Consider the following 72,089-nt stretch of genomic DNA (forward strand, 5'->3'; position numbering starts at 1 on the left):
TTCTCTGAGTCGTCATCTCTCTCTGAGTCGTCCTCTCTCTCTCTGGGTCATCCTGTCTCTCTCTGAGTCGTCCTCTCTTTCTAAGTCGTCCTCTCTCCCTCTTTGAGTCGTCCTCTCTCTCTCTGAGTCGTCCTCTCTCTCTGAGTCGTCCTCTCTCTGTGTGACGTCCTCTCTCTCTGAGTCGTCCTCTCTCTCTCTGAGTCGTCATCTCTCTCTCTCTCTGAGTCGTCCTCTCTCTCTCTACGAGAGCGAGCGAACATTGTGCGACTGCGGCTCCCCACGAGTTCAGGTGATGATTATTTTATAGACGTAACCTTACTGGCAAAGGGCACACGTTTGTTTGGGTGCGCCTCACTTTCCAGAGAGTCTTATAATGGGCAGAGCGCGGTGAGATAAGTACGCGGTAATAACACACTTATTTTTGCAACGAGGGTTTATTGAATGCGGGCAAAGCTCGATCGGAAAAACAAACGCACATTAACACACGCGCGCGGCTGCACGGCGGCTCCGTCAATGTCCTCGTACACACGGTTAAGTATGGCTCAGGCTCATTCAGTTAAGGCAAGAATACAAATGATCGTATGTTGGGTGTTTCTTAGCAAAGAGAGTTGTGGACCCCGACGGCGGCGGCATCTACCACAGCACCTACTTCGTAAGGCTACGCGATGGCGCATGTGTGTGTGTGTCGCTCTCGAAGAGTCAGCGTGCTTCACTACTCTTCAGAGGAGCGGGCCACGTTCGCCGATAAGACGTCGTCGGTGCGATGGCCGCCACGAAAAAAACATTGTTGGGGTTGACAGCAGCACGATGATGAGGACGGCGATGATGATGATGGGGGGGTGCTGTCACTTTATTTTGTGTATTATCGGGGGCCGCACTGAAGGTCACCAGGGCCCGCTGGTAGCCCGTGGGAGCTTGCAACTAAGAACACTTCTATAGACTGCCCAATGCACACGACGCTACGCCACGACTTTATTTTTGTTTAACAATATTAATGAATAATTATTAACGTTCATACAGACAATTAGATATGTACAACGCGGAGGGGGTTTACAATGATACAAAGCGCTAGGAGGTCATTACATCAATACCCCACTCGTCACGATCCCTTCGAAACTCACCGTGTCCCCCACGTGTCAATAAGTTAAAACTGCAAAACGTGCCTAAAAAAAAAACACTTCCTTTTATTCCTACGTCATTATTTCTCGTTACCTCGCTGATCTGGTTAAGGAACAGAAACTATCATCACGCCAACTGCGGTCGACCTCACAGCAGCGGCGGATTCTGGCTCGGCCATCGGACAAAGGCGGTGGCCACCGGATCATCATCGCGCGGCACTTTCAGATACGATCCTGCGGCCGTCTGGAACGCTCTTCCCTCCGATGTTAGGAAGCCACCGGAGCTGTGATGCACTGTTAAATCATCTAGGTTAAAAACTCATTTATTTAGAACTGCGTTTTGTGTTTTTAGTTTTTTTTGTCCTCCTCCCGCACCTCCGATTGGCGCGGCTGGCTACGTACGGCGCGAAAGAAGTTCACCATACATCGATGACGTTACACGTGAGCCCTTACGAACGTTGGCTTCCGTGACGGGTCCCGAGCGGCAGTGCCGGTGCGGTTCGTTGCAGAGATTCGCGGTTCAGCTCCCAGCGGCCGCCCTAGTACATTAATACTGCGGGTGTAAAAACAGTAACAATATATACACGCGCGTCCGTTTGTCTGCTTCTACAGTGGACGTTAATATATTCCCATGATATCATTAGAAATGTAACAGGCCTGCACGCGAGCCGGCGTTTACGCGGTCCAAATTTGTCAAAGTTGTAAAAATAAAAATTAAGACCCATAAATGACTAAATTTACTCAATTGGAAAATGCATGGGAATATCCCTCCCCCACGGCCCCCACCTCCCTCACTGCGAACCTTAGCGAGGGCTCTGCTGGGCAAAGCGTCGCGAGGCTCCGTGAGGCTCTTCTGGGTGAATGAATGTTAAAAGGGGAACGGGGAGCGGACTCCACGTGACACTCCGCACCCACAGTTGCACGTGAATCGACAACCTGCGGGCTTTTTTGTTCAACCATCCACGAGCTAATCGCTTAATCAATGTCCGCGATCAGTTTAAGACTTACGGAGCGTGGCACTCTCATTATAGATATTTAAAAAAGAACCACATTAACGAGCCTTCATCAATCCACTGCTGGATGAAGGCCTGCCCTCGCGCCCGTGTGTCGGCCACGAGGAATCCCTTGACCGTGCATCACCAGGCCGGTGAGTGAGGGGTCTGGGTCAAGGTGAGGCTATGCCCAGGGCCCGTTCGATATCCCTCGCCACCGACATTAGCCGTGACCGAGAAGCGACCTAAACTCGGGGCATACCCGAGGGGTGAGCTGAGCACGGGTGAGTGAGTGAGTGAGTGTTTGGGGAAGCGGTAGTAGGCTAGCGGTTAGCGCGTTACACTGCGAACCCGGCGACCCGGGTTTGATTCTCGCTCACGGACAACATCGGTGACGATTATTTGAACCGGTCCTGGGCCTCCCCTAGGTCGACTCAGCCTAAAATGAGTACCTGGTGCGGTATGTAAACATCGCCACTGGGGAGACAAAGGCGGCCGGGCGTGGTGTTGGCCGCCCACCCCCTCGTGTGCTGTACCGGCCTTCATAGGCGCTTGCTAACAGAACTTGCCCCAACAGTCTGTTAAGGCTGTATGGAGGATCTTTGTTAGAGCGGGTTCAAATCCTAAACAGGGGGTCGGCCCTTCCATTCATTACTCCAGGGACGATAAGAATAAATATCACATTGTGGGAAATCAACAATGGTTGTGTCATTTGGAATAACTGCTGTAACACAGCAGATACGAGCTGCCCCATGCACCCGCCTAGAGCTGGCAACAACTTCAGATTTGTTAAAATGCTCTCAGGTAATTGCGAGTGGTGTAGGTTACTGAGCGTGCAGGCGGTGAAACTGCACTGGGACCCACGTATCAGGTCACGGTGACTAGGAGATGTTAACTACCTCGCCTGGTATACAGGAGGTCGTGGGTTCGATCCCAACCCTTGACGCTTGCTGTGTGTTTGGAGTTTGCGTGTCTCTCTCTTTCCCGTGATCGCGTGGATTTTTTCTCCGGGTCCTCCGGTTTTTGTTTTAATCCACATCGCGCATTTAGAGTCTCTGGCTACTGCTTTAAATCTCCACGTGGTGATAGGCAACTTGGTTGAGCTATCTTTTGGGGCCAGGTCTTTCCTGAAAAACAGCTACATAGCTCAGTGGGCCTTACCTGGTCAAACCAAAACAAGTTGTCTAGCTTTTTATAGATCAGAATAAAATTTTGATTTAAAGCTTTCGTGACTGCTGTAATTCATATTCTTAGCTCTTTCGGTAAAGTCACGTTGAAGGGAAACAATAAAATAATAAAGTATATATAAAACAATAAAAATTCTCACGACGTTTCGACCATAACACAAACGGTCGTCATCTGGTGTGTCGGTTTGCATTAATATATTTATTTTAAGCGGTGTGTTTATTTATTTATTTAAAAAAACCGTCAGCGCCACGCGCAGAGATTTGGCAGTTTATTTAGAAGGACTAGTCCATCTATGTTCTGAAAAGAGGAGGGGGGAGACGAAAATCAGTATTTAGAATGGAGGAAATCCAGGGCCCATGTCAGCAACGAGCCTTTATCTGTCCACTGCTGGATGGCTCGGAGCCCAGAGGGCGACCGGGCCTGGCTCTGCGTGTGTCAAGGGCTTTGGGTGCCTTGAGCTTCCAAGTGATCGTCGTTTTCCCCATCACTCGCGAGCACGGTGACTACAAGCGCTGCACGCGGACACGACGAGACGTAGACTACCACGCGGACATCAAAACCGACACGCACTCGCCTGCCCATTGGCCATATACATCGTGGGAAAATCAACAGCGGTTGACAAACAACACACATTTTTTTAAAATATATATTGTTTGTGGTTTAATAAAAGCTTCTCTAAGACGTTTTTGTTTGTTTGCGTGACTTATGGCACTGCGTGTCTGTGTTGTTTGTGTACGCGCTAGGCCTCAACGTGCACCTAGCCTGGCACAAGCGCCGTGGTGACATCACCGCCACTTTGTAGCGAATGGCGCTTGTTGTTGTACGCGCTGCCCTTCGAACCCGGCCACCCGAGTGAAATTGGCCCTCACCACCAAAGGCAGTGGTGATTATTCCAATCGGTCATGAGCCCTCCCTTGGGTTGACTCAGCTTCAAATGAGTACCTGGTGCGGTGTGTAAACATCGCCACTGGCGAGACAAAGGCGGCCGGGCGTGGTGTTGGCCTGGAACCCCCTCTTGTGCCGATCCGGCCTTCATAGGTGCTCGCTAACAGCACTTGCTCCAATAGTACTTTAAGGCTATACGGGGGATCTTTGTCTTTCGTGGCACTAATAGGTGCTCGCTGGCACCATGTGTAATCATCATCTATCGGGATGGTGATTTGTTTAATTTGTGTTTATTGTGACTCGTGGATACAAAATGTTCGGTGCATAGTTTGAAGCACTGTTCGAATGAGATTGTGGGATTCTGCCCGCCTGTGTGTGTGTCTCTCTCTCCCCGTGTTTCTCTCTATCGGTGTCTCCCTCTGGGTGTCTCTCTGTCTCTCATTCCGTCTCTCTATTTCTGCGTCTATCTCTCTCTGCATGTCTTTTTAGCGCCACAGCGCGTGGATTTGTAACGTTTATGTTCATTTGTTTGCTGGTGACTTTGTGTGTTTCATATCGAAATCGCCTCCAGTGCTTTTGCTACTGGCGGCAATAAAAGTTGTTTAAAAATCAAAAAGTCTCTGCATGTCCCTCTCTCCGTGTCTCTCTCTCTTTCTCCGTGTGTGTGTGTCTCTCTCTCGGCGTGTCTCTCTCTTTTTCTCTCTCTCTGTCGCTCTCTGTCCTTGTCTCTCTCCGTGTCTCTCTCCGTGTCTCTCTCTCTTTCTCCGTGTGTGTGTCTCTCTCTCTCGGCGTGTCTCTCTCTTTTTCTCTCTCTCTGTCGCTCTCTGTCCGTGTCTCTCTCCGTGTCTCTTTCTCCGTGTGTGTTTCTCTGTACGTCTGACTCCAGGGCTTCTTTTCCCTTCGCCTCTACAGGGACCCCCCCCCCTCCTCCACTTCGTGTCGAGACTGATCTCACGGTAACAATAACCACGATCGTGATGAACGACTGCGAGCACCATCAACCGCGCCTTTTCTCCTGCGATTTTCTTTACGTTTGCGGGGTTTTTTTTTTTTGCGAACGCAGAGGCGAGACTCAATCATCCCGATGCGCCAAATCCTTTAAACGCAGAGGAGGAGTCGAGTGAGGTGACGAGCTGTCAAAACAGAATCATCGCTCGCGATTCGTGCCTCTGTTATACCAGGGCGCGGGGGCGGGGCTGTTTGCGGTGGGGGAGGTGGGTGGAGGGAGGGGAGTGGCGGGGGGGGGTTACCCTCACTCACCGGGACTTCCTACGTGAGGTCACGGTACAATCGGGGGCATCCCTTTCCCCCCACCACCATCTCTCCGCTCCTCACGTCATGCGGTTGCGTCACAATGCGCACGCGTCACAATGCGCACGCGTCACAACGCGCACGCGCCACAATGTGCACGCTCGCGGATGGGGCGGGACAAGTCGAACGCGGTACGATGTAAACACGGAGTGTTGATCACCGCCTCTGATGGGACTCTCCCCCCCCCCCACCCACCACCTCCCCACAATTTGTCATCGTCTCGCCTTCTCTGCGGGTCTCAAAACATTGATGGGCGATTGCGTCGCGAGGCGGGTCGCTAATGGTTGCGCGCAGGTGAAACCCGAGGGGTGACCGACTTGATTTTCTCTTCATTGAGGCCGCGAGTCCAGCTGTGAGCGCCGAAGCACTGTGCGGGTGGTTTTGATCTCCTGCGCGGTGAACGCGACCGGTGTCAGGAGGCGCTGGGTCGTGTTCCCCATCACGCCACCTCGCTGTGTGTGTGTGTGTGTTTCATGAAAAAAAAAGGTAGTCCCGGAGGGGGCGGGTGATGAGTCTCCACTCGCTCCGAGAACTATCCATGGCATTGTCTTCGTATCTTGCAATGCAAGGAGCCGATTGCGCAATTGGGAAGAGCCCCCAAGAGAAGAAAAAAAAAACGTGGGTCCTAGGAAATTACAAAAATCTACGCGGGGCGCTTAAAAGTGTCGTGGTGGTGTTGTTGTTGTTTGAAAAAATGGAAGGAACCGGAGAGAGAGGGAGACCTAAGAGGGCCTGGCTTGATGACGACCATGTAAACAGATTGGGGCCAAACAACAACAAAACTTGTGGCCACTTATGGAGCATATTGGCACTACGAGACAGAGAGGAAAGTGTCAACAACAATTGACGAAATGTGCAGTGGACACCTACGGGGCTATCTGGCCCCACGGAACGTGATGGTGGTGGTGGTGATGATGATGAGCGGGATGGTTCCTTGACAGCGTGACCTCCGATTGAATGCGGGAGAACGGTCCGCGATTTGCGCAGTGAACACCGCCGCGGGATGGTCCTCCTCCTCCTCCTCCTCCTCGTGGCTTTTCCACATCCACGTGGCCGTGGCTCGCATTGTGGAGACGCCCTCCGACAAAGTTGTGTGCGTGTCTCAAACCCCCGTAGGATGGATGCGAGCGTGGTTATCGGCTAACAATACGCGCAAAGAAGGCATAGCCCGGACGCCACCGATGAAAAAGACGCTGCTGCTGCTGCTGCTGCTGTTGTTGTTGTCGAAATGGAGCAAAAACCATCATCACGTGAGCTGCGCCCATCCTGGCAGCAGCGGCGGCGGCTTCTGGCTCAGACATCGAACGAAGACGGCGGTCACCGCGTCGCGTGGCGCTTTCAGACGCTCAGACGCTCAGACGCGCCTCTGCGGCGGTCCGCCACGCTCTTCCTTCCCCCATATTAGGAAGCCACCGAGGAGCTATGTCACTTTGAAACATCATCTACATTTGAACAACTCATCTTTTTGTCTTCAGTTTGTGGTCCTTGCCCCTCCCCCCCCCCCACCCCACCCCCGCGCGCGCGCGCGAGCCTCCGACCATCAACGGTCGCCTGACGTACGGCGCGAAAGAAGTTCGGCCCCGCGCGCGTCTACGAGGATGGACTCCTCTCGTCCTCCACGCTGTCGAGGCCTCGACGCGAACGCTGCCCGCGGCGCAAGCAGCACGCGTAGAGACGCTCGCGAAGCTTGTTCATGCGCAGCGCGTAGATGAGCGGGTTCACCGCCGAGTTCACGCACACCAGCACCGAGGCGACCATGCGTCCCGCCGAGAAGCGGGTCGCGTCCCGCGCCGAGTTGTACAGCGCGAGCAGCAGGGACGGCGTGAGGCACACGAGGAAGAAGGCGGCCACGATGCTCAGCGTCACGGCCGCCCTGCGGTACGTGCGCCCGCGACCCGACGTGCCCCTACGGCCGCAACCGCTGGCGCCGCCGCCGCTGAGGCCGCCGCCGCCGCCGCCCGGCTTCAGCGCGTCCGCCTTCACCTCCTCGTCGGCCCTCGCGTCGCTCGCCGAGGCGGCTCCGCTCGCCGCCGCCGCCGCCGCCGCCGCCGCCGCCGCGTCCTCGCTGCTCTGAGCCGTGCGCTCCGTGTCCGCCGAGGACATCTCGAAGGTGGAGGAGCTGGAGTGCTCTCGCTCGGGACGCGCCGCCCTCTTGCTCGTCTCGGACGTCACGGACACGCCGCTGCCCTTTCTCTTCGCGCTGCCCCCCCGGCAGAGGCCGGCCGGCCTGGACCCTGCCCCCGGCGTGAGTGCCGACGCGAGCTGCTGCTGCTGCTGCTGCTTCTCCTGCTGATGATGACTTTGCTGCTGCTGCTGCTGCCGAGCGCGGTTCCAGCGGCTGCCCGCCGAGCCGTGCATCTGCCCCGTGCGTCGCGACACGGAGGCGAGTAGCGCCAGGCAGAAGTAGCCGGTGAGCAGGAAGAGCGGCGTGTATCCCACGGACGTGCTCCCGAAGTACATCCGCGTCGCGTCGCCGGGGAAGACGGCGCCCACGTGGCACGTGGTGGGCGCCCCCGCGGTGTCGTCTCGCGCCCACACGGCGAACGGGAGCACTCCGACGGCGGCCGAGTACAGCCACACAAGTGCGATGGCCACCTTGGCGCGGAAGGCGTTGACGAGGCGGCGGTGGCCGTGCGGGCACCTCACGGCGGCGTACTGGTCCAGGCTGATGACGAACATCTGCGAGAGGGAGACCATGACGAGCACGCCGAGCACGCAGAGCGAGAGAGCGCAGTGCGCGTAGGTGCGCAGGGCGGGCGCGTAGATGGAGGCGAGCGCGAAGGGGAACGCCAGGCCCACGAGCATGTCCGACACGGACAGGTTGATGACGAAGTAGTAGTAGATGTTCTTCTGCCGGATCTCGGCCGTGGCGAACAGGTAGATGACCAGGCAGTTGCCGACGAAGGCGACGAGGCCGAAGATGTGCAGGAAGGCGAGGAAGGCGACCGTGCCCGCTGAGAAGTGGCCCTCTACCGGGGAGCGCTCCGCGAGGTCCGACGAGTTGCACCAGGGAGGCGAGGCCACCCACAGGAGATCGTCGCTGCCGGAATTGGCGATGGCGGTGGTGGTGCAGAGAGGCGTGGGCAGGAGGGGAGGCATTGTCGTTTGTTGGTTTTCTTGGACGGTTGTTCCTGGGGTGTCTCACGGATGCGTGGACCGTGGTGTCTGGAACGAAATGAGAGATTCGATATTGAGAATTGTATCGATACATTTGTCACAATCGTCATCTATGTGTATCCGCACAAAAAAAACTAATGAGCGTAGGTTTGGTGTTGCCTTACACATCCCGTCAGCGGCACGGCCTCTCTGAGAGTGAATCTCATCAGCAGCATCGCTTCAATCCCAAGCAAAACTGTGGATCGGTTTCGGCATTCAATGTCTCATCATCATCATCAGCAGCAGGCTCGCTCGAACCAATGCTGGTGACCTGACCGATGTCTCGAGGCAAGGGCTATCCCCCCCCCCCCCCCCCGGGCTCTCTCTGTGTTAGAATGGGCAAGTAGAGGCCTTTGTCCAGCTTTGTTTTACTGTCGATTGGCGCCGGTCCCAGTGGAACGAGGAGGCTGGATGATTTATAAACCAGCAGCAGCCGCAGCCTCTTCTCTCCACGCGCGCCCGGCACTCCATAACCCCCCCCTCCCCACCCTTCTCTCTCTCGCCTCTACCACACCGCACCATTAGTCCGCACATAAATAAAATAAGATCGATATAATTCAGAGCGGGACGCGTCGGGGCTGTTTTGACGATTAAATATAGATGTCTCATCCGAGGCGAGGTTTTTTTTTCCTTTGACTGCTTGGCCACAACCGGCGATTTGTTTTACGGCACGCAGCTGCTGCTGCTGCTGCAAAGACGCAGCGTGACACGAGCATTGTGTACACGCGCGCTGTGTGTGTGTACACGCGCGCTGTGTGTGTGTACACGCGCGCTGTGTGTGTGTACACGCGCGCTGTGTGTGTGTACACGCGCGCTGTGTGTGTGTACACGCGCGCTTTGTGTGTGTGTGTACACGCGCGCTGTGTGTGTGTGTACACGCGCGCTGTGTGTGTGTGTACACGCGCGCTGTGTGTGTGTACACGCGCGCTGTGTGTGTGTACACGCGCGCTGTGTGTGTGTGTACACGCGCGCTGTGTGTGTGTACACGCGCGCTGTGTTTGTGTGTACACGCGCGCTGTGTGTGTACACGCGTGCTGTGTGTGTACACGCGCGCTGTATGTGCACACATGCGCTGTGTGTGTGTGTACACGCGCGCTGTGTGTGTGTGTACACGCGCGTTGTATGTGCGCACATACGCTGTGTGTGTGTGTTCACGCGTGCTGTGTGTGTGTACACGCGCTGTGTATGTATGTACGCACTGTGTGTATGTACACGCGCGCTGTGTGTATGTACACGCGCTGTGTGTGTGTACACGCGCTGTGTGCGTGTACACACGTGCTGTGTGTATGTACACGCGCACTGTGTGTGTGTGTGTACACACGCGCCTTCTCATCATCACCATCACCACGATCCATGGGCAGATAGCCCCGTAGGTGTCCACTGCAGATCTCGTCATTTGTTTCCACTTTCCTCTCTGTCTTGTGCCAAATATCCCCAAATAGTGGCCGCGTCTCTCTGACCCTAATCCTGACCAAAGCCAACTCATTAACCAGGCACGAGTTCTAGCCGTCCAGCTGACCCTGACCCCTAACCCCTAACGAGCTGCACGAGTCCTCACTCTCGTCATAACCATGAGTCAACCCCTAACCCCAGGGCGGCCTCGTCCCCACGGCTGGCGCTCGCTCTGCCGTGACAGTCCCCGTGTCGTGTCTTCTTCCTCCTCGCTTACAGGAAACGCCACTAACAAGGAGACATTCACAGCGAGCCTGGGGGCCTCTCTCCATCCTCTGTCTCTCTCTCACCCTCTCTCTAACCCCATCTCCCCATTCTCAGCCCTCGAGCTCCCATCTCTCTCCATTCTCTGCCCCCCCCCCCTCTCTCTCTCTCCATTCTCACGGATCCAGCTCCCATCTTTCTCCATTCTCTGCCCCCCCCCCTCTCTCTCCATTCTCACGGATCCAGCTCCCATCTCTCCCCACACTCCCTCTTTTGAACCCGCTCTCCCCCCACCTCTCTCTCCCTGTCATCTCTCTCTTCTCATCACTCTAGTTAACATCTCTCTCCCTCTCTCCCATCCCTCTTACCCGCGTCTCTCTCTCCCTGTCATCTCTCTCTTCTCAACCCTCCAGCTCCCACCTATTCCCCTCTCTCCCTCTCTCTAACCCGCTCTCTCTCCCTCTCATCTCACCCTTATCGCCCCTGCAGCTTCCATCTCTCTCTCTCTCTCTGATCTCTCCTTTCTCATTACTCTAGTTAACATCTCTATCCCTCTCTCCCATCTCTCTAACCCGTGTCTCTCTCCCTCTCATCTCTCCCTTATCGCCCCTCCAGCTTCCATCTCTCTCTCTCTCTGATCTCTCCTTTCTCATCACTCTAGTTAACATCTCTCTCCCTCTCTCCCATCTCTCCCCCTTTTTTCTCTCGTCTCCCCTCTCACCCCTCCAGCTCCCATCTACTCCCTCCCACCACCACCCCTCCTTTCTCTCCCCTCTCTTATTAGATTACTAATTAACCGATGCGATGCCTTCACTCAAAGGTCTCTATGTATTTACGGGGTCACAGCGAGAGAGAGAGAGAAAGGGATGGAGGGGAGGGAGAGGAAGAGGAATTCCGCATCGAGAAAAGCGTTGCTCTATTGGCACAGAAGTTCGACGTAGCGTTGGCACACTCCGGAGATGCTCAATCCGGATGAACGCACAGTTGTGAGAATGACCAATCTTGTCAATCGCCAGGCTTGTCAATTATCTAAAGCGACGTGAGAGGCGCGCGCACAAGTTTAGGAATTTGTGGGGGTATCCCGATGCAGGACGACGCCTCCTTCCCGGATACGTAACGAACATCGATTGCAATGACAGATGCAATATGTCCGATAATAATTAGCCACACGTAGTAGATGATCGAGCGGTATGTATGTACGTGTGTTGAACTTCTCTCGCACCGTACGTAGCCAACCGCGCTAATCGGAGGTGCGGGGGAAGGACAACAAACTAAACACACGAAGCATTTCTAAAGAAATTTGTTTTCAATATAGATTATTAAAAAATTGCATAGCTCCAGTATCTTCCTAATACCGGAAGAAAGAGCGTTCCAGACGGCCGCAGAAGCGCATCTGAAAGCGCCGCGCGATGCGGTGACCACCGCCTTTGTTCGATGGCTGAGCCAAAAGCCGCTGCTGCTGCTGCTGCTGCGAGCATGAGCGGAGTTCGCGTGATGATGGTTTATGCTTCTTGACGAGATCAGCAAGCTAGTGTGGTTCATGTGTGGCAAGCACTTTGTGTGTGTGTCGTGAGTGCGACCTCACGATGCATTCGTTCGACAACGTGGGAAGCCAACGCGGCTCTACGCGATGTCTCTCATCGACTCGAGGTGTGATGGTCAAGCTGAGCTCCTTATAGCTGCTGGCTTTTTCAAGCAAAAGCACAACAGCGAAAACCTCCACCACCATAATCACCACCGCCATCACCACCAACATCACCACCATCATCATCAGCACCATCATTACCACCGTCATCACCATCATCATCATTATCACAACTGTCATCACCATCATCACCACCACCATCATCACCACGATCATCATCATCATCATCACCACCACCATCATCACCACCACCATCATCATCACCACGATCATCATCACCATCATCAACACCATCATCACCTTTGGCTACGGCGACCTCTCCACCCCTGCCCCCACAACTCCACTCCCGCCGTCAGAGACTCGAGAGTGATTTAAATTTTAGATGCAGCCGAGTTGACGTCACCCCCATGATGTCATCTCTTTGGGGGTCGCTGAGCGAGAGGGGGGGGGGCGCAGAAAGACGACGTGTGGGGGTAGGGGAGGGGCATGGGGGAGGCTGTGGGGTGGGGGGCGCGGGGTGGGGGATTTGGAGTCTTAATTCGCACAAATAATTAATGCGTGCGCGGAATGGCTAATGAAGAACCTTCGTGACTACTCGTGGCAAGAGCAAGAAGGGGCTGCTGCACACTCGGAGTGACATTAACATCGCGCGATGATCAGGATCAGGGAAGGGGTTTTATTGCCCATGAAATGTGCACAGAAGGTGTACCAGCGGGTGCGCATGTTTGTGCGTGTACATGTGCGCATGGGTGTATGTGTGTACTGTATATACATGTGGGGGGGGGGGGGTTATCGCAATGCGCTACGAACCCGGCGATCCGGGTTCGATTCCCGCTCACGGCCAACATCAGTGACGATTATCTGAACCGGTCCTGGGCCTCCCCTAGGTCGATTCAGCCTCAAATGAGTACCTGGTGCGGTGTGTAAGCATCGCCACTGGGGAGACAAAGGCGGTCGGGCGTGGTGCTGGCCACCCACCCCCTCGTGTACTGTGCCGGCCTTCATAGGTGCTCGCTAACAGCACTTGCCCCTACAGTCTGTGAATGTTATACGGGGGATCTTTATATTTTGTGGAGAGCGGTGGCGCAGCGGTTAGCGCGTTGCTCTACAAACCCGGCGACCCGAGTTCGATTCTCGCTCACGGCCAACAATACCAGTGACGATTATCTGAACCTCCCCTAGGTCGACTCAGTCTAAAACGAGTGCAGTATTTGATGCGACGTGTCAAGGTCGTCGCTCGAGTCGCAGGTGGCACGGCGAGCCACACGGAGGCGGTCGTCCATTGTAGCCGCCGGTGGTGTCAAGGTCACACTCTGCCCGTGATCGCACGCACGTGTGTGTGTGTGTGTGATTACACGTGTTGTGATTACACGTGTTGTGATTACACGTGTTGTGATTACACGTGTTATGATTACACGTGTTGTGATTACACATGTGTCTGTGATTACACGTGTCTGCCCGTGATCGCACGTGTGTGTGTGTGATTATACGTATGTGTGTGTGATTACACGTATTGTGATTACACGTGTTGTGATTACACATGTGTCTGTGATTACACATGTGTCTGTGTGTGTGATCACACATGTGTCTGTGATTACACATGTGTCTGTGTGTGTGATTACACATGTGTCGGCGTGTGTGATTACACACGTGTCTGTGATTACACATGTGTCTGTGTGTATGATTGCGACTGTGTGTGTGTGTGTTTCATGAATAAACACTGATGATGATCACAGGCGCGGGATTGCATTGAGCGCAGTCGAACATATAATTCGTGTAGCCAGCATCATCAGCATCATCATCATCAGCAGCAGTAGCCATGGTCAACACACTGCTGGATGAAGCCCTCCCCCCACTCCTAACCTCACCATAAGGCTCCAGCATCTCTAACGATCTAGTACGTGTGCTCTCGAGCTAACGAAATCGCTCCATCTCCTCGGACGCGCTCCGTTCCCTTGGATCTGCGGGCCCCTCGGCACTCAACCACGTGTCGCCGCAGGGCGCCCGGCTCGCTGACGTCTCTGGACGTCGCGACACCTCCCGCGTGTGTCCTCGATTCCACGTCGCTCTCTCCTCTCTTCTCTCTCTCCTTTCTCCTCTATATCTCTTCTCTCTCTCATCTCTCTCCCCTCTCGCTATCCTCTATCTGCTCTCTCTCCTCTCTATATTTCTGTGTGCGCGCGCGCGCCTCTCTGTGGAATTGAGAAGATGGAATGAATTATTCAAGGAGCCGAAAAACTTAGGTGGACTCCGTTCACGCGTTAATGACAAAATGTTCAATCTTCGCCAGATATATGTTGGTTACCGTTCTGTATAAACCATGGCTCATGATGATGATGTGTGGAGACCATAATCCAGCAGTAGATAGTGCATGTCTGGTAATGGTGCTGATGATGATGGTGTGGACAGGCCTTCATCGAGCAGTGAATAGTGCATGGCTGGTGATGATCATATCGTGCACAGAGCTTCATCCGTCAATGGATAGACAGCGCGTTATGATTGCTTGCTTGATGCTGGTGGTCAGGATGATGATGATAGGGTGGAGCGGTGGTGCGTTAGTGACCACACCGCGGTACCGACCCCTCCCATCGCCCTACCTGAGTTCGATCCCCCACCACGGCCAACGTCAGTGGCGAAGTGGTGGCATCTTCATTTTCTTCGTAACCGGCGTTGCCCATCCCCCTTTCAACCAACTCGCAGTGACCAGCGTGGCGAGGTATGGTCAAACAACTGCCTTAGTCCGACACGGTACGATGCCGGGGATGGGGTAGGTGGTGGGGTGGTGGGGGAATACATCCGACAGTGGATTATACATGGGCTGCCAGTTATTTCAAATCGTGATTTTCTTTGTCCTTCCGACTCTACCACCACCACCACTGACAAAGACAATGGGCGGATCGCCAAGGGGGCGACGCGGGGCGACCGCTCCCGCCGCGTTGCCGGGACCCGCGGCTCTGGCGCGACGGCGCTCGTGGTGGTGGTGGTGGTGGTCGTGGTGGTGGTGGTGGTGGTCGTGGTGGTAATAATAATAATAATGACGCGCGTTTACAGCTTTCGGAAGCGATACAAAGGCGCGCGTGTGAACAGCCTGGCGTGGCGTGGCGCGGTTGGCATGGCCACCCCGTGTCACGGAATGAAATGCCGGAGCACAGCCGCCTGCTCCAATCTACTGCGGCTTTCCGTTTCACTCTCCCTTCGCTCCTTCTCCTCTTTAGTTCCCTCTTAAACAAAAACAACAACCCACACACACACGCGGGGTGGAGGGGTGGGGGGCTTTACTTGCAGCGGGACCTACTTCTTTCTGGCGTCTCTTGCTCCCACATTGTGAATGCACTTTTGAGTAGTTTTTAATTCACCCGTCTTTCGTTTACGACCGTTAAATTATAAGGAAATAAAATGGTTAGTCGTGCAATATTCCGTAAGGACCACGCTGCATGCAGGCGTGTACCGTATGTTGAACTTCTTTCGCACCGTACCTGACCAACCGTGCCAACCGGAGGTGCGGCATCATCCGTGTAACGGAGCAAATCGACTCAAGAACAGAAGAGACCCGGAGCAGTTGTACCGCCTGCACACTCGACAGCTAACGCACGACTCTGGAAGATTTGCTGGTTTATCCCAGGATGTTTCTGTTGCGCGACGTCGCTTCAAGATGTTGCTCTGTTCATGTTTTGTTTGTTGCAGTTGCAGCCGACTCAAGAGCCGCATGGATCACAGGGCTCCACACCAAATACATGAAACTTTAAACTTGACTCGGGATTGTGGCACCGAATCCCATCCCGAGTCGATGAATCTTCACGCCAATTAAACCGCGTGAGGCAGACGCCAAATCAGCAGCAGCAGCACGATAATTAGCAGTATCAGCAACATTAATAGAATCAGCAGCATTAGTAGTATCAGCAGCATTAGTAGTATCAGCAACACTAGTAGTATCAGCAGCACTAGTAGTATCAGCAACATTAGTAGTATCAGCAGCACTAGTAGTATCAGCAACATTAGTAGTATCAGCAGCACATATAGTATCAGCAACAATACTAGTATCAGCAGCATTAGTAGTATCAGCAGCACTAGTAGTATCAGCAACATTAGTAGCATCAGCAGCATTAGTAGTATCAGCAGCACTAGTAGTATCAGCAACATTAGAAGTATCAGCAGCACTAGTAGTATCAGCACCATTAGTAGTATCAGCAACACTAGTAGTATCAGCAGCACTAGTAGTATCAGCAACATTAGTAGTATCAGCAGCACTAGTAGTATCAGCAACATTAGTAGTATCAGCAGCACATATAGTATCAGCAACATTACTAGTATCAGCAGCATTAGTAGTATCAGCAGCACTAGTAGTATCAGCAACATTAGTAGCATCAGCAGCATTAGTAGTATCAGCAGCACTAGTAGTATCAGCAACATTAGAAGTATCAGCAGCACTAGTAGTATCAGCACCATTAGTAGTATCAGCGACACTAGTAGTATCAGCAGCATTAGTAGTATCAGCAGCACTAGTAGTATCAGCAACATTAGTAGCATCAGCAGCATTAGTAGTATCAGCAGCACTAGTAGCATAAGCAACATTAGTAGTATCAGCAGCATTAGTAGTAACAGCAAACAATAGTAGTATCAGCAACATGAGTAGTATCAGCAGCACTAGTAGTATGAGCAATATTAGTAGTATCAGCAGCAGTAGTATCAGCAGCACTAGTAGTATCAGCAACACTAGTAGTATCAGCAATACTAGTAGTATCAGCAACATTAGTAGTATCAGCAACAGTAGTATCAGCAACATTAGTAGTATCAGCAACACGAGTAGTATCAGCAGCACTAGTAGTATCAGCAGCATTAGTAGTATCAGCAACATTAGTAGCATCAGCAGCATTAGTAGTATCAGCAACACTAGTAGTATCAGCAGCATTAGTAGTATCAGCAGCACTAGTAGTATCAGCAACATTAGAAGTATCAGCAGCACTAGTAGTATCAGCACCATTAGTAGTATCAGCAACATTAGTAGTATCAACAACATTAGTAGTATCAGCAGCACTAGTAGTATCACCAACATTAGTAGTATCAGCAGCACTAGTAGTATCAGCAACACTATTAGTATCAGCAACACTAGTAGTCTCAGCAGCAATAGTAGTATCAGCAGCATTAGTAGTATCAGCAGCATTAGTAGTATCAGCAGCACTAGTAGTATCAGCAACATTAGTAGTATCAGCAACACTAGTATCAGCAACACTAGTAGTATCAGCAAAATTAGTAGTATCAGCAACACTGATAGTATCAGCAGCATTAGTAGTATCAGCAACATTAGTAGTATCAGCAGCACTAGTAGTATCACCAACACTAGTAGTATCAGCAGCACTAGTAGTATCAGCATACTAGTAGTATCAGCAGCACTAGTAGTATCAGCAACACTAGTAGTATCTACAGCATTAGTAGTATCAGCAACATCAGTCGCATCAGCAACATTAGTAGTATCAGCAACACTAGTAGTATCAGCAACATTAGTAGTATCAGCAACATTAGTAGTATCAGCAACACTAGCAGTATCAGCAACATTAGAAGTATCAGCAGCATTAGTAGTATCAGCAGCATTAGTAGTATCAGCAGCATTAGTAGTATCAGCAGGACTAGTAGTATCAGCAACATTAGTAGTATCAGCAACACTAGTAGTATTAGCAAAATTAGTAGTATCAGCAGCACTAGTAGCATCAGCAACATTAGTAGTATCAGCAGCACTAGTAGCATCAGCAATATTAGTAGTATCAGCAGCATTCAAAGTATCAGCAACACTAGTAGTATGAGCAGCATTAGTAGTTTCAGCAGCACTAGTAGTATCATCAACATTAGTAGTATCAGCAGCACTAGTAGCATCAGCAACATTAGTAGTATCAGCAGGACTCGTAGAATCACCAACACTAGTAGTATCAGCAGCATTAGTAGTGTCAGCAACACTAGTTGTATCAGCACCATTAGTAGTATCAGCAACATTAGTAGTATCAGCAACATTAGTAGTATCAGCGACACTAGTAGTATCAGCAGCATTAGTAGTATCAGCAGCACTAGTAGTATCAGCAACATTAGTAGCATCAGCAGCATTAGTAGTATCAGCAGCACTAGTAGTATAAGCAACATTAGTAGTATCAGCAGCATTAGTAGTAACAGCAGACAATAGTAGTATCAGCAACATGAGTAGTATCAGCAGCACTAGTAGTATGAGCAATATTAGTAGTATCAGCAACAGTAGTATCAGCAGCACTAGTAGTATCAGCAACACTAGTAGTATCAGCAAGACTAGTAGTATCAGCAACATTAGTAGTATCAGCAACAGTAGTATCAGCAACATTAGTAGTATCAGCAACACGAGAAGTATCAGCAGCACTAGTAGTATCAGCAGCATTAGTAGTATCAGCAACATTAGTAGCATCAGCAGCATTAGTAGTATCAGCAACACTAGTAGTATCAGCAGCATTAGCAGTATCAGCAGCACTAGTAGTATCAGCAACATTAGAAGTATCAGCAGCACTAGTAGTATCAGCACCATTAGTAGTATCAGCAACATTAGTAGTATCAACAACATTAGTAGTATCAGCAGCACTAGTAGTATCAGCAACATTAGTAGTATCAGCAGCACTAGTAGTATCAGCAACACTATTAGTATCAGCAACACTAGTAGTCTCAGCAGCAATAGTAGTATCAGCAGCATTAGTAGTATCAGCAGCATTAGTAGTATCTGCAGCACTAGTATCAGCAACACTAGTAGTATCAGCAAAATTAGTAGAATCAGCAACACTGATAGTATCAGCAGCATTACTAGTATCAGCAACATTAGTAGTATCAGCAGCACTTGTAGTATCAGCAACATTAGTAGTATCAGCAGTATTAATAGTATCAGCAACACTAGTAGTATCAGCAGCATTAGTAGTATCAGCAAGACTAGTAGTATCAGCAGAACTAGTAGTATCACCAACACTAGTAGTATCAGCAGCACTAGTAGTATCAGCATACTAGTAGTATCAGCAGCACTAGTAGTATCAGCAACACTAGTAGTATCTACAGCATTAGTAGTATCAGCAACATCAGTCGCATCAGCAACATTAGGTGTATCAGCAACACTAGTAGTATCAGCAACATTAGTAGTATCAGCAACATTAGTAGTATCAGCAACACTAGCAGTATCAGCAACATTAGAAGTATCAGCAGCATTAGTAGTATCAGCAGCATTAGTAGTATCAGCAGCATTAGTAGTATCAGCAGGACTAGTAGTATCAGAACATTAGTAGTATCAGCAACACTAGTAGTATTAGCAAAATTAGTAGTATCAGCAGCACTAGTAGCATCAGCAACATTAGTAGTATCAGCAGCACTAGTAGTATCAGCAATATTAGTAGTATCAGCAGCATTCAAAGTATCAGCAACACTAGTAGTATGAGCAGCATTAGTAGTTTCAGCAGCACTAGTAGTATCATCAACATTAGTAGTATCAGCAGCACTAGTAGCATCAGCAACATTAGTAGTATCAGCAGCACTCGTAGAATCACCAACACTAGTAGTATCAGCAGCATTAGTAGTGCCAGCAACACTAGTAGTATCTACAGCATTAGTTGTATCAGCAACATCAGTCGCATCAGCAACATTAGTAGTATCAGCAACATTAGTAGTATCAGCAACATTAGTAGTATCACCAACACTAGTAGTTTCAGCAGCACTAGTAGTATCAGCATACTAGTAGTATCAGCAGCATTAGTAGTATCAGCAACATTAGTAGCATCAGCAGCACTAGTAGCATCAGCAACACTAGCAGTATCAGCAGCACTAGTAGTATCAGCAACATTAGAAGTATCAGCAGCACTAGTAGTATCAGCAACATTAGTAGTATCAGCAACATTAGTAGTATCAGCAAAACTAGTAGTATCAGCAGCATTAGTAGTATCAGCAGCACTAGTAGTATCAGCAACATTAGTAGCATCAGCAGCATTAGTAGTATCAGCAGCACTAGTAGTATTAGCAACATTAGTAGTATCAGCAGCATTAGCAGTATCAGCAAACAATAGTAGTATCAGCAACATGAGTTGTATCAGCAGCACTAGTAGTATCAGCAATATTAGTAGTATCAGCAACAGTAGTATCAGCAGCATTAGTAGTATCAGCAACACTAGTAGTATCAGCAAGACTAGTAGTATCAGCAACATTAGTAGTATCACCAACACTAGTAGTATCAGCAGCACTAGTAGTATCAGCATACTAGTAGTATCAGCAGCATTAGTAGTATCAGCAACACTAGTAGTATCAGCAGCACTAGTAGTATCAGCAGCATTAGTAGTATCAGCAACATTAGTAGCATCAGCAGCATTAGTAGTATCAGCAACATTAGTAGTATCAGCACCATTAGTAGTATCAGCAACATTAGTAGTATCAGCAACATAAGTAGTATCAACAGCACTTGTAGTATCAGCAACACTATTAGTATCAGCAACACTAGTAGTATCAGCAGCAATAGTAGTATCAACAGCATTAGTAGTATCAGCAGCATTAGTAGTATCAGCAGCACTAGTAGTATCAGCAACATTAGTAGTATCACCAACACTAGTATCAGCAACACTAGTAGTATCAGCAAAATTAGTAGTATCAGCAACACTAGTAGTATCAGCAACATTAGTAGTATGAGCAGCATTAGTAGTTTCAGCAGCACTAGTAGTATCATCAACATTAGTAGTATCAGCAGCACTAGTAGCATCAGCAACATTAGTAGTATCAGCAGCACTCGTAGAATCACCAACACTAGTAGTATCAGCAGCATTAGTAGTGCCAGCAACACTAGTAGTATCTACAGCATTAGTTGTATCAGCAACATCAGTCGCATCAGCAACATTAGTAGTATCAGCAACATTAGTAGTATCAGCAACATTAGTAGTATCACCAACACTAGTAGTATCAGCAGCACTAGTAGTATCAGCATACTAGTAGTATCAGCAGCATTAGTAGTATCAGCAACATTAGTAGCATCAGCAGCACTAGTAGCATCAGCAACACTAGCAGTATCAGCAGCACTAGTAGTATCAGCAACATTAGAAGTATCAGCAGCACTAGTAGTATCAGCAACATTAGTAGTATCAGCAACATTAGTAGTATCAGCAAAACTAGTAGTATCAGCAGCATTAGTAGTATCAGCAGCACTAGTAGTATCAGCAACATTAGTAGCATCAGCAGCATTAGTAGTATCAGCAGCACTAGTAGTATTAGCAACATTAGTAGTATCAGCAGCATTAGCAGTATCAGCAAACAATAGTAGTATCAGCAACATGAGTTGTATCAGCAGCACTAGTAGTATCAGCAATATTAGTAGTATCAGCAACAGTAGTATCAGCAGCATTAGTAGTATCAGCAACACTAGTAGTATCAGCAAGACTAGTAGTATCAGCAACATTAGTAGTATCACCAACACTAGTAGTATCAGCAGCACTAGTAGTATCAGCATACTAGTAGTATCAGCAGCATTAGTAGTATCAGCAACACTAGTAGTATCAGCAGCACTAGTAGTATCAGCAGCATTAGTAGTATCAGCAACATTAGTAGCATCAGCAGCATTAGTAGTATCAGCAACATTAGTAGTATCAGCACCATTAGTAGTATCAGCAACATTAGTAGTATCAGCAACATAAGTAGTATCAACAGCACTTGTAGTATCAGCAACACTATTAGTATCAGCAACACTAGTAGTATCAGCAGCAATAGTAGTATCAACAGCATTAGTAGTATCAGCAGCATTAGTAGTATCAGCAGCACTAGTAGTATCAGCAACATTAGTAGTATCACCAACACTAGTATCAGCAACACTAGTAGTATCAGCAAAATTAGTAGTATCAGCAACACTAGTAGTATCAGCAACATTAGTAGTATGAGCAACATTAGTAGTATCAGCAACATTATTAGTATGAGCAACATTAGTAGTATCAGCAACACTAGTAGTATCAGCAGCATTAGTAGTATCAGCAAGACTAGTAGTGTCAGCAGAACTAGTAGTATCACCAACACTAGTAGTATCAGCAGCACTAGTAGTATCAGCATACTAGTAGTATCAGCAGCACTAGTAGTATCAGCAACACTAGTAGTATCTACAGCATTAGAGGTATCAGCAACATCAGTCGCATCAGCAACATTAGTAGCATCAGCAACACTAGTAGTATCAGCAACATTAGTAGTATCCGCAACATTAGCAGTATCAGCAACACTAGCAGTATCAGCAACATTAGTAGTATCAGCAGCATTAGTAGTATCAGCAGCATTAGTAGTATCAGCAGCATTAGTAGTATCAGCAGCACTAGTAGTATAAGCAACATTAGTAGTATCAGCAACACTAGTAGTATCAGCAAAATTAGTAGTATCAGCAGCATTAGTAGTATCAGCAGCATTAGTAGTATCAGCAGCACTAGTAGTATCAGCAACATTAGTAGTATCAGCAGCATTAATAGTATCAGCAACACTAGCAGTATGAGCAGCATTAATAGTTTCAGCAGCACTAGTAGTATCAGCAACATTAGTAGTATCTGCAGCACTAGTAGTATCAGCAACATTAGTAGTATCAGCAGCACTAGTAGTATCACCAACACTAGTAGTATCAGCAGCACTAGTAGTATCAGCATACTAGTAGTATCAGCAGCACTAGTAGTATCGGCAACACTAGTAGTATCTACAGCATTAGTAGTATCAGCAACATTAGTAATATCAGCAACATTAGTAGTATCAGCAACACTAGCAGTATCAGCAACATTAGTAGTATCAGCAGCATTAGTAGTATCAGCAACACTAGTAGTATCAGCAACACAAGTTTTATCAGGAACACTAGCAGTATCAGCAGCACTAGTAGTATCAGCTGCATTAGTAGTATCAGCAACACTAGTAGTATCAGCAGCACTAGTAGTATCAGCAACACTAGTAGCATCAGCAGCACTAGTAGTATCAGCAACGTTAGTAGTATCAGCAACATCAGTCGTATCAGCAACACTAGCAGTATCAGCAACATTAGTAGTATCAGCAGCATTAGTAGTATCAGCAGCACTAGTAAGATCAGCAACACTAGTAGTATGAGCAACATTAATAGTATCAGCAGCATTAGTAGTATCAGCAGCACTAGTAGTATCAGCAACATTAGTAGTATCAGCAACACTATTATCAGCAACACTGGTAGTAATCGCAACATTGGTAGTATCAGCAGTACTAGTAGTATCAGCAACACTATTAGTATCAGCAACACCAGTAGTATCAGCAACACTAGTAGTATCAGCAACACCAGTAGTATCAGCAGCACTAGTAGTATCAGCAACACTAGTAGTATCAGCAACACTAGAAGTATCAGCAGCACTAGTAGTATCAGCAATATTATTAGTATCAGCAACATTAGTAGTATCAGCAGCACTAGTAGTATCAGCACCATTAGTAGTGTCAGCAACACTAGTAGTATCAGCAGCACTAGTAGTATCAGCAACACTAGTAGTATCAGTAGCACTAGTAGTATCAGCAACATTAGTAGTATCAGCAAAATTAGTAGTGTCAGCAACACTAGTAGTATCAGCAACATTAGTAGTATCAGCAACATTAGTAGTATCAGCAACACTAGTAGTATCAGCAACATTAGTAGTATCAGCAGCATTAGTGGTATCAGCAGCACTAGTAGTATCAGCAACACTAGTAGTATCATTAACACTAGTAGTATCAGCAGCACTAGTAGTATCAGCCACATTAGTACTATCAGCAACATCAGTCGTATCAGCAACACTAGCAGTATCAGCAACATTAGTAGTATCAGCAGCATTAGTAGTATCAGCAACACTAGTAGTATCAGCAACATTAGTAGTATCATCAGCACTAGTAGTATCAGCAACATTAGTAGTATCAGCAATACTAGGAGTATCAGCAACAAGAGTAGTATAAGCAGCACTAGTAGTATCAGCAACACTAGTAGTATCAGCAACACTAGGAGTATCAGCAACATTAGTGGTATAAGCAGCACTAGTAGTATCAGCAGCACTAGTAGTATCAGCAACACTAGTAGTATCAGCAGCATTAGTAGTATCAGCAGCATTAGTACTATCAGCAACATTAGTAGTATAAGCAGCACTAGTAGTATCAGCAGCAAAATAGTAGTATCAGCAACACTATTAGTAGTAGCAACACTAGAAGTATCAGCAACACTAGTAGTATCAGCAGCACTATCAGAATCAACAACACTAGTAGTATCAGCAGCATTTTTAGTATCAGGCAGATTTAGTAGTATCAACAGTATTAGTGGAATCAGCAACATTAGTAGTATCAGCAACACTAGTAGTATGAGCAACATTAGTAGTATCAGCAGCACCACCAGTATCAACAGCACTAGTAGTGTTAGCAGCATTAGTAGTATCAGCAACACTAGTAGTATCAGCACACTAGTAGTATCAGCAGCATTAGTAGTATCAGCAACACTAGTAGTATCAGCAACATTAGTAGTATCAGCAACACTAGTAGTATCAGCAAGACTAGTAGGATCAGCAACATTAGTAGATCAGCAACACTAGTAGTATCAGCAACATTAGTAGTATCAGCAACATTAGTAGTATCAGCAACATTAGTAGTATCAGCAAGACTAGTAGTATCAGCAGCACTAGAAGAATCAGCAACACTATTAGTATCAGGCAGAATTAGTAGTATCAGCAACACTAGTAGTATAAGTAAGAGTAGTAGTATCAGCAACACTAGTAGTGCCGGTGACGTCACAATGGTGGGGGTTGATGATGGGGGTTGATGATGGGGGTTGATGATGGGGGTTGATGATGGGGGTTGATGATGGGGGTTGATGATGGGGGTTGATGATGGGGGTTGCTGATTGGGGTTGATGATGAGGGTTGATGATGGGGGTTGTTGATGGGGGTTGTTGATGGGGGTTGATAATGGGGGTTGATGATGGGGGTTGCTGATGAGGGTTGATGATGGGGGTTGATGATGGGGGTTGATGATGGGGGTTGCTGATGGGGGTTTCTGATGGGGGTTGCTGATGGGGGTTGATGATGGGGGTTGATGATGGGGGTTGCTGATGGGGGTTGCTGATGGGGGATGTTGAAGGGGGTTGCTGATGGGGGTTGCTGATGGGGGTTGATGATGGGGGATGTTGAAGGGGGTTGCTGATGGGGGTTGCTGATGGGGGTTGATGATGGGGGTTGCTGATGGGGGTTGCTGATGGGGATTGCTGATGGGGGTTGATGATGGGGGTTGATGATGGGGGCTGTTGATGGGGGTTGTTGATGGGGGTTGCTGATGGGGGTTGATGATGGGGTTGATGATGGGGGTTGCTGATGGGGGTTGCTGATGGGGGTTGCTGATGGGGGTTGCTGATGGGGGTTGATGATGGGGGTTGATGATGGGGGTTGCTGATGGGGGTTGCTGATGGGGGTTGATGATGGGGGTTGTTGATGGGGGTCGTTGATGGGGATCGATGATGGGGGTCGCTGATGGGGGTTGATGATGGGGGTTGATGATGGGGGTTGCTGATGGGGGTTGATGATGGGGGTTGCTCATGGGGGTTGATGATGGGGGTTGATGATGGGGGTTGATGATGGGGGTTGCTGATGGGGGTTGATAATGGGGGTTGATGATGGGGGTTGCTGATGAGGGTTGATGATGGGGGTTGATGATGGGGGTTGTTGATGGGGGTCGATGACGGGGGTCGATGATGGGGGTCGCTGATGGGGGTTGATGATGGGGGTTGCTGATGGGGGTTGCTGATGGGGGTTGCTGATGGGGGTTGTTGATGGGGGTCGATGATAGGGGTCTCTGATGGGGGTTGATGATGGGGGTTGATGATGGGGGTTGATGATAGGGGTTGCTGATGGGGGTTGCTGATGGAGGATGATGATGGGGGTCGATGATGGGGGTTTCTGATGGGGGTTGATGATGGGGGTTGATGATGGGGGTTGATGATGAGGGTTGCTGATGGGGGTTGATGATGGGGGTTGATGATGGGGGTTGATGATGGGGGTTGTTGATGGGGGTTGTTGATCGGGGTTGCTGATGGGGGTTGATGATGGGGTTGATGATGGGGCTTGCTGATGGGGGTTGATGATGGGGGTTGATGATGGGGGTTGATGATGGGGGTTGATGATGGGGGTTGCTGATGGGGGTTGATGATGGGGGTCGATGATGGGGGTTGCTGATGGGGGTTGATGATGGGGGTTGATGATGGGGGTTGCTGATGGGGGTTGCTGATGGGGGTTGATGATGGGGGTTGATGATGGGGGTTGATGATGGGGGTTGATGATGGGGGTTGCTGATGAGGGTTGATGATGGCGGTTGATGATGGGGGTTGATGATGGGCGTTGCTGATGCGGGTTGATGATGGAGGTTGCTGATGGGGGTTGCTGATGGGGGTCGCTGATTGGGGTCGCTGATGGGGGTCGCTGATGGGGGTCGATGATGGAGGTCGATGATGGGGGTTGATGATAGAGGTTGATTATGGGGGTTGCTGATGGGGGTTGATGATGGGGTTGATGATGGAGGTTGATGATGGGGGTTGATGATGGGGGTTGATGATGGGTGTTGATGATGGGGGTTGATGATGGGGGTTGATGATGGGGGTCGCTGATGGGGGTTGCTGATGGGGGTGGATGATGGAGGTTGATGATGGGGGTTGATGATGGGGGTTGATGATATGGGTTGATGATGGGGGTTGATGATGGGGGTTGCCGATGGGGGTTTATGATGGGGGTTGATGATGGGGGTTGATGATGGGGGTTGATGATGGGGGTTGCTGATGGGGGTTGCTGATGGAGGTTGCTGATGGGGGATGTTGAAGGGGGTAGCTGATGGAGGTTGCTGATGGGGGTTGATGATGGGGGTTGCTGATGGGGTTTGCTGATGGGGATTGCTGATGGGGGTTGATGATGGGGGTTGATGATGGGGGCTGTTGATTGGGGTTGTTGATGGGGGTTGCTGATGGGGGTTGATGATGGGGTTGATGATGGGGGTTGCTGATGGGGGTTGCTGATGGGGGTTGATGATGGGGGTTGATGATGGGGGTTGCTGATGGGGGTTGGTGATGGGGGTTGATGATGGGGGTTCATGATGGGGGTTCATGATAGGGGTTGCTGATGGGGGTTGCTGATGGGGGTTGATGATGGGGGTTGATGATGGGGGTTGTTGATGGGGGTCGATGATGGGGGTCGATGATGGGGGTCGATGATGGGGGTCGCTGAAGGGGGTTGATGATGGGGGTTCATGATGGGGGTTGCTGATGGGGGTTGATGATGGGGGTTGATGATGGGGGTTGCTGATGGGGGTTGATGATGGGGGTTGATGATGGGGGTTGATGATGGGGGTTGCTGATGGGGGTTGCTGATGGGGGATGTTGAAGGGGGTTGCTGATGGGGGTTGCTGATGGGAGTTGATGATGGGGGTTGCTGATGGGGGTTGCTGATGGGGATTGCTGATGGGGGTTGATGATGGGGGTTGATGATGGGGTTGATGATGGGGGTTGCTGATGGGGGTTGCTGATGGGGGTTGATGATGGGGGTTGATGATGGGGGTTTCTGATGGGGGTTGCCGATGGGGGTTGATGATGGGGGTTGCTGATGGGGGTTGATGATGGGGGTTGCTGATGGGGGTTGATGATGGGGGTTGCTGATCGGGGTTGCTGATGGAGGTTGCTGATGGGGGATGTTGATATTGGTTGATGATGGGGGTTGCTGATGGGGGTTGCTGATGGGGGTTGCTGATGGGGGTTGATGATGGGAGTTGATGATGTGGGTTGCTGATGGGGGTTGCTGATGGGGGTTGCTGACGGGGGTTGATGATGGGGGTTGATGATGGGGGTTGTTGATGGGGGTTGCTGATGGGGGTTGATAATGGGGGTTGATGATGGGGGTTGCTGATGAGGGTTGATGATGGGGGTTGATGATGGGGGTTGCTGATGGGGGTTGCTGATGGGGGTTGCTGATGGGGGTTGATGATGGGGGTTGATGATGGGGGTTGCTGATGGGGGTTGCTGATGGGGGATGTTGAAGGGGGTTGCTGATGGGGGTTGCTGATGGGGGTTGATGATGGGGGTTGCTGATGGGGGTTGCTGATGGGGGATGTTGAAGGGGGTTGCTGATGGGGGTTGCTGATGGGGGTTGATGATGGGGGTTGCTGATGGGGGTTGCTGATGGGGATTGATGATGGGGGTTGATGATGGGGGTTGAAGATGGGGGCAGTTGATGGGGGTTGTTGATGGGGGTTGCTGATGGGGGTTGATGATGGGGTTGATGATGGGGGTTGCTGATGGGGGTTGCTGATGGGGGTTGATGATGGGGGTTGCTGATGGGGGTTGCTGATGGGGGTTGATGATGGGGGTTCATGATGGGGGTTGCTGATGGGGGTTGATGATGGGGGTTGATGATGGGGGTTGTTGATGCGGGTCGATGATGGGGGTCGATGATGGGGGTCGCTGATGGGGGTTGATGATGGGGGTTGATGATGGGGGTTGCTGATGGGGGTTGATGATGGGGGTTGCTGATGGGGGTTGATGATGGGGGTTGATGATGGGGGTTGATGATGGGGGTTGATGATGGGGGTTGATGATGGGGGGTTGCTGATGGGGGTTGCTGATGGGGGTTGATAATGGGGGTTGATGATGGGGGTTGCTGATGAGGGTTGATGATGGGGGTTGATGATGGGGGTTGTTGATGGGGGTCGATGATGGGGGTCGATGATGGGGGTCGCTGATGGGGGTTGATGATGGGGGTTGCTGATGGGGGTTGCTGATGGGGGTTGCTGATGGGGGTTGATGATGGGGGTTGTTGATGGGGGTTGTTGATGGGGGTCGATGATAGGGGTCTCTGATGGGGGTTGATTATGGGGGTTGATGATGGGGGTTGATGATAGGGGTTGCTGATGGGGGTTGCTGATGGAGGATGATGATGGGGGTCGATGATGGGGGTTTCTGATGGGGGTTGATGATTGGGGTTGATGATGGGGGTTGATGATGAGGGTTGCTGATGGGGGTTGATGATGGGGGTTGATGATGGGGGTTGATGATGGGGGTTGATGATGGGGGATGCTGATGGGGGTTGCTGATGGAGGTTGCTGATGGGGGATGTTGAAGGGGGTTGCTGATGGGGGTTGCTGATGGGAGTTGATGATGGGGGTTGCTGATGGTGGTTGCTGATGGGGATTACTGATGGGGGTTGATGATGGGGGTTGTTAATGGGGGTTGTTGATCGGGGTTGCTGATGGGGGTTGATGATGGTGTTGATGATGGGGTTTGCTGATGGGGGTTGATGATGGGGGTTGATGATGGGGGTTGATGATGGGGGTTGATGATGGGGGTTGCTGATGGGGGTTGATGATGGGGGTTGCTGATGGGGGTTGATGATGGGGGTCGATGATGGGGGTTGCTGATGGGGGTTGATGATGGGGGCTGATGATGGGGGTTGGTGATGGGGGTTGCTGATGGGGGTTGATGATGGGGGTTGATGATGGGGGTTGATGGGGGTTGATGATGGGGGTTGATGATTGGGGTTGATGATGGGGGTTGCTGGTGGGGGTTGATGATGGGGGTTGCTGATTGGGGTTGATGACGGGGGTTGCTGATGGGGGTTGATGATGGGGGTTGATGATGGGGGTTGATGATGGGGGTTTATGATATGGGTTGATGATGGGGGTTGATGATGGGGGTTGATGAAGTTGGTTGTTGATGGAGGTTGATGGTGGGGGTTGATGATTGAGGTTGATGATGGGGGTTGATGATGGGGGTTGCTGATGAGGGTTGATGATGGCGGTTGATGATGGGGGTTGATGATGGAGGTTGCTGATGGGGGTTGCTGATGGGGGTCGCTGATTGGGGTCGCTGATGGGGGTCGCTGATGGGGGTCGATGATGGAGGTCGATGATGGGGGTTGATGATAGAGGTTGATGATGGGGGTTGCTGATGGGGGTTGCTGATGGGGTTGATGATGGAGGTTGATGATGGGGGTTGATGATGGGGGTTGATGATGGGTGTTGATGATGGGGGTTGAAGATGGGGGTTGATGATGGGGGTTGCTGATTGGGGTTGATGATGGAGGTTGATGATGGGGGTTGCTGATGGGGGTTGCTGATGGGGGTTAATGATGGGGGTTGCTGATGGGTGTTGATGATGGAGGTTGATGATGGGGGTTGACGATGGGGGTCGCTGATGGGGGTTGCTGATGGGGGTGGATGATGGAGGTTGATGATGGGGATTGATGATGGGGGTTGATGATATGGGTTGATGATAGGGGTTGATGATGGAGGTTGCCGATGGGGGTTTATGATGGCGGTTGATGATGGGTGTTGATGATGGGGGTTGCTGATGGGGGTTGATGATGGGGGTTGATGATGGGGGTTGATGATGGGGGTTGATGATGGGGGTTGATGATGGGGGTTGCTGATGGAGGTTGCTGATGGGGGATGTTGAAGGGGGTAGCTGATGGGGGTTCCTGATGGGGGTTGATGATGGGGGTTGATGATGGGGGTTGCTGATGGGGGTTGCTGATGGGGATTGCTGATGGGGGTTGATGATGGGGGTTGATGATGGGGGCTGTGGATGGGGGTTGTTGATGGGGGTTGCTGATGGGGGTTGATGATGGGGTTGATGATGGGGGTTGCTGATGGGGGTTGCTGATGGGGGTTGATGATGGGGGTTGATGATGGGGGTTGCTGATGGGGGTTGATGATGGGGGTTGATGATGGGGGTTGATGATGGGGGTTGATGATGGGGGTTGATGATGGAGGTTGATGATGGGGGTTGATGATGGGGGTTGCTGATGGGGGTTGCTGATGGAGGTTGCTGATGGGGGATGTTGAAGGGGGTTGCTGATGGGGGTTGCTGATGGGAGTTGATGATTGGGGTTGCTGATGGGGGTTGCTGATGGGGATTGCTGATGGCGGTTGATGATGGGGGTTAATGATGGGGGTTGTTGATGGGGGTTGTTGATGGGGGTTGCTGATGGGGGTTGATGATGGGGTTGATGAAGGGGGTTGCTGATGGGGGTTGCTGATGGGGGTTGATGATGGGGGTTGATGATGGGGGTTGCTGATGGGGGTTGCCGATGGGGGTTGATGATGGGGGTTGCTGATGGGGGTTGATGATGGGGGTTGCTGATGGGGGTTGCTGATGGAGGTTGCTGATGGGGGATGTTGATAGGGGTTGATGATTGGGTTGATGATGGGGGTTGGTGATGGGGGTTGCTGATGGGGGTTGGTGATGGTGGTTGCTGATGGGGGTTGATGATGGGGGTTGATGATGTGGGTTGCTGATGGGGGTTGATGATGGGGGTTGATGATGGGGGTTGCTGATGGGGGTTGCTGATGAGGGTTGATGATGGGGGTTGATGATGGTGGTTGATGATGGGGGTTGCTGATTGGGGTTGATGATGGGGGTTGCTGATGGGGGTTGATGATGGGGGTCGATTATGGGGGTTGCTGATGGGGGTTGATGATGGGGGTTGATGATGGGGGTTGCTAATGGGGGTTGCTGATGGGGGTTGATGATGGGGGTTGATGATGGGGCGTGATGATGGGGGTTGATGATGGGGGTTGATGATGGGGGTTGCTGATGGGGGTTGATGATGGGGGTTGATGATGGGGGTTGATGATGGGGGTTGATGATGGGGGTTGCTGATGGGGGTTGCTGATGGGGGATGTTGATAGAAGTTGATGATGGGGGTTGGTGATGGGGGTTGATGATGGGGGTTGCTGATGGGGGTTGCTGATGGGGGTTGCTGATGGGGTTGATGATGGAGGTTGATGATGGGGGTTGATGATGGGGGTTGATGATGGGTGTTGATGATGGGGGTTGATGATGGGGGTTGATGATGGGGGTTGCTGATTGGGGTTGATGATGGAGGTTGATGATGGGGGTTGCTGATGGGGGTTGCTGATGGGGGTTAATAATGGGGGTTGCTGATGGGGGTTGATGATGGAGGTTGATGATGGGGGTTGATGATGGGGGTCGCTGATGGGGGTTGCTGATGGGGGTGGATGATGGAGGTTGATGATGGGGGTTGATGATGGGGGTTGATGATATGGGTTGATGATGGGGGTTGATGATGGGGGTTGATGATGGGGTTTGCCGATGGGGGTTGATGATGGAGGTTGATGATGGGGGTTGATGATGGGGGTTGCTGATGGGGGTTGATGATGGGGGTTGCTGATGGGGGTTAATGATGGAAGTTGATGATGGGGGTTGATGATGGGGGTCGCTGATGGGGGTTGCTGATGGGTGTGGATGATGAAGGTTGATGATGGGGGTTGATGATGGGGGTTGATGATGAGGTATGATGATGGGGGTTGCTGATGGGGGTTGATGATTTGAGTTGTTGATGGGGGTTGATGATGGCGGTTGATGATGGAGGTTGAGGATGGGTGTTGATGATGGGGGTTGATGATGGGGTTTAATGATGGGGGTTGTTGATGGGGGTTGATGATGGGGGTTGATGATGGGGGTTGTTGACGGGGGTTGCTGATGGGGGTTGATGATGGGGGTTGATGATGGGGGTTAATGATGGGGGTTGATGATGGGGGTTGATGATGGGGGTCGCTGATGGGGGTTGCTGATGGGGGTGGATGATGGAGGTTGATGATGGGGGTTGATGATGGGGGTTGATGATATGGGTGGATGATTGGGGTTGTTGATGGGGGTTGATGATGGGGGTTGATGATGGGGGTTGCTGATGGGGGTTGATGATGGAGGTTGATGATGGGGGTTGATGATGGGGGTTGCTGATGGGGGTTGATGATGGGGGTTGATGATGGGGGTTGCTGATGGGGGTTGATGATGGGGGTTGATGATGGAGGTTGATGATGGGGGTTGATGATGGGGGTCGCTGATGGGTGTTGCTGATGGGGGTGGATGATGGAGGTTGATGATGGGGGTTGATGATGGGGGTTGATGATGAGGTATGATGATGGGGGTTGCTGATGGGGGTTGATGATTGCGGTTGATGATGGAGGTTGAGGATGGGGGTTGTTGATGGGGGTTGATGATGGGGATTCATGATGGGGGTTGTTGATGGGGGTTGCTGATGGGGGTTGATGATGGGGGTTGATGATGGGAGTTGTTGATGGGGGTTGCTGATGGGGGTTGATGATGGGGGTTGATGATTGGGGTTGCTGATGCGGGTTGCTGATGGGGGTTGATGATGGGGGTTGATGATGGGGTTTGATGATGGGGGTTCATGATGGGGTTTGATGATGGGGGTTGCTGATGGGGGTTGCTGATGGGGGTTGATGATGGGGGTTGATGATGGGGGTTGATGATGGGGGTTGCTGATGGGGGTTGATGATGGGGGTTGATGATGGGGGTTAATGATTGGGGTTGCTGATGGGGGTTGCTGATGGGGGTTGATGATGGGGGTTGATGATGGGGGTGGCTGATGGGGGTTGATGGTGGGGTTTGATGATGGGGGTTGATGATGGGCGTTGATGATGGGGGTTGATGATGGGGGTTGATGATGGGGGTTGCTGATGGTGGTTGCTGATTTGGGTTTATGATGGAGGTTGATGATGGGGGTTGATGATTGGGGTTGCTGATGGGGTTTGATGATGGGGGTTGCTGATGGGGGTTGATGATGGAGGTTGATGATGGGGGTTGATGATGGGGGTCGCTGATGGGGGTTGCTGATGGGGGTGGATGATGGAGGTTGATGATGGGGGTTGATGATGGGGGTTGATGATATGGGTTGATGATGGGGGTTGCTGATGCGGGTTGCTGATGGGGGTTGATGATGGGGGTTGATGATGGGGTTTGATGATTGGGGTTCATGATGGGGTTTGATGATGGGGGTTGCTGATGGGGGTTGCTGATGGGGGTTGATGATGGGGGTTGATGATGGTGGTTGATGATGGGGGTTGCTGATGGGGGTTGATGATGGGGGATGATGATGGGGGTTAATGATGGGGGTTGCTGATGGGGGTTGCTGATGGGGGTTGCTGATGGGGGTTGATGATGGGGGTTGATGATGGGGGTTGCTGATGGGGGTTGATGGTGGGGGTTGATGATGGGGGTTGATGATGGGGGATGATGATGGGGGTTGATGATGGGGGTTGATGATGGAGGTTGCTGATGGTGGTTGCTGATTGGGGTTGATGATGGAGGTTGATGATGGGGGTTGATGATGGGGGTTGCTGATGGGGGTTGATGATGGGGGTTGCTGATGGGGGTTGATGATGGAGGTTGATGATGGGGGTTGATGATGGGGGTCGCTGATGGGGGTTGCTGATGGGGGTGGATGATGGATGTTGATGATGGGGGTTCATGATGGGGGTTGATGATATGGGTTGATGATGGGGGTTGATGATTGGGGTTGATGATGGGGTTGATGATGGGGGTTGCCGATGGGGGTTGATGATGGAGGTTGATGATGGGGGTTGATGATGGGGGTTGCTGATGGGGGTTGATGATGGGGGTTGATGATGGTGGTTGATGATGGGGGTTGCTGATGGGGGTTGATGATGGGGGTTGATGATGGGGGTTAATGATGGGGGTTGCTGATGGGGGTTGCTGATGGGGGTTGATGATGGGGGTTGATGATGGGGGTTGCTGATGGGGGTTGATGGTGGGGGTTGATGATGGGGGTTGATGATGGGGGATGATGATGGGGGTTGATGATGGGGGTTGATGATGGAGGTTGCTGATGGTGGTTGCTGATTGGGGTTGATGATGGGGGTTGGTGATGGGGGTTGATGATGGGGGTTGCTGATGGGGGTTGCTGATGGGGGTTGCTGATGGGGTTGATGATGGAGGTTGATGATGGGGGTTGATGATGGGGGTTGATGATGGGTGTTGATGATGGGGGTTGATGATGGGGGTTGATGATGGGGGTTGCTGATTGGGGTTGATGATGGAGGTTGATGATGGGGGTTGCTGATGGGGGTTGCTGATGGGGGTTAATAATGGGGGTTGCTGATGGGGGTTGATGATGGAGGTTGATGATGGGGGTTGATGATGGGGGTCGCTGATGGGGGTTGCTGATGGGGGTGGATGATGGAGGTTGATGATGGGGGTTGATGATGGGGGTTGATGATATGGGTTGATGATGGGGGTTGATGATGGGGGTTGATGATGGGGTTTGCCGATGGGGGTTGATGATGGAGGTTGATGATGGGGGTTGATGATGGGGGTTGCTGATGGGGGTTGATGATGGGGGTTGCTGATGGGGGTTAATGATGGAAGTTGATGATGGGGGTTGATGATGGGGGTCGCTGATGGGGGTTGCTGATGGGTGTGGATGATGAAGGTTGATGATGGGGGTTGATGATGGGGGTTGATGATGAGGTATGATGATGGGGGTTGCTGATGGGGGTTGATGATTTGAGTTGTTGATGGGGGTTGATGATGGCGGTTGATGATGGAGGTTGAGGATGGGTGTTGATGATGGGGGTTGATGATGGGGTTTAATGATGGGGGTTGTTGATGGGGGTTGATGATGGGGGTTGATGATGGGGGTTGTTGACGGGGGTTGCTGATGGGGGTTGATGATGGGGGTTGATGATGGGGGTTAATGATGGGGGTTGATGATGGGGGTTGATGATGGGGGTCGCTGATGGGGGTTGCTGATGGGGGTGGATGATGGAGGTTGATGATGGGGGTTGATGATGGGGGTTGATGATATGGGTGGATGATTGGGGTTGTTGATGGGGGTTGATGATGGGGGTTGATGATGGGGGTTGCTGATGGGGGTTGATGATGGAGGTTGATGATGGGGGTTGATGATGGGGGTTGCTGATGGGGGTTGATGATGGGGGTTGATGATGGGGGTTGCTGATGGGGGTTGATGATGGGGGTTGATGATGGAGGTTGATGATGGGGGTTGATGATGGGGGTCGCTGATGGGTGTTGCTGATGGGGGTGGATGATGGAGGTTGATGATGGGGGTTGATGATGGGGGTTGATGATGAGGTATGATGATGGGGGTTGCTGATGGGGGTTGATGATTGCGGTTGATGATGGAGGTTGAGGATGGGGGTTGTTGATGGGGGTTGATGATGGGGATTCATGATGGGGGTTGTTGATGGGGGTTGCTGATGGGGGTTGATGATGGGGGTTGATGATGGGAGTTGTTGATGGGGGTTGCTGATGGGGGTTGATGATGGGGGTTGATGATTGGGGTTGCTGATGCGGGTTGCTGATGGGGGTTGATGATGGGGGTTGATGATGGGGTTTGATGATGGGGGTTCATGATGGGGTTTGATGATGGGGGTTGCTGATGGGGGTTGCTGATGGGGGTTGATGATGGGGGTTGATGATGGGGGTTGATGATGGGGGTTGCTGATGGGGGTTGATGATGGGGGTTGATGATGGGGGTTAATGATTGGGGTTGCTGATGGGGGTTGCTGATGGGGGTTGATGATGGGGGTTGATGATGGGGGTGGCTGATGGGGGTTGATGGTGGGGTTTGATGATGGGGGTTGATGATGGGCGTTGATGATGGGGGTTGATGATGGGGGTTGATGATGGGGGTTGCTGATGGTGGTTGCTGATTTGGGTTTATGATGGAGGTTGATGATGGGGGTTGATGATTGGGGTTGCTGATGGGGTTTGATGATGGGGGTTGCTGATGGGGGTTGATGATGGAGGTTGATGATGGGGGTTGATGATGGGGGTCGCTGATGGGGGTTGCTGATGGGGGTGGATGATGGAGGTTGATGATGGGGGTTGATGATGGGGGTTGATGATATGGGTTGATGATGGGGGTTGCTGATGCGGGTTGCTGATGGGGGTTGATGATGGGGGTTGATGATGGGGTTTGATGATTGGGGTTCATGATGGGGTTTGATGATGGGGGTTGCTGATGGGGGTTGCTGATGGGGGTTGATGATGGGGGTTGATGATGGTGGTTGATGATGGGGGTTGCTGATGGGGGTTGATGATGGGGGATGATGATGGGGGTTAATGATGGGGGTTGCTGATGGGGGTTGCTGATGGGGGTTGCTGATGGGGGTTGATGATGGGGGTTGATGATGGGGGTTGCTGATGGGGGTTGATGGTGGGGGTTGATGATGGGGGTTGATGATGGGGGATGATGATGGGGGTTGATGATGGGGGTTGATGATGGAGGTTGCTGATGGTGGTTGCTGATTGGGGTTGATGATGGAGGTTGATGATGGGGGTTGATGATGGGGGTTGCTGATGGGGGTTGATGATGGGGGTTGCTGATGGGGGTTGATGATGGAGGTTGATGATGGGGGTTGATGATGGGGGTCGCTGATGGGGGTTGCTGATGGGGGTGGATGATGGATGTTGATGATGGGGGTTCATGATGGGGGTTGATGATATGGGTTGATGATGGGGGTTGATGATTGGGGTTGATGATGGGGTTGATGATGGGGGTTGCCGATGGGGGTTGATGATGGAGGTTGATGATGGGGGTTGATGATGGGGGTTGCTGATGGGGGTTGATGATGGGGGTTGATGATGGTGGTTGATGATGGGGGTTGCTGATGGGGGTTGATGATGGGGGTTGATGATGGGGGTTAATGATGGGGGTTGCTGATGGGGGTTGCTGATGGGGGTTGATGATGGGGGTTGATGATGGGGGTTGCTGATGGGGGTTGATGGTGGGGGTTGATGATGGGGGTTGATGATGGGGGATGATGATGGGGGTTGATGATGGGGGTTGATGATGGAGGTTGCTGATGGTGGTTGCTGATTGGGGTTGATGATGGAGGTTGATGATGGGGGTTGATGATGGGGGTTGCTGATGGGGGTTGATGATGGGGGTTGCTGATGGGGGTTGATGATGGAGGTTGATGATGGGGGTTGATGATGGGGGTCGCTGATGGGGGTTGCTGATGGGGGTGGATGATGGATGTTGATGATGGGGGTTCATGATGGGGGTTGATGATATGGGTTGATGATGGGGGTTGATGATGGGGGTTGATGATGGGGTTGATGATGGGGGTTGCCGATGGGGGTTGATGATGGAGGTTGATGATGGGGGTTGATGATGGGGGTTGCTGATGGGGGTTGATGATGGGGGTTGATGATGGGGGTTGATGATGGAGGTTGATGATGGGTGTTGCTGATGGGGGTGGATGATGGAGGTTGATGATGGGGGTTGATGATGGGGGTTGATGATGCGGTATGATGATGGGGGTTGCTGATGGGGGCTGATGATTTGAGTTGCTGATGGGGGTTGATGATGGCGGTTGATGATGGAGGTGGAGGATGGGGGTTGATGATGGGGGTTGATGATGGGTTTAATGATGGGGGTTGTTGATGGGGGTTGATGATGGGGGTTGATGATGGGGGTTGTTGATGGGGGTTGCTGATGGGGGTTGATGATGGGGGTTGATGATGGGGGTTGTTGATGGGGGTTGCTGATGGGGGTTGATGATGGGGGTTGATGATTGGGGTTGCTGATGCGGGATGCTGATGGGGGTTGATGATGGGGGTTGATGATGGGGTTTGATGATGGGGGTTGATGATGGGGTTTGATGATGGGGGTTGCTGATGGGGGATGCTGATGGGAGTTGATGATGGGGGTTGATGATGGGGGTTGATGATGGGGGTTGCTGATGGGGGTTGATGAGGGGGTTGATGATGGGGGTTAATGATGGGGGTTGCTGATTGGGGTTGCTGATGGGGGTTGATGATGGGGGTTGATGATGGGGGTTGCTGATGGGGGTTGATGGTGGGCGTTGATGATGGATGTTGATGATGGGGGTTCATGATGGGGGTTGATGATATGGGTTGATGATGGGGGTTGATGATGGGGGTTGATGATGGGGTTGATGATGGGGGTTGCCGATGGGGGTTGATGATGGAGGTTGATGATGGGGGTTGATGATGGGGGTTGCTGATGGGGGTTGATGATGGGGGTTGATGATGGGGGTTGATGATGGAGGTTGATGATGGGGGTTGATGATGGGGGTCGCTGATGGGTGTTGCTGATGGGGGTGGATGATGGAGGTTGATGATGGGGGTTGATGATGGGGGTTGATGATGCGGTATGATGATGGGGGTTGCTGATGGGGGCTGATGATTTGAGTTGCTGATGGGGGTTGATGATGGCGGTTGATGATGGAGGTGGAGGATGGGGGTTGATGATGGGGGTTGATGATGGGGTTTAATGATGGGGGTTGTTGATGGGGGTTGATGATGGGGGTTGATGATGGGGGTTGTTGATGGGGGTTGCTGATGGGGGTTGATGATGGGGGTTGATGATGGGGGTTGTTGATGGGGGTTGCTGATGGGGGTTGATGATGGGGGTTGATGATTGGGGTTGCTGATGCGGGTTGCTGATGGGGGTTGATGATGGGGGTTGATGATGGGGTTTGATGATGGGGGTTGATGATGGGGTTTGATGATGGGGGTTGCTGATGGGGGATGCTGATGGGAGTTGATGATGGGGGTTGATGATGGGGGTTGATGATGGGGGTTGCTGATGGGGGTTGATGAGGGGGTTGATGATGGGGGTTAATGATGGGGGTTGCTGATTGGGGTTGCTGATGGGGGTTGATGATGGGGGTTGATGATGGGGGTTGCTGATGGGGGTTGATGGTGGGCGTTGATGATGGGGTTTGATGATGGGGGTTCATGATGGGGTTTGATGATGGGGGTTGCTGATGGGGGTTGCTGATGGGGGTTGATGATGGGGGTTGATGATGGTGGTTGATGATGGGGGTTGCTGATGGGGGTTGATGATGGGGGTTGATGATGGGGGTTAATGATGGGGGTTGCTGATGGGGGTTGCTGATGGGGGTTGATGATGGGGGTTGATGATGGGGGTTGCTGATGGGGGTTGATGGTGGGGGTTGATGATGGGGGTTGATGATGGGGGATGATGATGGGGGTTGATGATGGGGGTTGATGATGGAGGTTGCTGATGGTGGTTGCTGATTGGGGTTGATGATGGAGGTTGATGATGGGGGTTGCTGATGGGGGTGGATGATGGAGGTTGATGATGGGGGTTGATGATGGGGGTTGATGATATGGGTTGATGATGGGGGTTGCTGATGCGGGTTGCTGATGGGGGTTGATGATGGGGGTTGATGATGGGGTTTGATGATGGGGGTTCATGATGGGGTTTGATGATGGGGGTTGCTGATGGGGGTTGCTGATGGGGGTTGATGATGGGGGTTGATGATGGTGGTTGATGATGGGGGTTGTTGATGGGGGTTGATGATGGGGGTTGATGATGGGGGTTAATGATGGGGGTTGCTGATGGGGGTTGCTGATGGGGGTTGATGATGGGGGTTGATGATGGGGGTTGCTGATGGGGGTTGATGGTGGGGGTTGATGATGGGGGTTGATGATGGGGGATGATGATGGGGGTTGATGATGGGGGTTGATGATGGAGGTTGCTGATGGTGGTTGCTGATTGGGGTTGATGATGGAGGTTGATGATGGGGGTTGATGATGGGGGTTGCTGATGGGGGTTGATGATGGGGGTTGCTGATGGGGGTTGATGATGGAGGTTGATGATGGGGGTTGATGATGGGGGTCGCTGATGGGGGTTGCTGATGGGGGTGGATGATGGATGTTGATGATGGGGGTTCATGATGGGGGTTGATGATATGGGTTGATGATGGGGGTTGATGATGGGGGTTGATGATGGGGTTGATAATGGGGGTTGCCGATGGGGGTTGATGATGGAGGTTGATGATGGGGGTTGATGATGGGGGTTGCTGATGGGGGTTGATGATGGGGGTTGATGATGGGGGTTGATGATGGAGGTTGATGATGGGGGTTGATCATGGGGGTCGCTGATGGGTGTTGCTGATGGGGGTGGATGATGGAGGTTGATGATGGGGGTTGATGATGGGGGTTGATGATGCGGTATGATGATGGGGGTTGTTGATGGGGGTTGATGATGGGGGTTGATGATGGGGGTTGTTGATGGGGGTTGCTGATGGGGGTTGATCATGGGGGTTGATGATGGGGGTTGTTGATGGGGGTTGCTGATGGGGTTGATGATGGGGGTTGATGATTGGGGTTGCTGATGCGGGTTGCTGATGGGGGTTGATGATGGGGGTTGATGATGGGGTTTGATGATGGGGGTTGATGATGGGGTTTGATGATGGGGGTTGCTGATTCGGGATGCTGATGGGAGTTGATGATGGGGGTTGATGATGGGGGTTGATGATGGGGGTTGCTGATGGGGGTTGATGAGGGGGTTGATGATGGGGGTTAATGATGGGGGTTGCTGATTGGGGTTGCTGATGGGGGTTGATGATGGGGGTTGATGATGGGGGTTGCTGATGGGGGTTGATGGTGGGCGTTGATGATGGTGGTTGATGATGGGGGTTGATGATGGGGGTTGTTGATGGGGGTTGCTGATGGGGGTTGATGATGGGGGTTGATGTTGGGGGTTAATGATGGAGGTTGCTGATGGGGTCTGCTGATGGGGGTTGCTGATGGAGGTTGCTGATGGGGGATGTTGATGGGGGTTGCTGATGGGGGTTGATGATGGAGGTTGCTGATGGGGGATGTTGATGGGGGTTGATGATGGGGGTTGCTGATGGGGGTTGCTGATGGGGTTTGCTGATGGGGGTTGATGATGGGGGTTGCTGATCGGGGTTGATGATGGGGGTTGATGATGGGGGTTGCTGATGGGGGTTGCTGATGGGGGTTGCTGATGGGGGTTGAAGATTGGGGTTTATGATGGGGGTTGATGATGGGGGTTGATGATGGGGATTGCTGATGAGGGTTGATGATGGGGGTTGATGATGGGGGTTGCTGTTGGGGGTTGCTGATGGGGGTTGATGATGGGGGTTGATGATGGGGGTTGCTGATGGGGGTTGATGATGGGGTTGATGATGGGGGTTGATGATGGGGGTTGATGATGGGGGTTGCTGATGGGGGTTGATGATCGGGGTTGATGATGAGGGTTGATGATGGGGGTTGCTGATGGGGGTTGATGATGGGGGTTGATGATGGCGGTTTCTGATGGGAGTTGATGATGGAGGTTGATGATGGGGTTGATGATGGGGGTCGCTGATGGTGGTCGCTGATGGGAGTTAATGATGGGGGTTGATTATTTGAGTTGCTGATGGGGGTTGATGATGGCATTTGATGATGGAGGTTGAGGATGGGGTTTGCTGATGGGGGTTGCTGATTGAGGTTGCTGATGGGGGTTGCTGATGGGGGTTGATAATGGGGGTTGATGATGGTGGTTAATGATGGGTGTTGCTGATGGGGGTTGATGATGGGGGTTGATGATCGGGGTTGTTGATGGTGGTTGCTGATGGGGGTTGATGATGGAGTTGATGATGGGGATTGCTGATGAGGGTTGATGATGGGGGTTGATGATGGAGGTTGATGATGGGGGTTGATGATGGGGGTTGATGATGCGGTATGATGATGGGAGTTGCTGATGGGGGCTGATGATTTGAGTTGCTGATGGGGGTTGATGATGGCGGTTGATGATGGAGGTGGAGGATGGGGGTTGATGATGGGGGTTGATGATGGGGTTTAATGATGGGGGTTGTTGATGGGGGTTGATGATGGGGGTTGATGATGGGGGTTGTTGATGGGGGTTGCTGATGGGGGTTGATGATGGGGGTTGATGATGGGGGTTGTTGATGGGGGTTGCTGATGGGGTTGATGATGGGGGTTGATGATTGGGGTTGCTGATGCGGGTTGCTGATGGGGGTTGATGATGGGGGTTGATGATGGGGTTTGATGATGGGGGTTGATGATGGGGTTTGATGATGGGGGTTGCTGATGGGGGATGCTGATGGGAGTTGATGATGGGGGTTGATGATGGGGGTTGATGATGGGGGTTGCTGATGGGGGTTGATGAGGGGGTTGATGATGGGGGTTAATGATGGGGGTTGCTGATTGGGGTTGCTGATGGGGGTTGATGATGGGGGTTGATGATGGGGGTTGCTGATGGGGGTTGATGGTGGGCGTTGATGATGGTGGTTGATGATGGGGGTTGATGATGGGGGTTGTTGATGGGGGTTGCTGATGGGGGTTGATGATGGGGGTTGATGTTGGGGGTTAATGATGGAGGTTGCTGATGGGGTCTGCTGATGGGGGTTGCTGATGGAGGTTGCTGATGGGGGATGTTGATGGGGGTTGCTGATGGGAGTTGATGATGGAGGTTGCTGATGGGGGATGTTGATGGGGGTTGATGATGGGGGTTGCTGATGGGGGTTGCTGATGGGGTTTGCTGATGGGGGTTGATGATGGGGGTTGCTGATCGGGGTTGATGATGGGGGTTGATGATGGGGGTTGCTGATGGGGGTTGCTGATCGGGGTTGCTGATGGGGGTTGAAGATTGGGGTTTATGATGGGGGTTGATGATGGGGGTTGATGATGGGGATTGCTGATGAGGGTTGATGATGGGGGTTGATGATGGGGGTTGATGATGGGGGTTGCTGTTGGGGGTTGCTGATGGGGGTTGATGATGGGGGTTGATGATGGGGGTTGCTGATGGGGGTTGATGATGGGGTTGATGATGGGGGTTGATGATCGGGGTTGATGATGGGGGTTGCTGATGGGGGTTGATGATCGGGGTTGATGATGAGGGTTGATGATGGGGGTTGCTGATGGGGGTTGATGATGGGGGTTGATGATGGCGGTTTCTGATGGGAGTTGATGATGGAGGTTGATGATGGGGTTGATGATGGGGGTCGCTGATGGTGGTCGCTGATGGGAGTTAATGATGGGGGTTGATGATTTGAGTTGCTGATGGGGGTTGATGATGGCATTTGATGATGGAGGTTGAGGATGGGGTTTGCTGATGGGGGTTGCTGATTGAGGTTGCTGATGGGGGTTGCTGATGGGGGTTGATAATGGGGGTTGATGATGGTGGTTAATGATGGGTGTTGCTGATGGGGGTTGATGATGGGGGTTGATGATCGGGGTTGTTGATGGTGGTTGCTGATGGGGGTTGATGATGGGGTTGATGATGGGGATTGCTGATGAGGGTTGATGATGGGGGTTGATGATGGGGGTTGATGATGGGGTTTGCTGATGGGGGTTGCTGATGGGGGTTGATGATGGGGGTTGCTGATGGGGGTAGATGATGGGGGTTGATGATGGGGGTTGATGATGGGGGTCGATGATGGGAGTCGCTGATGGGGGTCGATGATGGCGGTCGATGATGGGGGTTGATGATGGGGGTTGCTGATGGGGGTTGATGATGGGGGTTGCTGATGGGGGTTGATGATTGGGGCTGATGATGCGGGTTAATGATGGGGGTTGCTGATTGGGGTTGCTGATGGAAGTTGCTGATGGGGGATGTTGATGGGGGTTGGTGATGGGGGTTGCTGATGGGGGTTGATGATGGGAGTTGCTGATGAGGGTTGCTGATGGGGGTTGCTGATGGGGGTTGATGATGGTTGTTGATGATGGGGGTTGCTGATTGGGGTTGAAGATGGAGGTTGCTGATGGGGGATGTTGATGGGGGTTGGTGATGGGGGTTGCTGATGGGGGTTGATTATGGGAGTTGCTGATGGGGGTTTGCTGATGGGGGTTGCTGATGGGGGTTGATGATGGGGGTTGATGATGGGGGTTGATGATGGGGGTTGATGATGGGGGTTGGTGATGGGGGTTGCTGATGGGGGATGCTGATGGGGGTTTGATGATGGGGGTTGATGATGGAGGTTGATGATGGGGGTTGATGATGGGGGTTGCTGATGGGGGTTGATGATGGGGGTTAATGATGGGGGTTGCTGATGGGGGTTGATGATGGGGGTTGATGAAGGGGGTTGCTGATGGGGGTTGATGATGGGGGTTGATGATGGGGGTTGCTGATGGGGGTTGATGATGGGGGTTGATGATGGGGGTTGATGATGCGGGTTGCTGATGGGGGTTGCTGATGGGGGATGTTGATGGGGGTTGCTGATGGGGGTTGCTGATGGGGGTTGATGATGGGGGTTGCTGATGGTGGTTGCAGATTGGGGTTGATGATGGAGGTTGATGATGGGGGTTGATGATTGGGTTTGTTGATGGGGGTTGCTGATGGGGGTTGATGATGGGGGTTGCTGATGGGGGTTGCTGATGGGGGATGTTGATGGGGGTTGCTGATGGGGGTTGCTGATGGGGGTTGATGATGGGGGTTGCTGATGGTGGTTGATGATGGGGGTTGCTGATGGTGGTTGCAGATTGGGGTTGATGATGGAGGTTGATGATGGGGGTTGATGATTGGGTTTGTTGATGGGGGTTGCTGATGGGGGTTGATGATGGGGGTTGATGATGGGGGTTGTTGATGAGGGTTGATGATGGGGGTTGATGATGGGGGTTGATGATGTGGGTTGATGATGGGGGTTGCTGATGGGGGTTGCTGATGGGGGTTGCTGATGGGGGTTGATGATGGGGGTTTATGATGGGGGTCGATGATGGGGGTCTCTGATGGGGGTCTCTGATGGGGGTTGATGATGGGGGTTGATGATGGGGGTTGCTGATGGGGGTTGATGATGGGGGTTGCTGATGGGGGTTGCTGATGGAGGTTGATGATGGAGGTTGATGATGGGGGTTGCTGATGGGGGTTGATGATGGGGGTTGATGATGGGGGTTGATGATGGGGGTTGATGATGGGGGTTGATGATGGGGGTTGATGATGGGGGTTGCTGATGGGGGTTGATGATGGGGGTTGATGATGGGGGTTGATGATGGGGTTTGCTGATTGGGGTTGCTGATGGAGGTTGCTGATGGGGGATGTTGATGGGGGTTGGTGATGTGGGTTGCTGATGGGGGTTGATGATGGGAGTTGCTGATGGTGGTTGCTGATGGCGGTTGCTGATGGGGGTTGATGATGGTTGTTGATGATGGGGGTTGCTGATTGGGGTTGCTGATGGAGGTTGCTGATGGGGGATGTTGATGGGGGTTGGTGATGGGGGTTGCTGATGGGGGTTGCTGATGGGGGTTGATGATGGGGGTTGATGATGGGGGTTGATGATGGAGGATGCTGATGGGGGTTGCTGATGGGGGTTGATGATGGGGGTTGATGATGGGGGTTGATGATGGGGGTTAATGATGGGGGTTGGTGATGGGGGTTGCTGATGGGGGTTGCTGATCGGTGTTGATGATGGGGGTTGATGATGGAGGTTGATGATGGGGGTTGATGATGGGGGTTGCTGATGGGTGTTGATGATGGGGGTTGATGATGGGGGTTGATGATGGGGGTTGCTGATGGGGGTTGATGATGGGGGTTGCTGATGGGGGTTGCTGATGGAGGTTGATGATGGAGGTTGATGATGGGGGTTGCTGATGGGGGTTGATGATGGGGGTTGATGATGGGGGTTGATGATGGGGGTTGATGATGGGGGTTGATGATGGGGGTTGCTGATGGGGGTTGTTGATGGGGATTGCTGATGGGGGTTGATGACGGGGGTTGATGATGGGGGTTGATGATGGGGGTTGATGATGGGGGTTGCTGATGGGGGTTGCTGATGGAGGTTGCTGATGGGGGATGTTGATGGGGGTTGCTGATGGGGGTTGCTGATGGGGGTTGATGAAGGGGGTTGCTGATGGGGGTTGCTGATCGGTGTTGATGATGGGGGTTGATGATGGAGGTTGATGATGGGGGTTGATGATGGGGGTTGCTGATGGGTGTTGATGATGGGGGTTGATGATGGGGGTTGATGATGGGGGTTGCTGATGGGGGTTGATGATCGGGGTTGCTGATGGGGGTTGCTGATGGAGGTTGATGATGGGGGTTGATGATGGGGGTTGCTGATGGGGGTTGATGATAGGGGGTTGATGATGGGGGTTGATGATGGGGGTTGATGATGGGGGTTGATGATGGGGGTTGCTGATGGGGGTTGATGATGGGGGTTGCTGATGGGAGTTGATGATGGGGGTTGATGATGGGGGTTGATGATGGGGGTTGATGATGGGGGTTGCAGATGGAGGTTGCTGATGGGGGATGTTGATGGGGGTTGCTGATGGGGGTTGCTGATGGGGGTTGATGAAGGGGGTTGCTGATGGGGGTTGCTGATTGGGGTTGCTGATGGGGGTTGATTATGGGGGTTGATGATGGGGGTTGTTAATGGGGGTTGCTGATGGGGGTTGATGATGGGGGTTGATGATGGGGGTTGCTGATGAGGGTTGATGATGGGGGTTGATGATGGGGGTTCATGATGGGGGTTGCTGATGGGGGTTGCTGATTGGGGTTGCTGATGAGGTTTGATGATGGGGGTTGTTGATGGGGGTTGATGATGGGGGTCGATGATGGGCGTCTCTGATGGGGGTTGATGATGGGGGTTGATGATGAGGGTTGATGATTGTGGTTACTGATGGGGGTTGCTGATGGAGGTTGATGATGGGGGTCGATCATGGGGTTTCTGATGGGGGTTGATGATGGGGGTTGATGATGTGGGTTGATGATGAGGGTTGCTGATGGGGTTTGATGATGGGGGTTGATGATGGGGGTTGTTGATGGGGGTTGATGATGGGGGTTGCTGATGGGGGTTGCTGATGGGGATTGCTGATGGGGGTTGGTGATGGGGGTTGATGATGGGCGTTGTTGATGGGGGTTGTTGATGGGGGTTGCTGATAGGGGTTGATGATTGGGTTGTTGATGGAGGTTGATGACGGGGGTTGCTGATGGGGGTTGCTGATGGGGGTTGATGATGGTGGTTCATGATGGGGGTTGCTCAGGGGGTTGCTGATGGGGTTGATGATGGGGGTTGATGATGGGGGTTGTTGATGGGGGTCGATGATGGGGGTCGATGATGGGGGTTGCTGATGGGGGTTGATGATGGGGGTTGATGGTTGGGGTTGCTGATGGGGGTTGATGATGGGGGTTGATGATGGGGGTTGCTGATGAGGGTTGATGATGGGGGTTGATGATGGGGGTTGCTGATGGGGGTTGCTGATGGAGGTTGCTGATGGGGGTTGATGAAGGGGGTTGCTGATGGGGGTTGCTGATGGGGGTTACTGATGGGGGTTGATTATGGGGGTTGATGATGGGGGTTGTTGATGGGGGTTGCTGATGGGGGTTGATGATGGGGGTTGATGATGGGGGTTGCTGATGAGGGTTGATGATGGGGGTTGATGATGGGGGTTGATGATGGGGGTTGCTGATGGGGGTTGCTGATGGGGGTTGCTGATGGGGGTTGATGATGGGGGTTGTTGATGGGGGTTGATGATGGGGGTCGATGATGGGCGTCTCTGATCGGGGTTGATGATGGGGGTTGATGATGGGGGTTGATGATTGTGGTTACTGATGGGGGTTGCTGATGGAGGTTGATGATGGGGGTCGATGATGGGGTTTCTGATGTGGGTTGATGATGGGGGTTGATGATGGGGGTTGATGATGGGGGTTGCTGATGGGGGTTGCTGATCGGGGTTGATGATGGGGGTTGATGATGGGGGTTGATGATGGGGGTTGATGATGGGGGTTGCTGATGGGGGTTGCTGATGGAGGTTGCTGATGGGGGATGTTGATGGGGGTTGCTGATGGGGGTTGCTGATGGGGGTTGATGAAGGGGGTTGCTGATGGGGGTTGCTGATGGGGGTTGCTGATGGGGGTTGATTATGGGGGTTGATGATGGCGGTTGTTGATGGGGGTTGCTGATGGGGGTTGCTGATGGGGGTTGATGATGGGGGTTGTTGATGGGGGTTGATGATGGGGGTCGATGATGGGCGTCTCTTATGGGGGTTGATGATGGGGGTTGATGATGGGGGTTGATGATTGTGGTTACTGATGGGGGTTCCTGATGGAGGTTGATGATGGGGGTCGATGATGGGGTTTCTGATGGGGGTTGATGATGGGGGTTGATGATGGGGGTTGATGATGAGGGTTGCTGATGGGGTTTGATGATGGGGGTTGATGATGGGGGTTGATGATGGGGGTTGATTATGGGGGTTGCTGTTGGGGGTTGCTGATGGGGGTTGTTGATGGGGATTACTGATGGGGGTTGGTGATGGGGGTTGATGATGGGGGTTGTTGATGGGGGTTGTTGATGGGGGTTGCTGTTGGGGGTTGATGATTGGGTTGATGATGGGGGTTGATGACGGGGGTTGCTGATGGGGGTTGCTGATGGGGGTTGATGATGGGGGTTCATGATGGGGGTTGCTCAGGCGGTTGCTGATGGGTTTGATGGTGGGGGTTGATGATGGGGGTTGTTGATGGGGGTCGATGATGGGGGTCGATGATGGGGGTTGCTGATGGGGGTTGATGATGGGGGTTGATGATGGGGGTTGCTGATGGGGGTTGATGATGGGGGTTGCTAATGGGGGTTGATGATGGGGGTTGATGATGGGGGTTGATGATGGGGGTTGCTGATGGGGGTTGATGATGGGGGTTGATGATGGGGGTTGCTGATGGGGGTTGATGATGGGGGTTGATGATGGGGGTTGATGATGGTTGTTGATGATGGGGGTTGCTGATGGGGGTTGCTAATGGAGGTTGCTGATGGGGGATGTTGATAGGGGTTGATGATGGTGGTTGATGATGGGGGTTGGTGATGGGGGCTGCTGATGGGGGTTGCTGATGGGGGTTGATGATGGGGGTTGATGGTGGGGGTTGCTGATGGGGGTTGATGATGGGGGTTGATGATGGGGGTTGCTGATGGGGGTTGCTGATGGGGCTTGATGATGGGGGTTGATGATGGGGGTTGTTGATGGGGGTTGCTGATGGGGGTTGATGATTGGGGTTGCTGATGGGGGTTGATGATGGGGGTTGCTGATGGGGGTTGATGAGGGGGGATGATGATGGGGGATGATGATGGGGGTTGATGATGGGGGTTGATGATGGGAGTTGCTGATGGGGGTTGCCGATGGAGGTTGCTGATGGGGGATGTTGATGGGGGTTGCTGATGGCGGTTGCTGAAGGGGGTTGATGATAGGGGTTGCTGATTGGGGTTGCTGATGGGGGTTGCTGATGGGGGTTGATGATGGGGGTTGATGATGGGGGTTGCTGATGGGGGTTGATGATGGGGGTTGATGATGGGGGATGTTGATGGGGGTTGATGATGGGGGTTGATGATGGGCATAGATGATGGGGGTTTATGATGGGGGTTGCTGATGGGGTTTGATGATGGGGGTTGATGATGGGGGTTGATGATGGGGGTTGATGATGGGGGTTGATGATGGGCATAGATGATGGGGGTTGATGATGGGGGTTGCTGATGGGGCTTGCTGATGGAGGTTGATGATGGGGGTTGATGATGGGTGTTGATGATGGGGGTTGCTGAGGGGGGTTGCTGATGGAGGTTGATGATGATGTTTGCTGATGGGGGTTGATGATGGGGGTTGATGATAGAGGTTGATGATGGGGATTGCTGATGGGGGTTGATGTTGGGGGTTGATGATGGGGGTTGATTATGGGGGTTGATGATGGGGGTTTCTGATGGGGGATGATGTTAGGGGTTGATGATAGAGGTTGATGATGGGGGTTGATTATGGGGGTTGATGTTGGGGGTTGATAATGGGGGTTGATGATAGAGGTTGATGATGGGGGTTGATGATGGGGGTTGATGATGGGGTTGATGATGGGGGTTGATGATGGGGTTGATGATGGGGGTTGATGATGGAGGTTGATGATGGGGGTTGCTGATGGGGATTGATGATGGGGGTTGATGATGTGGGTTAATGATGGGGGTTGATGATGGGGGTTGCTGATGGGGGTTGATGATGGAGGTTGATGATGGGGGTTGATGATTGGGGTTGCAGATGGGGGTTGCTCATGGGGGTTGCTGATCGGGGATGATGATGGGGGTTGCTGATGGGGGTTGCTGATGGGGGTTGCTGATGGGGGTTGCTGATGGGGATTGATGATGGGGGTTGCTGATGGGGGTTGCTGATGGGGGTTGCTGATGGGGTTTGCTGATGGGGGTTGCTGATCGGGTTTGGTGATGGAGGTTGATGATGGGGGTTGCTGATGGGGGTTGCTGATGGGGGTTGCTGATGGGGGTTGCTGATGGGGGTTGCTGATGGGGGTTGCTGCTGGGGGTTGCTGATGGGGGTTGCTGATGGGGGTTGCTGATGGGGGTTGATGATAGAGGTTGATGATGGGGGTTGATGATGGGGGTTGATGTTGGGGGTTGATAATGGGGGTTGATGATCGCGGTTGATGATGGGGGTTGATGATGGGGGTTGATGTTGGGGGTTTATGATGGGGGTTGATGATGGGGGTTGATGATGGGGGTTGCTGATGGGCGTTGCTGATGGGGGTTGCTGATGGGGGTTGCTGATGGGGGTTGCTGATGGGGGTTGCTGATGGGGGTTGCTGATGGGGGTTGCTGATGGGGGTTGCTGATGGGGGTTGCTGATGGGGGTTGCTGATGGGGGTTGCTGATGGGGGTTGCTGATGGGGGTTGCTGATGGGGGTTGATGATAGAGGTTGATGATGGGGGTTGATGATGGGGGTTGATGTTGGGGGTTGATAATGGGGGTTGATGATCGCGGTTGATGATGGGGGTTGATGATGGGGGTTGATGTTGGGGGTTTATGATGGGGGTTGATGATGGGGGTTGATGATGGGGGTTGCTGATGGGCGTTGCTGATGGGGGTTGCTGATGGGGGTTGCTGATGGGGGTTGCTGATGGGGGTTGCTGATGGGGGTTGCTGATGGGGGTTGCTGATGGGGGTTGCTGATGGGGGTTGCTGATGGGGGTTGCTGATGGGGGTTGCTGATGGGGGTTGCTGATGGGGGTTGCTGATGGGGGTTGCTGATGGGGGTTGCTGATGGGGGTTGCTGATGGGGGTTGATGATAGAGGTTGATGATGGGGGTTGATGATGGGGGTTGATGTTGGGGGTTGATAATGGGGGTTGATGATCGCGGTTGATGATGGGGGTTGATGATGGGGGTTGATGTTGGGGGTTTATGATGGGGGTTGATGATGGGGGTTGATGATGGGGGTTGCTGATGGGCGTTGCTGATGGGGGTTGCTGATGGGGGTTGCTGATGGGGGTTGCTGATGGGGGTTGCTGATGGGGGTTGCTGATGGGGGTTGCTGATGGGGGTTGCTGATGGGGGTTGCTGATGGGGGTTGCTGATGGGGGTTGCTGATGGGGGTTGCTGATGGGGGTTGCTGATGGGGGTTGATGATGGGGGTTGCTGATGGGGGTTGCTGATGGGGGTTGCTGATGGGGGTTGATGATGGGGGTTGCTGATGGGGGTTGCTGATGGGGGTTGATGATGGGGGTTGCTGATGGGGGTTGCTGATGGGGGTTGCTGATGGGGGTTGATGATGGGGGTTGCTGATGGGGGTTGCTGATGGGGGTTGATGATGGGGGTTGATGATGGGGGTTGATGATGGGGGTTGCTGATGGGCGTTGCTGATGGGGGTTGCTGATGGGGGTTGCTGATGGGGGTTGCTGATGGGGGTTGCTGATGGGGGTTGCTGATGGGGGTTGCTGATGGGGGTTGCTGATGGGGGTTGCTGATGGGGGTTGCTGATGGGGGTTGCTGATGGGGGTTGCTGATGGGGGTTGCTGATGGGGGTTGCTGATGGGGGTTGATGATGGGGGTTGCTGATGGGGGTTGCTGATGGGGGTTGATGATGGGGGTTGCTGATGGGGGTTGCTGATGGGGGTTGCTGATGGGGGTTGATGATGGGGGTTGCTGATGGGGGTTGCTGATGGGGGTTGATGATGGGGGTTGATGATGGGGGTTGATGATGGGGGTTGCTGATGGGCGTTGCTGATGGGGGTTGCTGATGGGGGTTGCTGATGGGGGTTGCTGATGGGGGTTGATGATGGGGGTTGCTGATGGGGGTTGCTGATGGGGGTTGCTGATGGGGGTTGATGATGGGGGTTGATGATGGGGGTTGCTGATGGGGGTTGCTGATGGGGGTTGCTGATGGGGGTTGCTGATGGGGGTTGATGATGGGGGTTGCTGATGGGGGTTGCTGATGGGGGTTGCTTCCTTTTCTCATTCTTCTCCTTTCTAAAAGGGCCCACAGAGATACTGGGCAACATTTCAGGCGCACCGCGGCTCGCGCTGGTTGACGGATGACACCAAGCGCCGGTGTTGACGCGCGAGGGCACGAGCGAGTCTCCGGACCCTCGAGTCGCGAGGCCCCCTGCGCCTTGGGTGCTTGGCCAATCGTGTCGCGCCCTATGCAGCCAACCTTGCTGCGTAATCGGAGGCTGCGCCGTCAAGGAGTGCGTTGGAGCGGTGGCGCAACGGCGAGCGCACCGCGCGATGAAGCTCGCAAAATCCCAGTTCGATTCCAGGCGAAGGCTACGCATCGGTGGTTGAGTGATGTGCGCGCTGGGCCTAGCCCCCCCCCCCTCCCCGCCTCCTCCCCAACCGCACTCCACCAACCCGTGGTGAAGTATGGTCAACCCCCCCCCCCCTCCTAACATCAACACGGCGTCAGCGGGCTCTGTATCTAGCGGCAACACGGCGTTGCTTTGTAACTTGAGCCCACGGGAAGATATACAACAAAACATAACCACAACCCCGCGCTTTACGCAGGGAATGGGGGGGGGGGTGCAGGGGGTTGCAGGGGGGCGCGGGGAGGGGGGTGGGGGACGCGGGGGCGTTGCGGGTTCATCGCACGGCGTTCGTCGTGGCCACAATTGCGCTGCGCGTTCGCTCGGGGGAGGGGGGGGGGCACGCATCCCCGACCTTAACCGGGGTATTGCAGGATATTATTTTCCTTTCGTTTTTAAGTCCCGCGGCGTTGTGGACCGAATGCGCTGAATTGCCTCGGGCTGCTGCGCCCGTGACGAGAGAGCGCGAGGACGCTGCACAACGGCGGAGGAGACCGACGGCGCACAGAGAGAGAGAGAGAGAGATGACGTTCACCGTGGAGACGGAGCGATGAAATCAACGAAAACTAAACGTACATGATAGACGGGTTTTTTTTAGGGTTAGATGGTGGAAATATATAAATGTGTCGTCAAAACCCGCCACCAGCCGACACAGACAACTAGTGAGGTTTGTCACGTAAACAGAACGTGGCCAATTCGTTACTAGGACAGCACACCGGTTGTGTGTTGAAGAGCCAAGCCACAACATCTGAGATTGTAAATTTTGTGAATTTGCTCTCAGATTGTAATTTCTTGGAATTTGCTCTCCAACGAAACGTTCTGTTCACGTGACAAACCTTACTAATTGGTTGTGTTTGGTGATGGCGGGTTTAACGACACATTTACATTCATGCGATCTAACCCAAACATCTACATGTTAAACTGAATACTAAACGACTATTTTTTTTATTTTATTTTACCAGATGAAGACCCGCTGAGCTGTATAAGTTTTTTTTTTTCAGAAGCGACCTGGCTATCACAAATAATAGCTCAATAAAGTGGCTTATCACGTGGACATTTGATAGCAGCCAAATACTCTAAATGCATATTGTTGTTCTATTTAAATGTGGAGGAAAAAAACCGGTGGACCCGGAGAAAAATCCACGCGACCACGGGGGGGGGGGGGGGGGGTGGGGGGAGAGAGTGACACGCAAACTCCAAATATACAGTCGGCGTCAGGTCCGGAATCGAACCCACGACCTCCTGTACACCAGGCGAGGTAGTTAACATCTCCTAGCCACGACTGCGCGATGTTAACTGGAAAGCAGTTTGGCACGCAGCCGTGGCGCAACGTGAGACGATGCCAGGCGTGCGAGAGAAAGACAGAGAGAGAGACAGAGACACACAGAGAGAGACACACAGAGAGACACAGAGAGAAAGACAGAGAGAGAGAAACACAGAGAGACAGAGATAGAGTGAGAGAGAGACAGAGATAACCACAGAGACAGAGAGAGACACTTAGAGAGACAGAGACACAAAGAGAAGAGAAAGACAGAGAGCGACTCCCAGAGAGAGAGACAGAGAGAGCGACATAGAGACACAGAGAGAGACAGAGAGACAGAGAGAGAGAGAGAGACAGAGAGAGACTCCCAGAGAGAGACACCCAGAGACAGATAGAGACAGAGACAGAGAGAGAGCGACATAGAGAGACAGAGAGAGACACCCAGAGACAGAGAGAGACCGAGACAGAGAGAGCGACATAGAGAGACAGAGAGAGAGACAGAGAGAGCGACATAGAGACCCAGAGAGGGACAGATACAGAGAGACAGAGAGGGCGACATAGAGAGACAGAGAGAGACTCCCAGAGAGAGAGACACCCAGAGACAGAGAGAGAGACAGAGACAGAGAGAGCGACATAGAGAGACAGAGAGAGAGAGACACCCAGAGACAGAGAGAGACAGAGAGAGTGACATAGAGAGACAGAGAGAGACTCCCAGAGAGAGAGAGAGACACCCAGAGACAGAGAGAGACAGAGACAGAGAGAGCGACATAGAGAGACAGAGAGAGAGAGAGACACCCAGAGACAGAGAGAGACAGAGAGAGCGACATAGACGTACAGAGATGTAGCTCAGAGATCGGCTACTATTAGGAGAGGGGGCGCGCCAGTGAGGACGCCCGCCGAGAGAGACGGAGCGTTGAGTCGCGGAATGATTGTCTCACGCGCGCGGGAGGCTCTGGGCAATCGTTGAGAGATGGCGAAGGACTTGGCGAGAGAGAGAAAGAGAGAGCAGAGAACACCCCCCCCCCTCTTCTTCATCCAACAAGGTATATTCTAGTAGCCAGACTTTGGAAGCGGAGTTCGTGATGGCCCCCGGCGCACGCGTGAGTTAGTGAGTTGGTGTCAGCTCGTCGGCACTGGTGCCGAGTCAGGGTGGCCGTGTGGGGTGTAACGGATCGAGACTCCCCAAGGAGGGCAGTGGGAGGGAGAGCTGTCTGGACATGTCACGTTTTTAAATAGGGCCCTACATTCATAACACATTAAAACATTCAATGTGTATTCTCAAGTAAATGTCAATGATGTACTGTGCACATTTTGGTGGGTTTCAAGGCCAGGGGGCATTGGGGGAGTCATGCCCCCCAATGCCCCCTCCCTTCCCCGCCCCTCTCCCCCTTCTGGACCCCCCCACTGGGTAGTCTAACGATTAATCGATGCATCGACCGCGCCTCTTACAGCTCACGATACACCCATCAAATTGCCAAAGATTCGATTCCCCCAAATTGCTAGCTATTTTATTTTACTAATAACTTTTATTTTACCAGGTCAGGTCCACTGAGCTATGTGGCTCTTTTTCAGTAGCGACCTGGCCGCAAATGATAACCCGACGAAGTGGCTTATCACGTGGAATTGTGGAGCAGCCAAATAAACGCTTGATGTTTATTCTAAATGTGGAGAGAAAACCGGAGAAAAAAATCCACGCAAATTCCAAATACAGCAGCAGGCGTCAGGGTAGGGCTCAAACCCATGACCCTCCTGTTTACCAGGCGAGGTAGTTAATACCTCCCAGCGACCGTGGCAGGCGGGATCATCCAACAACAACAACAACAATAAACAACAAACACGACACACGTAAACAATGAGAGAGCGCGCGTTGTCGCACGCGCGTGTCGCTCACCTGCCGCTGACTCCGCTCCTGCTGCCCCGGCGATCACTCCTCGTGGTGGTGGTGCTGTGAGCAGAGCCAACTTTGGTGCTGCGAGTGAGTCGCGACTGCCTCTCTCTCTGCTGCGAGCCCTCCTCCTGCTACCTTCCTTCCTTCCTTCTCCCCGCGTGAGAGTGAAAGGGACGCAGAGAGAGAGCGAGAGATGTGTGGGACGAGCCTCCTCCGTCGTAGGAGCCACCACGCGCCTCTCCGCGACCTCTTCCCAGGGGAGGTCGAATTTGTAATGCAAATGAGATTCGCTCTCTCTCTCCTCTGGCCAAACTCTCCCCCACCTCCTATCTCCTCTCTCACAACACTTCAATTCTCTCTCAGTCTCTCCCTCACTACCCCCCCTCCCCTCTCTTCGCCCAGCCACTTCTCTAACACTACCCCCTACCTACCCCACCCCCACACCCCAAATTATAACCTCCCCCCACTCCCTCCACCCACCCCTCGCGTAGCCCCCAACTCCATTTATCTTTTCTCGCCACCCCCCCCCCCCCCCCCCTTGTTCGCTTGGCAGCTGTGACTTGAAGCGGAAAGAGAGAGCGTTGCTTATAGAGATTTAATCCCCTCCCCCCACCTCTGGCCACCGCCCGGCCCCCCCCCTATCCCTCTCTACCCCCTCCCCTCCCACCCCCTTCTCGCCCCCCCATCCATCAAATATCCCCCGTGTAGCCGAAATAGACTTTTGGGGCAAGTGCTGTTAGTAGCGAGTTGCAAGTACCACTGAATGCCCGAAACTGTGGCACACGATGGGAGTGGGGTTTGGCGAGCACCTCGCCCGACCGCCTTTGTCTCCCCAGTGGCGATTTTTATTACGCACAGCACCAGGTGCTCATTTAACGTCTGAGTCGTCCTAGGAAGAGACCCAGGACCGGTTCAGGTTAATCATTGCCGGTGTTGGCCGTGAGCGGGAGTTGAACTCGGGTCGCCAGGCGCTGCGCTACCGCTCCCTTACCCCATCCATCGTAAACCCTTCTTCTCCAAAAGACAAAGATCCCCCGTGTAGCCTTAACAGCACTTGTTGGGGCAAGGGCTGTTAGCGAGCACCTACGCAGGCCGACACTCGTGGCACACGGGCGGGTGGGTTTCCAGCACCTCGCCCGAACACCCCTCTGTCTCCCCAGAGGCGATGTTTGTTGACACACCGCACCAGGTACTCATTTGAGACTGAGTCCACGTAGGGGAGGCCCAGGACCGGTTCAGATAATCGTCACTGGGTGTTGGCCGTGAGCCGGAATCGAACTCGTGTCGCCGGTTTGGTAGCGCGGCGCGCTGACCGCTGCACTGCCGCTCCCACCCTTCTGCTCCTCCACACACGGGCATCACGCGGCACGCCACGAGGCCTGCATGGACACAGGAGCGGGGCCGGAACACTGAGAGACCCTTCGCTTCATGCTGGAAAACAGAGCTTCATGGCTGGTTTAACACGTCGGCTTTCGCGACCAATATCATCCATAATAGAGGTTTTTTTGGGTTTGGATCGCGTAAATATATTTAATATATTTTACGCTGGCCTGCTTACGATCCATCCTGGGTTTAACCAGGCTGGATTGTGTGAGGAGCTCACAAATCCTTGAAAGATCTGGACAAAGTCCCGTTGGTGAGCTCCTCCGGCAGGCAAGGCTGCGTTGGCTGGGTCATGTAGTCCGCATGCCCAGCCACCGCATGCCTAAACAGCTTTTGTTCTGCCGGATAGAGGGGGCTAAACGGGCGCGCACGGGCTAGAAAAGAGATGGAGTGATGTGGTACTGGAGTATGTGGAGCTGAGTGTACTTGCCGATGACTGGTGCCAGCGGTGTCAAGATCGGCCTCTGTGGAGGAGGCTCGTGAAGGACGCTACTGGGCAGTTGGAGGCAGTCGCCCTCCAACAACAACGGAGGGCGGAGGAGCAACGCTCACAACAACGAGCGGAGCGCCGGGTGGCTAAAGCACAGCAAGTTGGCACATTAGGGGGCACAGGTGGTGCACCAGCCAGTCGTCTCAGTCAGTCGACCCGTGGTACCTGGGTCTGCCCGGTGACCTCCTGCCAGCGGGCGTTCGACACTTCACGTGGCCTCAGGGTGCACATAGCCTGGCACAAGCGTCGTGGTGACGTCACCGCCACTTAGTGGCGAATGGCGGTTGTTGTTGTTGTTGTATGTATGTATGTGTGTATGTATGTGTGTATGTCTGTGTGTGAGTGTGTGTATGTGTATGTATGTGTGTATGTATGTGTGTGTATGTATGTGTGCGTGTCACTGAGCAGTGGGGCACCGGTAAACACGCTGCGCTACGAACCCCGGCGGCCCGAGTTCGAGTCCAGCTCACGGCCACCAACACGGGTGGCGGTAATCTATCCCGGCCGTGGGCCCTCCTCTCTGGGTCGACTCAGCCTCAAATGGCCATTGGGATATTTATAACATCATCATCCGCGGGCCATACAAAATGATCAACTCAAAAATTAGCCGGTTATATTTGGTCAAACATTTCATTAACTCACTCCTAACGTGATGGCTGGAACTGCTTCTCTTTGGCGAGGCGTGTGATGATGTTAGCTGGTATTGATGATGTTAGCTGGTATTGATGATGTTAGCTGGTATTGATGATGTTGCGACTCGCAACTGCTTGTCCAGGTTTGCTCCTAGATTTATTGAATTTTGAGTCCCGCCTGCAGTTGCCTTGGCAGGGCCAGAGAATAAAATTACTTCGCGGGCCTCATACGGCCCGCGGGCCGGACGTTCCCCACCCCTGCTCTATGGGGTGCGGTCTTTGTCGTCTTTGCGTCACGGGGCATCCGATCGTCTACTGTGAATGCGGTGCGTGTGTCTTATGCATGAGTGTAGGTTGGACTTCTTTCGCACCGTACATAGCCGAACGGGCCGATCGGAGGTGCTATGATTGTTTGTGGACAACTGCCATCAGGGGGCGGGGGGGGGGGGGTCCCTAAGTTAAACCAAACTAACGCTGAGACGTTTGACAGGTTCGCGGGGCAATACAGAAGCGAGTGGTTGCTGCTGTTGTCGTTGCAGTCGTGTATAACTCAAATCTATCAGTTGTGTATAACTCAAATCTGTCAGTTGTGTATAACTCAAATCTGTCGGTTGTGTATAACTCAAATCTGTCAGTTGTGTATAACTCAAATCTGTAAGTTGTGTATAACTCAAATCTGTAAGTTGTGTATAACTCAAATCTGTAAGTTGTGTATAACTCAAATCTGTCAGTTGTGTATAACTCAAATCTGTCGGTTGTGTATAACTCAAATCTGTCGGTTGTGTATAACTCAAATCTGTCAGTTGTGTATAACTCAAATCTGTCAGTTGTGTATAACTCAAATCTGTCAGTTGTGTATAACTCAAATCTGTCTGTTGTGTAACTCAAATCTGTCAGTTGTGTATAACTCAAATCTGTCGGTCGTGTATAACTCAAATCTGTCAGTTGTGTATAACTCAAATCTGTCGGTTGTGTATAACTCAAATCTGTCGGTTGTGTATAACTCAAATCTGTAAGTTGTGTATAACTCAAATCTGTAAGTTGTGTATAACTCAAATCTGTCAGTTGTGTATAACTCAAATCTGTCAATTGTGTATAACTCAAATCTGTCAAAAACGAGAAAACCCCATCGCAACAGAAACGCGAGTTGGTTTTCTGGCGACACCAACGATTGGTTGCGTGCCGGCATTAATAGGTGCTCGCAAACAGTCTCTGCTCCAGTACGCCTATATACATACAATGCTAACCATGTGCTATATCCATAATATAGGTTTGTTGGGGGTTAGATCGCGTAAATATATAAATGTTTCGTTTAAACACAGGCGATATGTCTACAAGAATAATACGTTACATCATCAGCCATGATCCATCCGCTGCTGAATGAGGGTATCCCCCAGCGCGTGGCCAACTCTCACGATGTAATCATCCATCGGGAGGGTGATTGCGACCCAGCGGATGTGGCGACTTCGCCGGTCATCGCAGAGAGGTTCGCGGTTCGGATTTCTAGCGGCCGCGCCTTGGTTAGTAACTGGCGTGACGTGGCGATCGCGACAATCGCTTCGCATCGCCAGGGCGTGCCGTATGCTCGCAAGAGGAGCCCACTGTGTGTCGCCGTCACGTTGCAAACGTTGCCAGCAAATGCATTCTTAAATGACCCGCAAAATCACTCGATTGGGATTACACAGTAGCAGCAATCATGCATGTTGTATGCATGTCGAACTTCTTTCGCACCGTACATAGCCAACCGTTAAAATCGGGGGTGCGGGGGAAGGACAACAAACTATGGGTCTCTCTGTGAGTCTATGGGTCTTTGTGTGAGTCTTTGGGTCTTTGTGTGAGTCTATGGGTCTCTCTGTGAGTCTATGGGTCTATGTGTGAGTCTCAGGGTCTCTGTGTGAGTCTATGGGTCTCTGTGTGAGTCTATGAGTATCTGTGTGAGTCTCTGGGTCTCTTTGGGAGTCTCTGGGGCTCTGTGTGAGTCTATGGGTCTCTGTGAGTGTATGGGTCTCTGTGTGAATGCATGGGTCTCTGTGTGAGTCTATGAGTATCTGTGTGTGTCTATGGGCCTCTGTGTGTGTCTATGGGTCTCTGTGCGAGTCGTTGGATCTCTGTGTGGGTCTATGGGTCTCTTTGTGAGTCTATGGGTCTCTGTATGAGCCTTTGGGTCTTTGTGTGAGTTTATGGGTCTCTGTGTGAGTCTATGGGTCTCTGTGCGAGTCTTTGGGTCTCTGTGTGAGTCTATGGGTCTCTTTGTGAGTCTTTGGGTCTGTGTGTGAGTCTATGGGTCTCTGTGTGAGGCTATGGGTCTCTGTATGAGCCTTTGGGTCTCTGTGTGAGTCTATGTGTCTCTGTGTGAGTCTATGGGTCTCTGTGTGAGTCTATGGGTTTCTGTGTGAGTCTATGGGTCTCTGTGTGAGTCTATGGGTTTCTGTATGAGCCTTTGGGTCTCTGTGTGAGTCTATGGGTCTCTGTGTGAGTCTATGGGTCTCTGTGTGAGTCTATGGGTCGCTTTGTGAGTCTATGGGTTTCTGTGTGAGTCTATGGGTCTCTGTGTGAGTCTAGGTACGTATGTCGAACCTTTTTCGCACCGTACGTAGCCAACCGCGCTAATCGGAGGTGCGGGGGCAGGGCACCACGCTAAACACGAAAAAAAAATCGGCTCTAAAGAAATGGGCTTTCATCTTGGATTTAAAAGTGTGTAGCTCCAGCAGCTTCCTTCATTACCCGGCACCTGCGCGTTTTGCTCCGATTTCATCGCTCCGTCTCCTCCATGGGACGAGTTCAATCCGCTGGCTGGCAGCACTCCGTCGTTGTGCCGGGCCGATCCTCTGGACGCCCGCCCCGTGGTCGTGTCAGCCCCCCCCCCACCCCTGCTGCCCCCCAGTGCTGGGTATGAATGGCGAGATCCCCGTAGCGTTGTGATCTCGCTCATAATCCTTTTCACGTTGTGGGGGGGGGGGGGGGGCTTACAGTTATTGTTACAGCTCACGCTCGGCCTGTAAGTACTTGTCGCTTCAATTTATCCAAAACATTATTTAGAATCGACATTTTTTTGGACCGCGAGAGTTAAAAGGGGGAACAGTTGAGATTGGGGGTGGGTTTAAACATTGTTTTAAGATAGGCGATGCGATTTTTTTTAATGAATGTTGCCTCCACCACCACCACCCACCCCGAACTGGCCCATGCTGGACATGTGCGACACAGAGCTTCGTCGTTCATGGGGTTCCTTCTGCAGTCTAAATAAAGGTCTCATCTGTGACGTTGCATTGTTTGGCAACAGCGAGTATCGATTTTGCACTTTGTTTGGGTGATGTTAGCAGTGGTGCACAAGCACAATTAATCAATACACACTCAGCGCTTGGAGAAGGGACACTGGCCGAAACGTCGCTGATTATATGTGTTTTATGATAATGCCTCAGCGTTGTTGTTGTTGTTTTTGTTGACGAGTGTGTTGAGAGTATGTGTGTGTGTGAGTACACACATTGTGGATATTAAAATGGTTTAACATCAGTGGCGTGTGAGGTCTATACCGGACACTGAGTCCCCCACTCTTCTACGCCCGACAGCACGGACGACATTGACGAAGAAAATTGAACCAAAAAATATATCAAAAGTGCTTAAATAAAACACAGAGAGACGCTTGCGTGGCATTAAATGGAGGGGCAGAAGAATACGCGGCTTAGAAAAGAGGTTAAAGACATTAAATCTGTAACATTTTTTTCTTTCACCAGGTAAGGCCCCACTGAGTTATAGAGCTCTTTTCAGAAGCGACCTGGCCACACGTGATCGCTCAACGAAGCGGGTTTATCGAATGGAAATGTATAGCAGCCAAATACTCTAAACGCGTGATGCTCAGTCTAACTGTGCAGGGGAAAAACCGGAGGAGCCGGAGAAAACCGAACGCTTTCGATGTGGCCACACCGCACACCGCACACCCACCACGCCACCTGCATATTTAACATTTTGAACATTGCTAATCTTTACAAAAAATAGCCGCGACCAAAGTTAGAATAATCAATAACTGTCCCTAAGTATTGCTTACGGCTCCAAGGTCTCCACAGCAAGAGAGGGATAATTATCCTTAATGGGCTCTCGTCCGGTTAAATATAGGACATTGATTGATTGATTGGTCGGTCGCTTGAGTAGGTTTGGTGGGACGCTACAGGGTGGGAGCCGTGCCACGCGCGCTCTGCGTGCGCGTCTTGCTGTGACAGCTCATGCGGCCCCAGCTGCTGTACAAAAGACAAAGATCAGCCGTGTGTGGCCTCACAGAGCCGAGAGCCAACAAGCGCTGTCAGCGAGCACCTATTAAGGCAGATGCAGCACGCGAACGTGGTTCGGTCAGCGCCACGCGCGGCTTGATTACCCCTTTGTTTACGCAGCGCATAAGGAAGCATGGTGTGTTTGTTTGTTTAAGGCTGAGTCGACATAGGGGAGGGCCCAACACGACTTCAAATACCACTTTCCCATTCGTGTTAGCCCGTGGTCAGGAATTTAACCTAGGTCGCCTGCATAAATGCAAAGCGCAGATGTAGCAGAGACAAAGGCCTCCCGTGTAGCTTCATCGATCGTTGGGGAAAGTGCTGTTCACGAGCACGGCGCACAAGGGGATGGGGTGGCCAGGACCACGCCCGTCCGCCTTTGTCTCCCCACCGCCGGTGTGTTAACACAGCGCACCAGGCACTGATTTAAAGCTGAGTTGTTATAGGGGAGGCTCGGGATAGATAGACTCAGATACCACCCGCAGGGTGAGGTTGTGCGTGTCCGCGAATCGAACGCACGTTGCCGTGGTCCGCAGGGAAAATGCGCTCATCACTGTGCCACCGCTCCCCTCCAAAGACACAAAAAAAAACAAAGATCCTTCTAAAGCCCCGCAGATTATCGGGGCGAGTGCTGTTAGCGAGCATCTGTTAAGGCCATCACCGCACACGAGGGAGTGGTATAGCCCAGAACCACGCCCGTCCACATTTGTCTTCCAAATGCTGTGATGCTGTTCACACAACACACATGGTTCTTGTTTAAGGCTGAATCGTCCTAGGGGAGGTCCCCGATAGATTCAGACACCACTCCGCCACTCTTATCATCCGTGAGCCAATAATCTGACGCAAGTGTACCCGACTTCTTAGCATAATTCACGAACCATTATGCTTCCCCGCTATAAAATACAAAGACAAAGATACCTCCCCGCCGTATAACCTTAAAAGACTGTTGGGAAAAGTGCTGTTAGCGAGCACCTATGAAGGTCGGCATAGCACACGAGGGGGTGGATGGCCAGCACCACGCCCGGCCGCCTTTGTCTCCCCAGTAGCGATGTTTACTACACACCGCACCAGATACTCGTTTGCGGCTGAGTCGACCTGGGGAGGCCCAGGACCGCTTCAGATAATCGTAACTGGTGTTGGCCGTGAGCGGGAATCGAACTCGGTTCGCCGGGTTCGTTGTTATTATTATGAACAACAACAACAACAACCGCCGTTCACCACTAAGTGGCGGTGACATCACCACGGCGCTTGTGCCAGGCTTGGTGCACTTTGAGGCCACGTCAAGTGTTGAAGGTCCGCTGGCAGGAGGACACAGAACAGACGCAGGTGCCATGGGTTGGCCGACAGATTACCAGCTGTGCTCCACACTCTGCGTTTTAGCCGCCCGGCGCTCCGCTCATTGTGGTGAGCGTCGCTCCGCTGCCCTCCGTTGTTGCTGCAGGGCGACTGCTCCCGGACACAAACACAGCGGTAGACACAGCAGGCAGAGGGACACCAACGAGACAAAATAGCGGACGACGAAGGACTTAGCTCTCTCTCTCTCTCTATCTCTGCGCACCGACGCGACCTGCAATGAATGCGAGGGTCGAGATTTAAACTAAACTTTTTTTTTTTTTTACCAGGTAAGGCCCAGTGAGCTATACAGGTCTTTTTCAGAAGCGACCTGGCCACAATTGAAAGCTCAACGAGGTGGGCTTATCGTGTGGATATTCATAGCAGCCAAAGACTCTAAACGCGCGATGTTGATTTTAAGTGTGGAGGGGAAAACCGGAGGATCCGGAGAAAAATCCACGCCACCACGGGGAGAGAGACCCCGCAAAATCTACAGCAGGCGTCAGGGTCGGGATAGAACCCACGATCTTCCTGTATACCAGGCGAGGTAGTCAACATCGCCTAGCCACCGTAGCGCCCTGACACGCACAACAGATGAACGCGTGGAGCAGAGCGGGATCCTCCACCTCGCGCTTCCCCAACCGCACACGAAGCAGCACTTGACCCGACGTTTCTGGCAACGTCCCTTCTTCGCAGCAGATACACACGATTGGATGTGTGGTTGATAGGATGTGTAAAAATACTTTTATTGTCTGAGTAGAACGACGGATGTCTGAAGTAGGCGGCAGATTATCAGCCTGTCTATTTTGTTATAATCTCCACAACGACGCTCATGATAGGTTCAAGACAAAGATCCGCCCCGTATAGCCTCAACATACGGTTGGGGCGAGCGCTCTTTGCGAGCACCGGCCGAAGACCGGAACGCCACGCGATGGGATGATGTGGCCGCCCACCACGCCCGGCCGCCTTTGTCTCCCCCAGCGAGCGGGAATCGATCTCCGTTCTCGGGGTTCGCATCGCTGTGCGCTAACCACCGATGCGGCCACCGCTCCCCGCCACGTGAACGTGCAACCCCTGGTGAGATGAGCTGGTGAGATGAGCTGGTGAGATGAGCTGGTGAGATGAGCTGGGGAGATGAGCTGGGGAGATGAGCTGGTGAGAAGAGCTGGGGAGATGAGCTGGTGAGATGGGCTGGTGAGATGGGCTGGTGAGATGAGCTGGTGAGATGGGCTGGTGAGATGAGCTGGTGAAATGAGCAGGTGAGATGAGCAGGTGAGATGAGCTGGGGAGATGAGCTGGTGAGATGAGCTGGGGAGATGAGCTGGTGAGATGGGCTGGTGAGATGGGCTGGTGAGATGAGCTGGTGAGATGAGCTGGGGAGATGAGCTGGTGAGATGAGCTGGTGAGATGAGCTGGTGAGATGAGCTGGTGAGATGAGCTGGTGAGATGAGCTGGGGAGATGAGCAGGTGAGATGAGCTGGTGAGATGAGCTGGTGAGATGAGCAGGTGAGATGAGCTGGTGAGATGAGCTGGTGAGATGAGCTGGTGAGATGAGCTGGTGAGATGGGCTGGTGAGATGAGCTGGTGAGATGAGCTGGTGAGATGGGCTGGTGAGATGAGCTGGTGAGATGGGCTGGTGAGATGAGCTGGTGAGATGGGCTGGTGAGATGAGCTGGTGAGATGGGCTGGTGAGATGAGCTGGTGAGATGAGCTGGTGAGATGAGCTGGTGAGATGAGCTGGTGAGATGAGCTGGTGAGATGAGCTGGTGAGATGAGCAGGTGAGATGAGCTGGTGAGATGAGCTGGTGAGATGAGCTGGTGAGATGAGCTGGTGAGATGAGCTGGTGAGATGAGCTGGTGAGATGGGCTGGTGAGATGAGCTGGTGAGATGAGCTGGTGAGATGGGCTGGTGAGATGGGCTGGTGAGATGAGCTGGTGAGATGAGCTGGTGAGATGGGCTGGTGAGATGGGCTGGTGAGATGGGCTGGTGAGATGAGCTGGTGAGATGAGCTGGTGAGATGAGCTGGTGAGATGGGCTGGTGAGATGGGCTGGTGAGATGAGCTGGTGAGATGAGCGCGCCCTGTGCACGTGCCAGGGATGCGCACGCTGCTCCGCACTGAGCCCGCACAGCACCCAGGGGTCTGCCGCCCGACTGTCACTTCACGCGCAGCCTGGAACTCTCTTCCTGCCATTGCGTCCGCACGCCGAGAGTGGTGGCAGAAAGAGGAGAGATGGGCCAGCTGTGTTCGCCCGCTGTGCCAAACTCTCTGCGTTTTAGTCGCGCGGAGCGTCGCTCGTTGTTTGTGAGCGTCGCTCCTATGGCCTCCGTTAGCTCCGCTCCTCTGCCCTATAGGACTGACGCAGATAGGGTACAATAGTATACGGAACAAAAACAACCCTAAACACTATTTACTTCATTTTACCAGGTAAGGCCCACTGAGTTATATAGCTTGTTTTCAGGAGCGACCAGGTCACACATGATTGCTCAACGAAGTGGCTTATCACGTGGAAATGTATAGCAGGCAAATACTCTCAACACGTGATTCTAAATGTGGAGTGAAAAACCGGAGGGCCCGGAGAAAAATCCACGCGACCACGGGGAGAGAGAAGATGCAGACTCTAAGTATACAGCAGGCGTCAGGGTCGGAATCGAACCCACGACCTCCTGTAGACCAAGCGAGGTAGTTAACATCTCCCAACCACAGTGGTGCCCTGACACGCACAACAGATGAACGCGTGGAGCAGATCGGCAGCCTCCTCCTCCTCGCGGTTCATAAGTCAGCGCTTCCCCAACCGCACACGAACCAGCACTTGCCCCCACGTTTCAAACTCCAAAATATACAGCAGGCACCAGGATCGGGGTCAAACCCACGCCCTCCCACATACCAGGCGAGGTAGTCAACATCTCACCAGTGCGGCGCCCCGGTTTACATCGGGGATGCGTTACTAAAAGGTGCGATGGCGAATATCGAAACGACGTCAATCTAAGCGATGTACAGGGTAGTAGTAGTGGGTGGTGGTGGTGGACGATGAAGGGCTGAGGGGGGACGAATAACGAGACAGGACGGACGATGCCGTCAGCGACGTAAGTGTGGGGCTTGAGGCGACGCAACTCGGGTTAGTAGCGGCGTTAATAATAAAGCGAGGACGTGTTTGCGAAACGACGTAAAATGAAGAGACGCAACTCGGGGTGTGACTGTTTATATTTTATTATTATTATTCAGATTATGCGTCTTTACCAGGGGAAAGCCTCGCTGAGTCTCGTGCCACCTTTTTTTAGAAGGGTCCTGCCAACATTCGTCCCAGTCGCAAACGACGATGACCTGCGGTGCAACTTGCGGTGTGGTTTTATATATATAAAAAATAATAATGATAATAATAATTCGGCCAAGCCCGGGCCATTCCGCCCGCACGCACGCAATGGGTCACGTTTGCGAATGACCATCACGTGGTCTTCATTGTAAAGCAGACGGCACGCGTGTTTTTGAAATGGTTAACACGCCCGCAGTATGAATTAACCAGGGCGGACGCTGGGTGCGAACGGCGGGCCTCTGCAAGAAGCAGCGAACGCGCGACGGCCGGGCTATTTCACCGCCCTCTTTGATAATTAATTATAGACGTGCCCTCTACTTCAGTGGTAGTGCCTTACCCCGATTATCCTCAGTCCAAGCCAGCCGAGTATTGTTAAGTGGAAAGATTGAACGAGGATTAATGTCTGCTTATAGCACTGCATCGACATTATTAATAATACATCAATCGTCGCCCCTGGCACTGTTCAACAGCATCGCTATATATTGCCTCAAACGTTGCTGGATAGACCTCCCCCCCCCCACCCCACGCCATGGTCATCACGAGCCATGATCTATCCACTGCTTGATGAAGGCCTCCCCGACCTGCGATGACGCACGTGGCCTGGTACACGATGGCTCATCACCAGGCGTGGTCGTTCCCCTCTCACGGCGCCCTCCCTCCTCGCCTTTCCCATTTGGCAGCGCCGTCCAATAGCAATCGGCCCTTCTCGAAGCGCTGCCAACAAACCCCACCTGGGCTTCTTCCTCACAGTCAACGCGACGCCTCTGGTGTGCGTTGGGTTTGACGGTCCGTGTGTGGCCCACAATACAATCCAGCTTCACTTGCTTGGCAGAGCGGGGGGGGGGGGGGGGGTGGAATGGCACGGGTGTGGACGTTGCGTTTGCTTGGATTGGACATCTGTGGCAACAAGAGCTTCACCGCTCATCGGATTCGTCCAGTATAAATGCATATTCTAATTCTGATTAGCGCAGACGCGCCGCCTGGGGCCCATGTGCTGTGGTGCCCCCAGTTCTTCCCACCCCCCCCCCCCCTCCTCCTCGCCATCACGAGGCTCGCAATGTCGGTGGGATGAAGCCCAGAGGGATTTTCACGGCATTCGCCGAAGGAATGGTCTGGTGGCCTCATTTTAAAAAATGGTAGCACGCTGCCTTTATTTCTCTCTCTTCATTCTCTCTTCCTAGTCGCCCTCAATGCTTACTCACTGCTCACCCACTCAATGCTCACTCACCACTCACTCAATGCTCACTCACTGCTCACTCACTGCTCACTTCTCACTCACTCACTGCTCACTCACTGCTCACCGCTCACTCACCGCTCACTCACCGCTTACTCAATGCTCACTCACTGCTCACTCACTGCTCACTTCTCACTCACTGCTCACTCACTGCTCACTCACTTCTCACTCACTGCTCACTCACTGGAGCCGTGCCCCGAGTATCAAGTTGATTTTGTGTGACCAGGCTGAGGAGTCAAGAAACCAGGATACAGGACAGTCTCATTTGCAAGACTGACCTGCATCACCAACTTGACAACGGAAGTAGCCACACAAATGAATTTACAACTAAGCACAACAATGACACATATTGAAATCGGCGCAAACAATGAAAATAAATTGTTTAAACAATTAAATGTATCGAGATACGTAAATTCCACGTTCCTATGACAAGGGCGAGTCGAACGACAGGTCAACGACTGGTCACGTAAGAGCAGAGCTGCTGTTAACTCCTGATGTATGTACTGTAATGTGAACTTCTTTCGCACCGTACGTAGCCAACCGTGGCAATCGGAGGTGTGGGGAAAGGACAACAAACTAAACACACAAAAAGCAGTTGTAAAGAAATTAGTTTTCGATCGAGAATTCTAGATGATGATTTAAAAGTGTATAGGTCCAGTGACTTCCTAGTATCAGAAGGAAGAACGTTCCAGACGGTCGCAGAAGCGCATCTGAAAGCTCTGCGCGGGGTGCGGTGACCACCGCCTTTGTTTGATGGTTGAGCCAGACGCCGCACTGCTGCTGCGAGGATGACCGGAGTTGGGTGAAAACGGGTTATGCTCCTTGATGTGATCAGCGAAACGTCGTTTATTAAATTGTCAGAAGATGTCACTTCCTTTTCCACATTCCTGCTCATCCGCTTTTTTATGGAAACCCAAAATCAATCGGCGTAATTGCACCCCCCCGCCCCCCCCCCCCCCACGTGACAACTAGATTCGATTGGCTGTGTCTGATGGCAGCGGGGGATACAGCTGAACATGTCCATTACACAGTCGCGTTCTCCTACAACGCGGTGGTAGTTGCTGCGTTCCCGGAGAACGGAACAGACATCGCGTCATCGTGAATGACATCATCTTGGAGGGTTATAGCAGACGGCCCGCGACAACACGTGAGACGCGTACGCTGGGCCGAACAAAGACCGAGGCGCAGTGGGCAGCATCCAGAAGCATCCAGCAGCATCCCAACGCCTTGCCGTGTGATGCTGCTGCTGCTGCTACGCCAAGGCAGCCGCACCACCGCCGCCTATTCCTGCCCGAGCTGCGACGTAGTTCTGTGCACTCGATCGCGTTCTATACAATTCGCTTCCGCGTTGTATAAAACAAAACAAAAATGTGTTCCATAATTACATTCATCGCGCTGTGTCCGAATTCGCGTTGTGAAAACACGCGGCGTTGTCGGAGGACGGGCGCCGCGAGTTCCTCAACACGAATCGTAAACATCGGCGGCGCAAGCCCACGTCGAGAGAGAACAGAGGTGGGCCCTCTCGTGCGAAGTGGAAGGGGGAGGGGGGTGGCACTTTTACTCCTCCTCCTCCTACCATTTGAGGGGTGGCTGTGAGTCGTCGCGACTTCGCTGCCCGTCCGCAAATCTCTGCCGTGGCCATTCTGACTGAGACCGGTGGCGCATGGGATTTGAACGCCGGTCACACATTGGGCTGTTCCGGACAACGGTAACAGGTAGAGAGTGAGAGAGAGAGAGTCGCAGATTTAACATTTTTCTCGCTCAGTTGTTTTCTTTTTGTCCGAAAGTCTGCCCGGCTGGCTTGGAGAACTGTTCGCATTATTTAACATCTCACCACGGCGTCACGGTGGCTAGTAGATGTTAGCTACCTCGCCTGGTATACAGGAGGTTGTGGGTTATATCCCCGGCCCTGACGCCTGCTGCTGCTGCTGTATATTCGGACTTTGCATTTCCACGTCATATGCCACTTCGTATCGTGGCCAAATACTCCAAACGCGTGATGTTGATTCTAAATGTGCAGGGGGAAAACGGAGGACCCGGAGAAAAGTCGACGCGACCACGGGGAGAGCGAGAGAGACACGCAGACTGCAAATATACAGCAGCAGCAGCAGCAGGCGTCAGGGTCGGGATCGAACCCACGACCCCCTGTATACCAGGCGAGGTAGTTAACATCTCCTAACCACCGTGGCGTAACCTTCCTGCCCCCCGTCCCGAGCCACACTCCATCACCAACCCTCACTGACCAGCGCAGTGATGCATGATAAATGAATAACTAGCTGCATCGCTGGCCACGCTCCTCAGCTCTATATAAAACAATAAGAGGTGCACAATTGGATTCGAATGCGCTCAGTTGGGTTCCTCACGCCTGTACGGAGAGGCAGTGATGAAGGACTCTGATTCACGCTTGCACCGTAATGTCATCTCAATTCCCTCTGCGCGCTGGAGAATTCTGCCCCTCGCACCCTCACGGCCGTGACAACGACGAGGCCACATCTTCCACCTCCCCGGATGAGCACATTCATCTTACACGCGTACGACGGGCTTTGTGATTGTGCCACATCCGAATGGGATTACGTCGTCTCTTGGTGAGGAGGACGCGTCATCTTGCCTGCCTAGACAATGAGGAATATTAATCAGTCGATTTCAAGAGCTCCCTCGCCTTGGGGGAGGCGCCGAACAGTGGCGTGGCTCTGTGAATTACGACACTGTCCCCCCCCCCCACAACCCTCTCTCTCTCCGCACTCGCCCCTTTCACATCTGGCTCACTGAATGGCGAGATTTGTGATGGCGATGGGCAGGATTTATTGCTCTGTGGACGAGTGAGCAGGTGGACTGGTTTGATTAGTCTGTTAGCGAGTGAGTGAGTATGTTGGTCAGAGAATGGGTAGGTGGATGGGTGGGTGTGTTGGTTGATGAAGAGGGTAGATGGGTTGGTGAGTGTGTAGGTGAGGTTTTTTGTCGGGTGATTGGTTATTAGGTGGGTCAGGGAGTGGGTTCGTTGATGTGTGAGTGAGTGGGTGGATAGGTGGATCGGAGACTGGGTTAGCGAATGGATAAACGGGTGAGCGAGTGAGTTCTGAAGGAGTTGTTGATGAGGTTGTTCCTGGGTATAGGTATCGTTGTGAGTATACGGCGGATTTGTGAGTGAAGAAGTGGATATGCGAGTGAGTGGATTGATGAGTGGGCACGGGGGCGAGTG

The 72,089-nt window shown here is 52.3% G+C and overlaps 1 protein-coding gene across 2 annotated transcripts; it reads right to left on the reverse strand.

Moving 5' to 3' along the window:
• Positions 1–415: 415 nt before the first annotated feature.
• LOC116937103 (uncharacterized) lies at positions 416–56,600 on the reverse strand. 2 transcript variants are annotated; one of them, XM_076065570.1, is made up of 2 exons: positions 56,248–56,600; positions 416–8,659 (listed from the first exon to the last, which is right to left on the reverse strand). In XM_076065570.1, exon 2 carries the CDS (start codon positions 8,591–8,593, stop codon positions 7,085–7,087), a length of 1,509 nt encoding a protein of 502 aa, XP_075921685.1. In that variant the 5' UTR covers positions 8,594–8,659; positions 56,248–56,600; the 3' UTR covers positions 416–7,084. The 2 variants fall into 2 exon arrangements, with proteins under 2 accessions (XP_075921685.1, XP_075921686.1); XM_076065571.1 differs by lacking the exon at positions 56,248–56,600 and adding an exon at positions 14,549–14,668.
• Positions 56,601–72,089: the final 15,489 nt, after the last annotated feature.

Source organism: Petromyzon marinus, chromosome 8 (genome assembly GCF_048934315.1).
Source record: "Petromyzon marinus isolate PM22_M1 ecotype Great Lakes invasive population chromosome 8, UKy_Petmar_22M1.pri1.0, whole genome shotgun sequence".
In the NCBI taxonomy this organism is placed as follows: Eukaryota; Metazoa; Chordata; class Hyperoartia; order Petromyzontiformes; family Petromyzontidae; genus Petromyzon; species Petromyzon marinus.

Bases quoted from the DNA above. Each gene is read 5' to 3' on its own strand.
- LOC116937103 (XM_076065570.1), bottom strand. From the start codon at position 8,593: ATGCCTCCCCTCCTGCCCACGCCTCTCTGCACCACCACCGCCATCGCC.